This window comes from Barbus barbus, assembly GCF_936440315.1.
Source record: "Barbus barbus genome assembly, chromosome: 2".
In the NCBI taxonomy this organism is placed as follows: Eukaryota; Metazoa; Chordata; class Actinopteri; order Cypriniformes; family Cyprinidae; genus Barbus; species Barbus barbus.
Genome location: NC_136730.1, coordinates 13,871,585 through 13,932,532, shown reverse-complemented (window position 1 = coordinate 13,932,532; position 60,948 = coordinate 13,871,585). Strand labels below are relative to the sequence as shown.

General features: G+C 37.5%; 3 protein-coding genes across 4 annotated transcripts; 1 reads left to right on the top strand and 2 right to left on the bottom strand.

Moving 5' to 3' along the window:
• Positions 1-565: 565 nt before the first annotated feature.
• LOC306886047 (G-protein coupled receptor 12-like) lies at positions 566-1,564 on the top strand (the record flags this gene model as incomplete). Its single annotated transcript, XM_079442905.1, has 1 exon — positions 566-1,564. One exon carries the CDS (start codon positions 566-568, stop codon positions 1,562-1,564), a length of 999 nt encoding a protein of 332 aa, XP_079299031.1.
• An 8,507-nt stretch (positions 1,565-10,071) lies between these two features.
• Positions 10,072-35,760, bottom strand: LOC306885960 (actin-binding protein WASF3). Of its 2 annotated transcripts, XM_079442794.1 has the most exons (10): positions 35,540-35,760; positions 24,703-24,844; positions 24,327-24,461; positions 21,274-21,427; positions 17,945-18,062; positions 17,455-17,538; positions 16,911-17,089; positions 15,503-15,787; positions 12,832-13,220; positions 10,072-12,092 (listed from the first exon to the last, which is right to left on the bottom strand). In XM_079442794.1, exons 2-10 carry the CDS (start codon positions 24,833-24,835, stop codon positions 11,935-11,937), a joined length of 1,635 nt encoding a protein of 544 aa, XP_079298920.1. In that variant the 5' UTR covers positions 24,836-24,844; positions 35,540-35,760; the 3' UTR covers positions 10,072-11,934. The 2 variants fall into 2 exon arrangements, with proteins under 2 accessions (XP_079298920.1, XP_079298921.1); XM_079442795.1 differs by lacking the exon at positions 17,455-17,538.
• A 1,137-nt stretch (positions 35,761-36,897) lies between these two features.
• On the bottom strand, positions 36,898-50,016 carry htr2cl1 (5-hydroxytryptamine (serotonin) receptor 2C, G protein-coupled-like 1). The gene is made up of 3 exons (XM_079430701.1): positions 49,410-50,016; positions 40,701-40,901; positions 36,898-38,942 (listed from the first exon to the last, which is right to left on the bottom strand). The coding sequence occupies exons 1-3, from the start codon at positions 49,801-49,803 to the stop codon at positions 37,990-37,992; spliced, it is 1,548 nt and encodes a 515-aa protein (XP_079286827.1). The 5' UTR covers positions 49,804-50,016; the 3' UTR covers positions 36,898-37,989.
• Between the last annotated feature and the right edge of the window lie 10,932 nt (positions 50,017-60,948).

The following is a 60,948-nucleotide window of genomic DNA, read 5'->3' as shown; positions in this document are numbered from 1 at the left end:
TGGATTCTGGAAGCATATACACGATGCCTTCATAAGAGACCCGTGCACTGAGGTGGCGCGTCTTATTTTTAGACAATTACTAAAAATAGAAACAAAGTGAAGTGCGTGCGTTTTGTCGGGACGGCTGCTTGATTAATAGCCTTTTTGCGAAGAAATGCACATGCAGCAGCAAAGTAAGCGAAATATTGTACATTTACAGCTCGTCTGGATACAATTTACTACATTGCTTCGCTGCTTCCAAACGTGATTATTAAGTGCTGGAGGACTATTCCGTTTCCAATTAACTACAAATCAACACTTTGCCAGCTGTAATGATGAAATCTGAACATTCTAGCTAATGACAAAATTTGTAAACACATATCCTACTTAGCCTAATAATTTAATTCTTGACTGCCTATTAATAAGATACTGTTTCATCATGTTCGGGGGCTTCAGGCTTACTTCTTTTGACAGATATGCTATTCCCACTGCCTTTCCACTGACATACACATTCTCTCTTATCTTCACTACCGCACCCCTCTCTCTCTCTTTCACCCCCTCCCTCCCCCTCCCCCCACCATCAGCTATGATTCACTCTCTTGCAGCAGCAATGAACAACCAACTTCAAAACACCTCTTCCCTCTCCACGGCGGGCACGTGGAATCTCCTGGATGTGCGGAACTCATCACCGGTGCGAACTGCAGAGCTGAGGCCGCTTCCCGTTAGCCCGTGGGACATTGCGCTGTGCGTGACGGGCACGCTCATCTCCTGCGAGAATGCAATCGTGATCGCCATCCTGTTCTACACGCCCACCTTGAGAGCCCCCATGTTCATTCTGATAGGGAGCCTCGCGTTCGCGGACCTGCTCGCGGGACTCGGCCTCATTCTCAACTTCGTCTTCATCTATATGCTGAACACGGAGTTTGTGACTCTGATCTCCGTCGGCTTGCTGATCGCCGCCTTCTCCGCATCTGTGCTCAACATCCTGGCCATCACTGTGGATCGCTACTTGTCCCTCTACAACGCTCTGACCTACCACACGGAACGCACGGTGACATTCACCTATGTCATGGTGGTTCTCATTTGGCTGGTGTGCATCACCCTGGGCCTACTTCCAGTGCTCGGCTGGAACTGCCTCCGAGACGAGGCCAGCTGCAGTATCTGCCGGCCGGTCACCAAGAACAATGCCGTGGTGCTTGCTGTGACGTTCTTGCTGGTGTTTGCCCTCATGATGCAGCTTTACCTACAGATCTGTAAGATTGCCTTCCGCCATGCACAGCAAATCGCTGTCCAGCACCAGTTCATGGCCATTTCCACCACAAAAGGTGTATCCACGCTCTCTGTCATCCTCTGTACCTTTGCCGCATGTTGGATGCCCTTCGCCATGTATTCGATTGTGGCAGACTCCAGCTACCCAATGATCTACACGTACGCAACAGTGCTGCCGGCGACATGCAACTCGGTCATAAACCCAATCATATACGCTTACAGAAATCCGGACATCCAGAAATCCCTGTGGCTAGCCTGCTGCGGATGCGTGCCGTCCAACTTCTCCCTGCGGCCAAGGACATCGAGTGATGTATAGGTTGGACTCACATAATTAGTCTGTACTGTGTCAGTGTTAATGATATGATGTCCTCCCTTGATGGGATCCCAGTCAAATGTTGCTGGTTGTGCAGTAGGTGTTGCGATCCAAGAGGTCAACCTGCAAAGTATAATTAGATGTCTTTAATGCATAGTAGACCTCAATTTCAAATTATACCAGACGTGAGACCATTCAAACTGAACATGATCAGAATAATCTGGATATTCTAAAATGCGTAGTTCAAACCCAGTGACACAAATAGATATACTGTTTATCTAAAAAAAAACAAAAAAAACCCACCATTAACAGCAAAAATGATTACAAATCTGACCTGACACGTGTATAGAAAGCTGTAAACTGTAGACAGCTTTTGTGTACGTTCATGCTATAAGGAATTCTTTTAGCACCACGGACAGCGGCAGGTACAATGAAGCTATTCCCTATTCCCTGCCTGTAACACTTAAATCTGTGTTCACTTAAAAATGTATGAATAACAGAGAGAAAACACAGTCCCGTGAGCGAAAATTATAGAGCTTCTGGCATATGTCACTTTACAGCCAATTTTATCAAATTACTTTTTTTTTTAGAAACTGAAATTATGGTGCAAGGAAAAAAAGACCTCTTTTCATTTTAACGTGATTATTTGTTGCTACACATCACTGGCAGTGGAATTTCATAAATATATATAATCCCTCGGAAAAGCCAATTTGTTTAGACATGCTGAACTGGTTTATTGTCTAACGTCCCTAATGACATTGAAATATCTTCTGCCACGAAGTTGTAAGGAAAATCATATTTTCGCACATTTTTGGTCTCTGGAATCCACTGAGCACACGTCTTGGTGTTGGTGCGAAATGGTAGGGTTAATGAAGGTCTGAATGCAAAATGAGGTGTTTTTTGCATTCAGAAATGCCACAACGCTTTAAATTCGACATCAGGCAACATCGTTCAAGTCAATTTTGCGTAAGGCCAACTGAGACCTGAACGCTTAAATAAGACAAGTACTTCTGGGTTTACAGAAAAATGATCCCGGTGATTATCAGATATAATTGAGTGTGTAGAATGTACAATTAGTCCACCAGATCAGGGATCAATGTTAGGGGCAGGCTTGTGTGTAAATAGATCTGCACGAAGGCTTATTAAAAAGATCAGATAACTATGCCAAAATGGAACAGAAGGGACTCGAGTTAAGATTCAGCCAAAAGGACCTTGAAATAGCATGCAAGATTTAAAAACACATTAAATCTGCCGAATTGGATTTATACTATGCGACAACTGAAAAAACAAAAACAAAAACACACACGCACAGAGAAGAAACTCAAAGGACAAAACCGAGAAACACTATGCCTTTCCAAATGGCGCAAAAGAATCATCACTAAAAGTTAAAGGATTAGTTCTCGTAATATTTTATATGTATAGATATTTGTTGAGCTTGAAATATGACCGTAACAAAGCCTTGTGTTTTTGAGGGGGGTATGAATGTCACAGCTCTTCTTTGACAACCCCTCATTTGTGGCAAAATATCCTAATTTAGGCCTTACCTTTTCTCTTCTGCAATAATGAATTAACGTGTACCGTTCATTGATAGAGCTACAATCACAATGAGGCCATTAACAGAGCTAATTTTACTTCCTGACTTGAACATGATTAAAAAACAGACTGAGAATAGGTTAGTGAGACCAGGGTGTTTCAACTCTTTAAATCAATTGTACTGTTTTCTAAGATGTGCTTTCACATTGTAGTACAAGTATTCAAAGTTGGCCTTGAGAGCCTATCCAGGTGCCCTCTGACTAACCTCAATACTCTTAGTGACCTGTACGAAACCTGATGGACTTTTACCTGGAGTTATTTCACAGTCTGGACACTGTGGAACAATTCTCCAGTCTTTTTTTTTTTTTTTTTTTGCACGATTGTGTTATACGCCTAATTGTTTGTGGTTGCGTGAGTGAAAGTGAGAGAACCATTTGTTTATATACCACTCACTTATGTCAGGAGTGGGGTTCAGTGACCTGTCACACTGTGCCCACTTATAAAAAATAACCAACCCCACATAATACACAATACTTGGCAAATATCAGTGTTTTTCAGCAAATCTCTACTGTTATGTAATGTATCTTCACTACAGTGTACTGAATGGGATGCCATAGATTCAGTTCGTTCAGGGGTGCAGCGGTTATTTTTCTTATGCAATGCTGTATGGAAACGTCTATTTTTATACATATCAGGGCATGAGTTTTATGATGTTGTTTTGGTGTGTGTGTGTGTGCGTGTATATGTGTGTGTGTTCTGTACCTGTATTCTTATTGATGGTTTCCTAGAAAAAGCAAAAACAAAAACAAAACAAAAAAACTTAAACAACAACAACAACAAATGATCAAAAAAAGTGTTGGCAAGGCAGAAAGTGCCATAATTTCACTTACTAGTGTCTTATTAATTTCATGCATTTATCAGATCAGTAAAAACAAGGATTATGATTTGCAACATCACCTGACTGTGTTGACAGTACCGTTTCACCTTCAAATTTGCAGCAGTCGAAGCACAGCTTGGTGTCCAGATAGTCGACATCTACGCAGCTTGACTACTGAACACAGATAGGATATAATTTGTTTAGTAGCGGCTAGTTTGAATAGTTGGGTCTAAAAGTTAAAGCTCAAAAACAGACCCAGAGAACCAGGTGGAGCGCATGTTCTATGCCAAGGGACCGGCTGGATGCCACCCTCTCTCTTGGACAATGGAGCCCACTACGGCTACCAGCAGAGCAATGCAGTCCTCTTTTTAGCGTTCTGTTGGACTGGGACAGCCCTTTTGTGTGCCAGACTACAGACAGATGGTCCACCCCCAGCCTCATGCTCAAAAGTGACCTATCTAATTACTAACACCATAGATATCATCACAGAATTGAAGTACGCCAGGCAGCCAGCCATCTAGAATTACACATCTCTTCAGTCAGTAGTGGACAAAATATAAGATGACTGCATTCCTCTGGAGCTACAGTGCAGGCGACGGAGGCTTCTTTTTGAGAGTTACAAAGAAGAAAAATCTAGCGTGAGACCAGCCTAGTCTTCTGTCGTGACGTCAGTGCTGGCGTACCTAAATGGAGAGAGGTCGTCTGAATGACGGCACCTAACCGCGTGGAAGCTCTATTACCACTAAATCTGGCCCTGCTAAAAATAACCTTGAAGAGCATGAAATGTTACATTTATCTAGGGTACTTGAAATCCGTTTTCTGGACCATTAAGCAGGAGTCTGTGTTTCCCATCAACAGCTACAGCTACAGCTAGAGTGAGAAGGCGCCTTCCTCAAATAAGGGAGGGGAGAGAGACAAGCCTTTAGAAGAGCTTCTGGGGTTATGTAACCACTGCACCCAAATGTTGCCCATTCTCTGAAATCCAAATCTCTGTGCGTTACTGATGAAGTCTCACTATGATCTACAATCACCTTTGCAATCATCTATAGAGCTAAAGGAATGTTTTTGTGTAGGTAAACTGTCAGCACAATTACGTGGCCCTTATTAGCAAGCGGTCAGAGATGTGGATGGGTGCTCTGACACTGTGATGTAATCGTTGTTGATCATTTTCTTGCTTTGTTTGTTTCTCTTTGTATTGTGAACTGAAATCTGACAAGTACGATGCACTTTATGAAAGGAACATGCTACACGTTGCAATGTAAGTGTGGAATGTAATCCTTCCTAAAAATGATTTATTTTTTATTACTGTAAATATGACCATACTGAAACAAAAAGAGAGTGAGTGAGAAGAAAAACAACAACAACACGAGGAGAATACATTGTCAAATAAAATTCAGCAAACTCAATCACGGTCTATGGTTGTTTGGTGTCTTTATCTGGCGTGTGCGTGTGTGTGTGTGTGTGTGTGTGTGAGGGGGAAGGACAGACTCAAACGGTACAGGTCATCGTTTGAAGGCGGCTCAGCTTTAAAAGGCTTGGGTATGAATTATTGAGCCGTTCCGTTTTACGTAACGCGCGCTGTCAGGATCACGGTGAGTGTGGGATCTGAACGCCAGAGACCTTGCAGAGCCCATGCTGTGAGGTGATGGTTAATTCGCACCTTTTTGAAGGGGTGATCGAAGCGCCTGCTGTAGAAAATGTAGCCTATTATTGTTTTAGCAGAATGTAGTTACTACTTAAGTTATGTTCATTTCTATAAAATCATAATCGATTAATGGTGGGACTCAAAAACACTTTAAGATTTTCGAATCTCTATCAAACTATTTGCTTTTTTCGATTTAAGTGATGGCTACATAGGCTATACTAAATATGTGTTAGTCGCTTACGTTGAACAACAAAAACAGTTTTATTAAAGCCTATTTTCAATAAAGAATACTTTTATTGATCTTTTGGTGACAGTTTATTTTAAGGTGTCCTTGTTACACGTTACTATTGTAATAACATTCAATTATGCATAATTACATGCAAGTAACAATAAGCCAAACCCTAACTATAAGTACATATAATTAATTAATATTACTCAGTACTTAAATGTATAATCACACTGTAACAAGAACACCTTAAATAAAGTGTAACCGATCTTTACATTGAATTAGCCTAATGTGTAGCCTACCTCACTGATCTTTGTGACATTATAACCCATTCTCTAAAAGAAGCAATCAATTATCATCAATGCAATTTAGTTTCTTTACGGTTAGGACCTATTGATAATTTCTAACAACAATATCCACATAATTATATATATTGATTTGCTGTAAGATACTTCAAGAAAACTTCAAATTAATTATTAGCCTACATGTTAATACCTGGAATTCAGCATTGACATTGAATTTGTTGGAAGCAGACAAAAGTTCATTATATTAAGATAAAAAGATTATAATAAGAATAACTGTAACAAGTAAAACTGTATATATGATAGACAAATACTAGGCCTACTACTACTAGCAAAGCTGGGTAGATTACTTACAAATTGTAATCATTACTTATTCCAAATTACATGACAAAAATTGTAGTTAGTAACGTAATCTGTTACATTGTACATTTTAAGTAATATAGTCAGACTACTTTTAGATTGCTTTTATCACATTGATTTAAATAGGATCATCTTGTACCACATTGATAAAAATACAAAGAGTAAGAAAATGTTTTCCATTCATTGCTATTAACAACATGAAGTGAATTAAACTTTATTATTACATCACTGTTTCCGAAAGGGTTTGTGAAGGAACTGAAAAGCTTATATATATAGCCTACACACTGCCCTCAAAAAGTTTGGAAACACCCCTGGCAAGGTGTGGTTTTGGACGATATCAGCATAAATCCTTATCAATGACCCCAAGCACACTTCCAAGCAAATCCTATTTGGAGAGGCAACAGTCAGCTGGCATCATGTCTGTCAAATGGCCTCCCCAATCACCTGACCTCAACCCAATTGAGCTACTATGGGAGGAACTGGACCGTGATGTCCGTAAGAAGTGTCCAACCAGTGTGAATCATCTTTGGCAATCCTTCAGGAGGCTTGGAGTAATATATCAAGTCAATGTTTGAATAAACTGACAGCTCGGATGCCCAGATTATGCAGAGCTGTAATAGCTGCTAATGGTGGATATTTTGATGAATCGAAATGTAAGTTTTTTCTATGTATTAACTGTTTATAAAATAAAATGTTTTTGTAGTTTGTGGTGTCCCTTATTAGTGCAAAATGATCACAAATTAAAAAGGATTCATGCCAATATTGTCCAAAATCCCACTTTTCTAGAGCGTTTCCAAACTTTTGGAGGGTAGTGTATATATTATTTGTTTACCTGCATGTCATGTGGCCATAACCAACGTCAGACAACCATGAACAAGCAAATGTGATATTTAATTATTAAAATATTTATTTTAAAATCTCAGGGGTACTTCAAATAATTATATTATTTGAAAGAGGATTAGATGACAAAAACGATTGTGAATTTGTGAGTTTGTGAATTTGAGACAAACACCTTCCATAGAAACACATGGTTAAATAACCTACAGAGTGATAATTCAAATAAGAACTAGTGTGTTCGTCAGTAGTTGATGCAATGTTGAAATGATGAAATGATTTTTGTAAATCCAGTGGTCAAATGCTGTGTAGCCACCTGACTAATGACTGACCTCTGTGTGAATGTCCACAAAACTGGAAGAAGTGTAAGCGGTAGGCTATTTTATAAAGGAAAATTTAAACAATGAAAAATGTATAGCTATTGTATAAATAATATGTAATCATGTAAAAGTATTTAAATCTAATTACAAGTACTTAATTTTTGGAATCTGATTACATAAGCTCTGACTACTAGAACTACTACTACTAGTACTACTAATACTGTAACATAATTAACAATTAATATTAGTTATAGTGTCCATATGACTTGCCTTTCAAACCTCATATCTTAGTTTCACTTTAAAAAAGTCATTAACTTATTAAATGTAGCTCGTAGATATAGGCTACCCATTACAATAATTTTTCTGCCCTGTGTCACATGGTCGTCATGATTCACCATGAAAAGAAAAAATGCATCAGTGTGATTGAATGATTGGCAGCATCAAATAATCATTTATTGCGAACTGAGTGGCACTAAACGACAAAAACCGCTAAAAATCACCAAAGAAAAGTGATGTCCATTGATAGTTAAAGGGTTAAACATGATAAAACACTAAACAAACCCGTCCTAAGGTAAACACTCAATACTTACCTCAGCAACAATGTTAACTCTTGCCAATGTTGTCTCAAACAGATACACGCACACAAGAGAGATAAATAAAAGGTTGGTGGACAGTGGTTAATGGAGTTCACCTGGTTATTAGACAGAAGGAAAACACTGAAATTGATGTACCAAAAAGAATGAATTCACCCACTCTTCTAATAAGTGAGAAATTGCGCATCCTGCTGGTAATTTGGATGAATCACAACTAATGAATGCGAGTAGAGGCAGGACAGTAAGGTTTACCCACATAACCTGCCCACTCATTCGCTCACGAACACGCACACGGTGAAAAGCAGGGATGAGTCACCGGGCGCGCGCGCCCACGCATGCTGACAGAAAGTGAGAAGTGACAGCATCACCGCCTCAACAGCACTGAGTCACACTACAGCACTACTGAGACAGCCACCACCAGAACTGCTCCAGGACACAAACATATAGAACACATCACACTAAATAACCTCTTCTTATACACTGTTATTATTACACTTTCAAAGAACTGTAACCAAGACAATAAAGACAGCAAGACTTTAGAAGGAGCCACCAAACAAACCAGATTAACAACACTCTTGCAAACTGTGCATCTGGCGCATGACTACAAGCTCATCTGTTACTGTTTCCGTAATCCTTCCTGAATCATAGTGAGTCTCCCTTTGCTCCTTCTTAATGTCTCCTTGTCCATTAGACATACACACAAACAAACTTAAACAAGAAAGACCTATAAACCATTTCCTGCATCCCTGTGGAGATTTAAAACTTTCCTGCAAACAGACTCTTTAAAAACCCAATTTGGCAGCTCTACAAAAAACTGAAGGAGACAATGAGGGCAGGGAAACAGGAGGGAGATGCGTCACAGAGTCACACAGCTGATCATTCCTGCTGTAAGTCACGACTGTGACGGAAGCACGTCTGACCTTCCTCAAAGTTAAGATCAGGTGAACAAGACCCCGGTCACCCTCAGTTCCCTGCCAATTTAGGAGAGATGAGAAAGCTTAACAGTAGAAAACTGAAATGAGGGAAAGTGAGGGAGAAGGTACAGTAAATGCTGAGGATCATATAGCAACAAAGAAGGCTTCTCAAGCACTGCCTGCCTCTGAAGTAATGTGATCTAGCATGTGTAAAATGATAGGGCTAAACCAAAGGATACAATCCAGAATTCAATGGAGGCAAAGTTTAAGGAAGGGATGGATAGGCAATGAGATTAAAGTGAAGGTAATGGTTATGTAATACAAGAAAAGGTACTTGATGCTTGCTGTATTAAAACATGTTTCCCACACACTTTAGCCAATAAATTTCCACAGCTTTGCTAGTCGATTGTGTTTACCTCAAAATGATTTTAAAATTAAACTTCAAAGACATTTCTGGAGTAGATTTCTATTACAGTATGTGCACCAAACCATGAATAAATTGTTGTAAATTATTCTTATAAGTGCACAGATGTAAATAATAAATAAATAAATACCCTGTGATTTGAATGCAATGTATGGTGGAAACAGATTGCATATTTTAGATCAGTGCATAACTAGAAAAATATACACATTATTAGAAATCAGAAATTTCCTAATTACATTTTTTTTAATTAATTCCTGGAAACCACAGTTTTTTTTTAGTTTTGTTTTTTTAAATGTCCAGGCTTTCCATAATTACAAGAGGGTTCCTTTGATCACAGAAAGCCTGAAAATGTTATAATTAGGTAAACAAAGCAACAAATCATTAAATCACAAAAATCCTTTAGACATTATTGATTCGACTGATCCAATTTAAAAACTGATCCAAAATATAAATATCAAATGTTGCCACAAGCCACACTGAGGAATGTTTTAAGAAGCACTTTAATGGCAGTATACATGCATGCAGCACTTGCCTACATTAAATTGTTTTTCTTTTCTTTTCTTTGATACATTAATTTTCATACTGTTCTTAACTATATAAATCAAAGTTCTGCCATTTTAACAAAGTTCTATACATCACATTGTTTAAAACACAAAGGACTTCATTCTTTACATACAAAACACAGGCTAAACACACAGCTCATCATAGCTGTTAAGTTAGGAGAGGTTAAAGTGGAAGCCTCCCTATTTGTGCAGTGAGTGACACATTTAAGCAAATAAATAGAAAAATAAAAGCTGAAATACTGAAGTGCTCTTATTCTGTACAAATTAGCATATATAGCATTTCAAATGTCTCAGAGGGCAAGAGGATTACAAACCAAACTTAAAACCAAAAATGCAAACCAGCTGTTCTTACAGAGCACAATGTTAATGTTTATGGGTACACATTACCAGGTCAAACAGGTGAGAGCACAGCTGTCTTCATTGTTGCCTGCTTAATTATGCTGTGCTTGTTGCCTTGGTAACAGTGCAGTGACATCTACTGTAGTTATAGTGAGATGGCCACGCATTGTATCCATTTTAAAAGACACAGAAAACTAGGATTTGTTTCCCTATCCCTGAAGGGACCAGGAAGAAAAACAACAACAAAGAAACTGATTCTGACACAATTAAAGATACAATCCATAATTACTAACACAGCACCACTTGTACCTCAAAACATTAAAGTATTGTGTTTAATGAGGCTATAGATGAATAAGAGACCAGTTCTGTTGTGTTTTGTAGACAATTAGCAGCACTCACAATTTGTGTATTCAGAATGCACCAGTATAGTAACAAGTCTTTTTACTTGGAGCCAAGAAAGCAAATGAAAAATCATAATCCATCAAAATGGGTTAAATTATTTAAATGAGTTATATCTGGGAAAATAGCATCACCAATAATGTATGTAAAGCATCACCACCGAGCCTGCATTTTTTAGATACAGAAAATATGTTATATTCCCAACAGAATTTGAATATATCTTTCACACTCTTGATACAGTTTTTCGAATCAGATTGTCTGTCCATGCTATTCCATTAGTTGGGATATTTGGAACGCAAACATTAATAATTTTTATAAATTTTAATCAACAAATGAAAACCTAACTAAACATCTACTGTGTATTTGTGCTCTATCGGAGCAAATTGCTCAAGAATATTGCTTTTTAGACTTGCAATGTTATTTGCAACGTTCAACTGGTTTGCTATCTGCTTGTTACTTGGTCAACATGCATTCAAGAGGTCAAAACGCAGCCGGTTCTTTGGGCTTGAACATGAAAAGTTTTACGCAAATGCTTAGTATTTTAGCCTTAAATACATTACGGCTATTTTCACTGTCCTTTAAGTTGTAGTCCTGGGCGAGTAGGACTAAAATTAACATTGCATGATCATCCAGCTGGCTGTTCTAATAATTATGAGGTCATATTCTAAGGTTAGTGAGAGAGAAAGAGTGCAGGAGAGTGGACAGATGGTAGGACCACCACATTCAGAGAATCAGGCAGTGGACTCAAGCCCGCTGTGTAGAGGAGCCGATTTCTAACGGACATTGCTCTATGGGATCAAAACTCTCATTAAATTCACTGTCAAGGCTTCAATTTAAGATGTACAATCTAAAATTCAAAAGTTTCTGGTTCTGTCTCTTTGAGACTTTGTAGTTACGCAGCCCTTTTTTTAAAACACAGGAGCCGTGTTATATTAGTGCAGACAGACATCGGCATGCTACATTATTGTGATAATTCTGTTCTCTGAAACCTACGCTCTAACGCTTACTTCAGGTTTTTTTATTCTTCTATTGTTGTTTTCTGTCTCAGTCTGACCACTCGTTTTCATCCAGCTCAGAGTCTTCGTCAGATTCGCTGTACTCCACGGCGATGCGACGGGATAATATAGTGGCCACGTCGTTTCCAACTGGCTCCTTCTTCGCTTCCTGCTCCCGCTGTTCTTGCACCTTACGCAGCTGGATCCCTATGACAAAAAACCCCCCAGAAAAGTGAGAACCAGAGATACAAAGTTGCGTGAACATTAATTCATATATTATTAAAAGGATAAATCTTACACAACCTCTCAAGAACTGATAAGAAATATGGCTCAGGCCATATTTCACACCAAAATAATAATAATAATAATAAATTAATGTGGTAAGATTTTTTAAAGAAATCTCTTACATTCACCAACGCTGTATTTATTTGATCAAAAATAGTAATATTATGGAATGTCATGAAACCCTGCATTTTCAGCAGCTATTTCAGTCTACAGTGTCACATGATCCTTCAGAAATCAGTCTCATATGCTAAAGAAACATTTGTTATGATGAATGTTGAACAGTTGTGGCGTTTAATATTTTTATGGAATTGTGACACATTTTTTCCAATATTCTTTGATAAAATAGAAAGAACAGCCTTTATTTGAAATATAAATATTTTGTAACATTATAAATGTCTTACTGTCACTTTTGATCAATTTAATGCATCCTTGCTGAATAAAAGTTTATCTTTTCTTAAAGAAACAAACAAAACAAAAGGACACCAAACTTTTGATTGTTATATTATAATATATTATAGAATTAATATAAAGGTTTTTAAACTGTGACATAGAATGCTGCCAATTCTCGTTATCATAAGGCAAAAAAACAACAACAAAAGTACGATGTTGTCACCATTTCACACCATAACACTCAAACCCCACTTTATGTGTGACCTCTGACCTCGTCTGATGGCTGCCAGCAGGTCGCTGCGTGCATCGCTCATTGGGATGAGAGGTACCTGACCCTTCCTGGGGACAACCGGTGCTTCCGCAGGAGCAGCGGGCATGGTGTGTGAGTGAGGGTGCGGGTGGGGGTGTGTGGGTGGCCCAGGTGGAGGTGGAGGGGGGGCTGCGGGAGGAGGGTGGGTTGGGGATGGGGTGTAGGAAACAGGGAGGGCAGGGGTCGGAGGAGAAGGGTTGTAACTCTGGGAAAGAGATGGCATGGCACTGGCCGGGGCAGAGGAGGGGCCAGTGGGACTGTCAAAGGCAGTCTGGGCAGAGGGAATGAGAGGAGGAGGTGGAGGAGGAGCAGGAGGTACGAAATACTCTCGATGCTGAGACTGCTGACCACTGAGATACAAACAGAGAAAATAAATTAATCAAACACATTAAATGCACTCAGGAGATGAGCTATAAGCCTAGAGCTCACTGCAAGATGGAAACTCAATGGACTTTTATGTTTTAAATTTGAGTGTCATGCCAAACAAACAAACAACTCTCAAAGACTTATTGTTAACTAAAGCAAACTATTAAAACTGTTATTGTTAATTGAAATAAAGCTGAATTAATAAAATAAATTTGATTAAAAAACTGAAATAGCTAAAACAAATCAATATAAATAAAAAATTAAAATGACACAGAGCAAAAAATCTAATAAAAATGACAAAAGCTGTAGCAAAATTATTAAAATTTAAACCAAAATTAAAATGAAGAAAAATCTAGGACACTATTATAGTATACAAATAATACTAAAATTATGTGAGTTGAGTTTGTGTTAACAGATAGCTAGTGGTATAAAACGTTATAGCTACAGACTGATAAAAATGAATTTGTAGTTGACACAACTAGTCTGTGATTCATTGTGTAAAATCTCATAACTTTACCAAAACTAGAAACTGTGAATCTGAGACTATTGTCTTGTGAGTGTTTGGCCATAGATATGATGCTACTTAAATTTTACACATGATCATATATGTTTTGTTGGATATTTAGACTGAAGAAATACATGAATGATAAACAGAGCAATTCCAAGAGGGTCCTCACACCTAAAAATGGAGCAAAATTTGCAACCCCTAGGGGGTCATGATGGAACTGCAGGGAGGTTCATGAGACAGAGTAAATTATATGCAAATTAGGGGTGTGCGATATGACGATTTTTGATCGTGGACGATAAAAATGTCTCCACGATCTGCTTTTGAAGAAATATCGTAGTATCGCGCTACAGCACACATTGTCAAATACAGTTCTGGCGCCGCCGTCTCTATGTACTGTACAACACGACATACAGCAGTAGAGTTACTCTGACAGGACACTGCACTTATTCGCGATCGCAAAAGTACATTATTTGCATACAAGCCTTGCTGGTTAAATGTTTAATTCGCGCGCTGGTCTGACGTGCGCTTGTTCTGAGTGCATACACCTGAAGCACGCGCACTAAAACGCCTGTCTAACAGCGCCTGATTACTCAACTAAGTTATATTTTGCGCTAATACTGTCAAAACACACAAGGTTTACATACAGACTGAGTTGGTTATCTCTAAAATGAAAGTAAATAGTTAAGAGAGAAACGGATGCGTGCCTGTACTGTATATTAGATGCGTGCAGCTCTTAAAGGGACAGGACACTAAACATGCTGTCGACTGTCATTAAAGGGATAGTTCACCCTAAAATTGAATTTCTGTCATTATTTACTCAGTGGAAAACCAAACAGTTGCTGGTCTACATTGACTTTGATAGTAGGAAAGAAAAATCCTATGGAAGTCACTGAGGACCAGCAACTGTTTGGTTTTCCACCTTCTTCAAAATGGCATTTATAAATGTTCAGCAGAAGAAAGAAACTCATTCCGGTTTAAAACAACTTTTGAGTAAATGATGATATAAAAATACAACATTATGACAGAATTGACAGACAGATGACAGAATATTAATTTGTGGGGGAACTATTCATTTAACGTTAACAAAACAACAAAACACAAAGAGAAAAATCACTCACTATTCTTGACTGAAAAACTTTAATACAGTTGCTTTAGGAATCAGTCTATCTAGTGTTTTATTTTTATATTTGTTCATTCAATTTCATTGAATGCTCTGCTAAATACACCTATTGTACCTGGAAATAAAGCACTGTTTGTTTTATTTGTATATTATGTGTATTTGTAATGTGTATCTTTGTTCTTATTTTTTAATAAGAAAAATAAAATAATGACAAAGATTTTTTATCTTCACCCACTTTGGCCTAAATATCTGCCATGCATCTTTGTCTTTCTAGTTTGGCTGTAATGCTCAGACAACTTGTAAAACCAAAATAGTAAAACTAACAAAGAATCGGGATAAAAATCGTGAATCGTGATATTTCTATAAAAAATCGTGATATGATATTTTTCCCATATCGCCCACCCCTAATGCAAATGCAAACTGAATAAAACAAAAAGTATATTAAACTCTAACCTTAAATACAAAATCCTTCAGTCATTCAATTTATCATTCATTATATTTACTGAATGGTTAGAACTTTTATTTTAATTTTTTAGTGGGTATTTCATGTAAATAATTTAGAGGATTAGAAAACGCTGCTTAACACCCTTTATATTACAGAGATTTACTGAATTAAGAGAAGCTGTAGAATAACAGACCTGTAGTCTTTAGCCTGCAGGGGACGTGGTCCATTGAGAGCGGGGTCTGTGACTGCTTGTCCATGGGAGGTCTGAACCCTGCCAATGGTCTGTCTCCCAGGTGGAGCGGAGGAGGAAGCGACCGGCCGGTAACCACGGTCCAGGGACTGGGTCTGGACATGAGAGGGGGCCATGAGGTGCTCTTTGCCATCGGCAGCGGAGTAGGAGCTGGTCACGGCCATCTGCTGAGCCGGGTGACTGGGGCTGCCTGGGTAAGAGTGCTCACCCATGTCTGAGGCAACAGACCTGATGATGGAAAAGACACAGAGAAAGACCGATAGATGAAAGAGAGTTAAAGGAAATGAAGAGAGAAACATTAAATGCAAATATCTTTTTGCATGCTTGAGTTTTAAAAGAATATTATGGATTTCAAAGTTTCAAAGCTTTATTGAAAGCGCCTGTGTGGCATATTGTTTATTACAACAGATAAACATTTTCACTGTTGATTGTCAAAATTAGCCCCTCAGTGGACTTCTAAAGTCTTCAGGGCAAGCCACTGCACCAGAATAAATGTTAAAAGACAGTAGTTTAAAAAGCGATAATTTTTATGATTTTTGTGTGTGAAAATCCATTCAGCTCCAAGACTGCATTTATTTGATAAAATATACAGTAAAAAAGCAATATAGGGAAATATAAATACAATTTAAATGTTCAGCAGCCATTACTCCAGTCTTCAGAGTCACGTGATCCTTCAGAAATCATTCTAATAAGTAAACATTATATGTTCATTCTAATATGTAAACAATGTAAACATTTTTCCTTTCATTTCTACAAACCAAAACAAAAAAACAATGAACAGTACCATTCAACTACAGTACATATTTTCAACATACATCTAAAATCTTATATCTAAAACGTTTTAATATACAGCATGAAACATGTTCACGCAGGGATGAAAACAAATCAATGAATCACAGCCGATTTATTAAAAAAGACAGTTTAAACTGATTCACTGAACAACTCAAACTTTCTAACCAATTTTTAAACTTATATGTTTAAATACAATTTTAAGAACTGCTACTTTATTTGCTTTAATGTGCAACAAAGAACAACCATATCTTTTCCATTTGGAAAATTATTAACCAAATAAAATAGCACATTAAAGTCATTACAATATAGACAATGTAAAATAATTATTCAATATATCACCTATCCCGATCATCTAATTGTTTAACCTAATAAAAATTATTATAAAAACTAACAAATAAATAAATAGAACAGTATAATGATGTAACGCTTTAGAATGCTCTGATGTGACTCTCCAAGTGTTGGCAGCTTAAGTCTCAACAGATGGCAGTAGTGAGCTACGCTAAACTGCAGACCACTTTTATTGCCACTGAAAAAAGTCAAAGCAAAAGTGACCACCAACCTGTTGTCTGGGGAAAGTGAGCCCTCAGAGGACATGCCGTGGTACGGAGAAGGCGTGAAGCAGGCTTCTGGGCGGAACTCCTTATCATACGCCATTACGTTCCACTCCTGCCTACGATTCCGAGCCTTACGAACCTTTTTCACCTCACGACTGGGGTCCTCCACCTGCTTCTGCTGCTCCTGAGAGAGAGAGAGAGAGAGAGAGAGAGAGAGGGAGAGAGAGAATGAAAGGCTAGTGTTCCAAAAAGCCCAGGGTTTCATCACAAATCACATTTGGTGAAAGAGGTTTAGACTGTCAAGCTAAAAGAGCAAAGTCGCACACACACAGACTGTAGTGTCCACATCTTTCACTGAAAAGTGCTGTGAAGAAAGTTTTCTACATAATTCAGGGAATGCATTAAACACACACACACACACACACACACACACAGTAGAAAAGCTAGTGAAGAGACTGTAGGGAAAGAAAGTGAAAGTAAAAACTGGAGTCAGCAAAGTGAGGGACTGACGGATGAATAGAAGGACTGACAGAAATGCAGGTCTCTTACGGAGGATAGGAGGGGGCTTCTGAGATGGGCCTGCCTGGAGTGGGACTTAGTCTGGTCTGAGTGAGTCTGGCCTGTGCCGCTGGTCTGGAGAGAAGGGGCAAAGTCTGGGCGAGTTAGAGCTCTCATTCATGCACACATAAAGACACATCCACTGAGGGGTTTCCTTCTGCTCTCTTCTTTGCATATAAACACATAAGCTTCTGGTTTGAAGAGAGGAAATCCATCTGAGAAACTGTTTTTACAGGGGGCCCAGTAGTGCTATGGAAGCAAAGGGAGGTTGTCTGATGTGCTTAGCATTGTTGATAAGTTATCGTGAATCTTAACCATGTACTGTACCGTGTACAACAACACTTATTTTGGTATCAACTTGGTACCGAAGTTCCAGCATTTTTGACATCCTTAAAGCAGTATGTGATTGTGGAAAGAACACACAGTGTGAAACAGGACCATAAAGTGCACACAAAAACATATTTATGTAGCAGACACACACCTTCTGTCTCCTCTTTTCTTTTCTCTTGTCCTCTGTGGCTTGCAGCATTTTCTCCCTCCAGAGGTTAAAGAAGTAAGAGGGGTCTGTGTAGAACTTCAGTGCATCCTTCTTATCATCTCTATAGAAAGAAAGAAATAGAAAGAGATAGATGATGGTTGCTACAATAGCATTTGCTCAGTGTAGAGCTGTAACTAGGGATGCACGATATTTATCGGACCGATAAATTATCGACCGATATGAGAGAAAATGACGTCATTTTTATTGCTCCGATAAATTAAATCCGATAACTAGATCCGATAAAGTATGCTTGCTGGTAAATCAATCAATCAGTCTGATTTATCTGAAATTCATCTTCTTTCATAGTGCAAGTGATTGCAGCTTTAAACTGCAGTGACTCTCAGCATGTGTTGTGCTCATTACGTCATCATTTGCGAACATGTCTTCACCGCTCTGGAAGTTTTTCTCGGTGGCAGTGGAGGATAATGCCATTGCTATTTCCAACGCGTGTTCAGCAAGGATTCCGAAAGGAGGAAAAAAGGCATCAAGTAGGGTTGTGACAGTGAGGAAATTTTCCCACTGATTAATCGACGTGTGTCAACACCTTACCGGTATCACCTCGGTTGATGGGGGGTGGACGTCGTTTGAGTCTTCTCTCTTTTCCTCGCTTTCCTTCGGTTTTAAATAGCTGGTAAGCTCTGTGTGCGTTTTATTTTCACTTTTAAATTAGTGGCAAGTCGGCATCAAGCAGTTGTTTGTTTTTAGTTCGCTTGAGTTTTTTCACTTTCCTTTGCTTAAATAGCTTGTAAAAGCACCGTGCGTATTTTATTTTCACTTTTAAATTAACGGCAATTCGGCATCAATTGCTTGAATTCAATTCAAGCAACAACAAAATACAACATAGAACATGCTACCATGCTATATGCCTAATATAAAATAACAGATAACTTACAAAATTTTAAATATGCATGGTAGGCCTATACAAAACTGAAAATCAGTCAAGACTGAGGAACAAATAATTCTAAAACATAGAACGTTTATTAGTGAGATGGAAAGTTTTGAGGCACGGACTGCATACACCTTGATGTAAAATAATTGGAAAAATATCACAGTTTAAATAAAATAAAAATCAGCAAATACTGTGGAACCAAATAGGCTAAATGAGAAACGAATGTTTAAAAAATAAATAAATAAATAGACCTTCCAATATCACCTTAGATAAATGGCAGGTCAACAGGCTTTTCAAAATCCAAAAATATTTTTAAAACAGGCGCTTTTACATTCCGTTTTGAAACTCTTCTGCCATCATCTTGTCTTTTTCACCTCACTCTCCTCAGGTGATAAATGAAATCTGATCTGTGATGCACGACTGTCGTTCATTCACAAAAATGAACCGAAATACATGCCTCACAGACATGATAAATATATCTAAAGAAAGCTTTAAATTGCTACTTAACGAAATAAATAAAAACGAAAACAAAAACTATTTAATACAATCGTTATCCGTGAAGATTCACTTCTCTCTAAAGACACGTCTAACGAGGAGAAGGCGAATCCTTACTATTTCCCCCGGACACATTCATGGTAATTACTTTTGCTGGGGCTTTTTCTTTATTGTGTGTATTTGAAGCAGAACTCTTCAGCTGTGCTGACGGCTCGCTGCTGCTGCGGGACACTAAACACTGAAAATTTCGGCAGCACAGACTCGTATTGTTTCCACCAGCGCGGCAATTTTTTTCATCAATAATTGATGGATGTCTAAAATATAAAGATAAGGAGAAGCCTAAAACAGCCCCGAGGCCCGGCCCGCGTCTGAACTATGACGTGATTATTGGCCTGAAGCCTGGGCCTATAGGGACATAAAAAAGTAGGAGCCCTTTTTTAAATTAAATTAAAAAAAAGTAATAATAATTGGGGGCTAAAAGTGTGTTGTAATGCAAGCCTTACTGAACATGTACCGTGTAACATATTACTGAAAATTGATTAGTAATGCCTTACACTACTGCGTTACAGCAAAAAGTAATACGTTACTGTAATGCATTACTTTTGTAACGCCTTACTCCCAACACTGCTTAAAGACTATATAACTTTCTCATCCTCGTGCACTAAAAACGTTGAGTAGATGCATTTCTTTATGCATGAAATATTTGAATATAAATTTGTTGTTAAGGAGTTCTTAATTGCAGATAAACCATAGTTCTGTCATAATTCTGTTAAACCATTTCTGTTACAAAGTATTGTGGTGCCTTACACAAAAAATAAAAAACATTTGAAGAGTCAGGACTGATGTTTGCTATAGTTAGGCCAGAGCTAAAATATCAGTTTAATCAGTGAATTTTAAGATTTTGTATTCTCCTGGGTGCACAAACTGCAGATTATATGAAAATTATAATAAAAAAAATATGAACTTATCGGTATCGGCCATGAGAAGGACTTAATTATCGGTTATCGGTATCGGCTAAAAATTTTCATATCGTGCATCCCTAGCTGTAACTCTCCAAACAAACAAACCAACTTGCTAAAATTAATAGGGCTTTCAGGCATACTTGAGAGTGAGAATATTCTAGAGTACACTTGATATGCAGCAAGTGATGTCTCATTTTGTCACACTACACCAGAGAAGGCGGAAATAGGAAATAAAACATGCAATTGAAACATATCTTCATTTTTTTAATTGGACATTTTAATTAGTTCTGGGCAATTAATCACAATTAATCACATCCAAAATAAAACATTTTGTGTACATAACGTGCGTGTACTTTGTATATTTATTGTGTTTATATAAATACACACACATGCATGTATATATTTAAGAACAATATGTTGTGCTTATATATATATATATATATATATATATATAAATTATATGAATATAAATCTATATATGTAAATACATGTAAATATTTTCAAGTATATGCCTTTATATATACATAACAAATATACATCGTACACACACACACACACATATATATATTATATATACAAAAACTTTTTTTGGATGTGATTAATCACGATTAATCATTGCCCGGCACTAATTTTAATATAATAAAGTTGCATATAATGCAACATTTACTTTCAGTCCACAGGCTTCAATGAAGTTTGATTTTTGGCCCTTCATTGTAAAATGTTTGTGCACCTCTGCACTACATCATAAAATGAGTTTGTTGCTGGAAAAGTTAAACTATTTTAAAACTTGCTGAGCTAATGTTATGCTACAGAAGAAAAGTATAAGATGCAACGTTGCTACTGTTGCTATGACACAATAAGAAATGGCAGAATGTTATTTGACATGAGTTAATAATGCACACAGAGTGAAGTGATGATGATCTCACCTGTAAGGGCTGAGAATATTGAGAGGGGGAGGTTTGTCTCCACGGTGGTAGAGCTCCAGCACAGGATTAGGGATGGAGTTTCTGGAAACCACTTGTTGGTCCTGAATGGTGGAGCTCTTGAAGGCCTTCCTCATGTTGATATCTTGCAGAGACACTGAAGATGGGGGATAGAGGAAGAGTTCAGATTCATGCATTCATTTCATGATTGAGATTGCAAAAATTTGTAAATTTGACATGTTTTAGTACAATATATTTAGCAAAGAAGAAAATAGGCATAGAAATTAAAATTTAGAGAACAATGAATTAATGAAACAAGACAAAATACACTTGTATGAAGGTAACAGCCATTACGGACACTACCCAGTAACACTGATCTGAGATCGGTTCAGTGTTTACTATATGGTGATTAAAGGTGTGGTTTGACTAAGATAAACTGTCCCTTGATCATCATAAAGTGTTAAAGGGCTTTAAAGTAAAGCTGTGCGAAATCCCTGCTTAAGTCTCTAATGTGTTTATTAAAGAACGGATGAAGCTGTCCATGAGACAGCAGATGGTCATTCTCTTATTCACATGCTCTGCTTCTCACCCTAATCAGGAATGGCACAAACATATGATAGATCAGCTGCGCATTTAAAAGCAACATCACTGCTTTGCCTGCCCTAAAGCACGTGGAGCTCCTGCCTCACAATCCCATGTTTTTTGTTGTTTTTTTCAGTAGACTGAGCTGTTTGGCAGTGACTTTAGATTTTTTTGCTTGCACAAATCAAAAACAAGTATGAGATGCTGAAAAAGTGATTAATCTCAACCCACACATAAACATCAACTGTTTTACAATTGGCTTGTTACACTTGGTGTGTGACAGGTTTTTTTATATACACACAAACTTACAAATATATAATAATTAATATTTAAATCTAATATACAATAAAATTTAAAACACACACAAATTCCATCAAAAGGACAAAACTATGACTAAAAAGACAGTAAATATTAACAGTCCGCCTCTGATAGAAAGTAGCACAAAAGTGGAAAAGAGCTGTTTGGATATTCCGTAACATCAGTCAAGCAATGATCTATGACACTGTGGACAAATGCCAAATTATTTATTAGGTTCTGCTACATTAGTGTAGTCTGTTACTGAGGGGGCAGGGCTTGTTTTGATGTAAAGAATGATGGACTGCCTCAATCGCCCTCTAATTATGTATGCCACAGGATAACACTCACAATATTAAAGCACTGGCTGTGCCTCAGGGGCCACTGTACTGCTTTATTGAACATTAATAATTCAAGACTGAGCATACTGGCTGATCTGATGGCAGGAATGGGGTATATGAGGTCAAACCTGGGACAACTTATAAAACAAGGTGGTTCTGCTTTTCAAAATATGTACTATGAGCCACAATGCAGTGCTGTTGTAATGGAAGAGAAAAGCCTTTCCCTTGCCTATTTGTTCAAATACCAACAAACAATCTGTCTAAAACAGCTATGACGTAGCTCACCCATATAATATTATACCCAATCTCCGTCTTGACTATTAAAATGGTTGTCTTTTTTTTATTAATAAGCGATTCCAGTCAGATTCACATGTAATCAAAATGTTATTGATCCGAAAGACTGAGCAGTGTTATTTTATTATCATTAAGATACTATTATAAATCGTGTTAATATTTTGAATTAAGTTTTAGATTTTAAGTTTTAAGTTAACATTTTAGTAATTGTTTTGTCATTTTTTTCATTTTTAAAAAAATATGTATATATAGTTTTTACTTATTTTAATTTGAGTTATTTTATTATACCGTTAATGACAATAAGAAATGTTGTCTTAGCAACTAGCTGAAAAAAAGTTAGATTTTTGTTAGTTTTAGCTAACTATAATAACCTTGGCTCTAAGACATATTAAAATCCAATGAGGCACTGCTCCCTAATATACAGCTCTACAAATCACACATTGACTACATGCCTCATTTTATTAATTTCAGTTTTCTTCCTCTTTTTTTTTCTCATTTTGTTTGTATCTCTAAATACCTCTTCTGTCCTTGTGCGCAGTCTGTTTGAGTGCAAAATAACCTCAGTTTTAAGTGTGGATGGCTGGTTATAAATTAATAATTAGAACGGACGTTAAGAGGGGGATGGGGTGACATTTTTGGATCAGACACAACCATGAATGCCAGCAAACCCTATCACCCTCTCTGGTAACACACACACACAATATTCTGTCTCTTCCTCTCTGTGAGATGTCTCGATATTCAGACATTCTTCTCCTCCTCCCACTCCCCATCTCCTTACCAACCCTGCATTCTACATGAGGCACACAAAAACCCCAGATCACCACCAGGTCAGACAGACACACACATTAAAGAGCTATAAACACACACATACGGCCCAGAAACCACACGCTCAGCATTCCCAGCAGGTTTTGCTCTCAGCACGGGTGTGGTTGAGAGGTCATTGCTCACTGTGAATCAGGTGATAATGGAACGCTCAGACTTTAAAAGAAACGTCGATGTGTCTTCTCTGTAAGTGAGGGGTCACAGGGGAGCTGGAACATATTAAACCCTCTTTATCGGCTCTCCGGTTATCGATCACAGCTGGGCGGAATGTTATAAATAGACGAGGACATCGTTAGAACATGTAACGTGGCCCTAATCTTGATTTTGCATACGGACAGGGTGTTTACAGATAAAAATCTCTTCTCTTATGTCCATCAAACACATAGAATGACATCAGAGTTGTGCTGTGCTCTGCTATCTGCTTCATTTATTGAGACAAGAGACGGTGCCACCAGACACTGGATTTTTCTATTCCGCAGAGAGAAGAACAAAAGAAAGAGATGAGAGGAGTAGAGAGAGGAGTAAAGTGATACAGTTTGATGTCTCTCTCTTTCATGGCAGAGAAAGCTGGGTCATCCCTCTAACTACAGGCTAAAAGAAGACCATTATAGAGGACAGCACTCGAAGGCAAACGTGCTCTCTCTCCAGCTGCTAGCTGCTACAGCTGAAAGCTTGATAAGATCTGGAGATGATGCAGAGATTAAGCTTAACGCGTGATGTTACCCTCTTCCACCGTGGAGTCCAGCTGGGTGACTTTGATAGCCAGCAGGTCCACTCTCTCTTGCAGGTTATTCATACGCATGTAGAAACTGTTGGCTTCATTAAACAGCTCTCCAAAGATGTCCTCTGCGTGACGACCTGCAAGACAGATGGCGAGACGAACGGCGTGCTGAAAAAAATCTATTGAATTTCCATGCTAGGTTGGGTGTTGGTCGAGCTAGTGGACTAGCACAGTGATGCTATTCATCACCAAATCTTGGTCAAGCTGGTGGACCAGAATGGTGCCTTCTGATTGGGACTCATTTCAACAGGCAACATATAAAAGATTATATAAAGAACAAGCGATTCACTACAACTAGAAAAGCAGGGTGTCACTCACTCAGGCTGCCCAGTTGTTTGATGATGGCTGCCAGGGTGCTATTGGTGACACACTCCAGTTCGCTGGGCACTCCATCGGGCAGAGCTCCTCGACACAGGTGCTTGGGCTCGATACTCCTCTTCACCAGCGGCATGACTGAGTACTGCCGAAAGAGAGAGAAATAGGGAGACCCATTAAGACAAATCAACCACCTAATGAACTCAAATAAACAACAAATGAGGAGGTATATTTCCAGATCTCTAAAATAAACTTTAATTTAAACTGAGAATATACATACACACACATAGTGTTAAGTTTTTAAAATGTGTCGTCGTTTGTAAAAGTATATTAGAATTTCCTGAACTGACTTGAAATTTAAATTTAACTATACATTTGTTTTTTTTAATTGTTAAAATAGAAAAACTATTAAAATAGCAATAAAACTATATTACAGCCAATATAAAAATACGACATTTAAGAGGAAAATATATTTTTACACATTTTTAAATGTTTTTTTAAGTTCAGAGGTTTTATTTAGATTTCATCTTTTAAAATGTATATGATAATTTCCTTGATTCACTTACAACACAAACTGTCTTTTTCACTTAAAATTAGTTGCTGAAAATTAGTAACTATAATATACTATAAAATTATAACTCAATGAAAGCTTTGAAGGAAAGCTTACACACACACAGTGGCATACATTGCTAAATCGTGTTAGTCATTTAGATAACAATGTTCAATATGTCACATAAACCCAAATGTTTAAGTTTGTATAAGTTTAGCACATCCGATTTGGTGTCAAAGCAGCACTGGTCCAACAAGGCAAGTGACCGCATAATCAACTGACCCAAAACTCTGCCACACAGCCCTGGGACATCCTCACTGTTGAGCTCTGTTTTTAGTCTGTTTACTGAGTGTACAAATGAAAGCCAATGTGAAGGTAAAAAGTGTTTTTTGAAATCAGTTCTATAAAATCAAATCTCACAAGGTAATATGGTTACTTTGTCTTTTTGGTTGAGCCAGCATGCCTTAAGCATTTTGTGCTGATTAATCATTTGCCTGCATTTAATACAGACGTCTGACATAAGTGGGCCAGTTTCAGTAAAAGGACCTATTGTGGTTTGTTCCTGTTTACAGACAACCAATGACCACAGACAAACGCTAATAAAGACAGACACTGGCATCACCCACACTGATGCAGGAGCAATGGTTCAGTGACCTGGGCACACAGACAACATCGCCTGGCAACTAAAGCGGACAAGTATGCTGCTAATGAGACATGAAAAAAGCACTGTTATAGCCCGGTGGGACAGCAGACGTGTGTGTGTTCACCTGCTTTCTTTGTGTGTCTAGTTATTATTTCGGTCTGAAAGTGATTGGAAAACCAGATTGTAATGGTTAACAAACCTATTAAACTATATGACTATTCATAAGTTTGGGGGCAGTATTTTATTTTTATTTTTTGTAAAGAGAAATACTTTGTTACAAAAGATTTCTATTTAAAATAAATGCTGTTCTTTTTAATGCTCTATTCATCAAGTAATCAAAAAAAGGTCAAATGTCAAATCAAACATATTAAACATTTTTTCATGTGTTTTTTCATTTAATTCTGCTCTCACACTGTGAAGCAGACACTGCAGCCTGTCCAATTTAATGAACAATATCATGTGAATATACTTGAAATCTCTTGTATCTTGTAGTTTTTTCACACGGACACATTTTGTCCCCAATTCTTCACTTCTAATTATACCAGCATTTTTTACTGTGTGGGAATCTTTTACTGTGGGAATAAAATGCAATAGACCAGATACTGTATATTTTATGTCAATAACGGAAGGTATTATAATATGTCAATGTTTTTAAAATGTCAATATGATGGAATATTCTTCCTGCTTTTCATCAAGTGCTGGCGCACACACCCTCATAACAATTACACAGCAGTTCAATAACAGATCACTTTGCACTAAAACATTCACACTCTTTTTCAATGTCTTCTCTGAATCTCTGTCTGCTCATGAATAAAGCAGGAGAGCTGAGAGAGACTGTTGAAATGCAGGGCTGTAATCCTCACTCCCTCGAGCGTTTGGCTGGACTGTGTGAAGTGTAAGTAATAAAAGGATGGGTTAATGGGTAGAGAGAGATCGAGAGAGACAGAATATCTGTCTGTGTTTTTTGGGGGAATGAAAGGACACATCAGACCCTCTCAAAACCCTGTGAACTGCCTGCCCACATTTACATTCATGCATTCGACAGACACTTTTTTCCAAAGTGACTCTGACTTTCAGAGAATTCATGATATGCATTTGATCAGCATGTCCCTGTGAATTAAACTCATGACCTTGGCATTGCTAGAGGCCTGCCCTGCCAGTAGAGCTTGGAATGCTATACCTACCTAGACAGTTTTGTTTGCTGCTGACTCAGGACACCTCTATGATTCTGAAATATGCTGTTTAGGCAGGCAGATCTCTATAATTTGAGACTCAGATACTGATACTAACATTAATTAATAGTTAGTGAGGTAGTTGTTAAGTTTAGGGATGTATAATGTGATCATGCAGAATATGTGCTTTATAAGCACTAATAAACAGCCAATATGTTATTAATAGGCATGCTAATAAGCAACTATTTAATAGTGACAGTTGGTCTCTATGCTAAAGTGTTACCGAAAATTCTCATACTTAATAAAATTACCTACTCAATTTTTTTTGGCCCTTTTCATGCAATTTAGAGATAAAATGTATGAATAAAAAAACAAACAAAAAGAAAACTTCTTTATTTCCGGAATTTGCCAAAGAATAATTTTTCATTTAGTTTAACTTGACGTACTAAATCAACAAAAAACAACAGAAATAAGAAATATTAATAAAGACATAAAAAATAGACATAAAAAAATAAATCATATAAAAATGAAACAACTTGAATTCTTAGACACAAACTGTTGAAAAAATTAGATGGGAAGCACACAGAGAAAATGAGTGAATGAAAGAGAGAGAGAGAGAGAGGGAGAGAGAGAGAGAGAGAGAGAGAGAGAGAGAGAGACAGACAGACAGAAAGAGCCAAAAGTGTGCCACCTTGCCAGGAGGGGCCTTGGTGTTGTTGCCATGGAAACAACACTGAAACGCTTCTGAGAAAGGATTTAGAGAGAGCGAGAGAATGAGAGAGAAGTGAAAAATGGTGCAGAGAGAATCCCCCACTATATATCTCAACAAGATGTCAAGAATGCAGCAGGGCCATACTCACTCTCATGAACCCCTCCCCCTGATATACAATGGCATCCGCACAGAAATTAGTTATTTAATGACTACCTGAACATGTCTGAATTTCCCAATCTCTCAGTAGGAGGAGGTCAGGGACCCCAGGGAGAGCAGCAGAGTGAATTCATGAAGTTCTGTAATGTGTGTGGGGGATGTAAAGCAATCATATGTAATAAGTGATGTGAATATCAAGAGTGCTAAGCGTGGTTCACCTCATTAACCAATGCTAAATATTTATCCACTCGCATCTGATTAGGAGCAGTCATAGTACAGCAGCAGGAGTCAGTGAGTGTGTAGTTTCTGTCCGCATGACATTACATGTCAGAACTACCCACTTTTGTAGATGTGTAGGTTTAAGAGTTATTTTTAATGCGAGTCAGTGTCATTTATTATCATTGTATGTGTGCAAAAGCATCTGCTCTGTGTGAAACAGATGGCATTTATAATATAATTAAAGGCCCAGCTCTCCCTCTCTACAGGCATGTGTTTAAAAGTCAATGGAATGCTATCAAACACTCGTCTCCCACTGTGAACCAAGTGCCTGCGGTCTGCTTGCAAAATATCACACACCATATCATTAGCCATGAACAAGTTAATTCTCTGAATAGGTTTTGATCTAATTCAATCAATCCAGTAGATAAAAGTCTACACAAGTTACAAGAAGGTTGCATTTATTTGGTCAAAAAGGAAGGCAGTAACATTAGGGCTGGGCAAAACAATCGATTTTTTGACTATTAGTTTTTTAAATGACGTCAATTCAATATCGTGTTATAGTATCGATATATTGATATCTATGTAATGTTATAGTAATGCTACAAATCTGTGGAAGCATTTGACTTCACGCCTAAGGCGCCATGATTTCTGCAATGAATGAATGGCAGATGGCACAGACGCACTGTTTTGTTTTGTAACAACAATACTACCACTACTACTACTACTACTAATAAATATGAATAAAACTATATTTCTTAAGGAATAATCACATTTGTTTTCTTTTTCATTTTAACAGTAAACCTCTGTTGTGCAGAATTTTGTTTGCCAAAAATAAAAAGGGCTTAACTTTCATTTTTTTAGGATAAATAAATTAATGTTTTATGCCTTCATATGATTACCAGAAAAATTAAGAAAACCATTTTATAAGGCCCTATTATTGTTTGAAAAAACAGGACCATATACAAAAAAAGAATAGGCTTAAAATACAAGTCTGTGGCTCTTCATTTATTTTTATGAATTCACCAATTGTAAGCTGATGTTGTTTACAGTTCATTTTTTAGACATATCAATAGCTTTTGTATTAAAACTATACTCACTGAATGTAATAATAATAATAAAAAAATTGAGAATCGAATCGGGACATCTGAATCGATACTCAGCCCTAAGTAACATTGTGAAATATTAATATCTAAAATAAATACTTTCCATTGTAATATATTTTAAAATGTAATTTATTCCTGTGGTGGTAAATCTGAATCTCCAGACTTGTGTCGCGTGATCATTAGAAATCATTCTAATATGATGATTTGGTGCTCAAGAAACATTTCTTATTATTATTATCAATGTTAACATTTGTGCTGCTTACAATTTTTGTGGAAACTGCCATTTTTCTGTTTTGTTTTTTTATAGAAAGTTCACAAGTTCAAAACTGCATTTATTTAAAACAGAATGTGTTTGTAACAAATGTCTTCACTGTCACTTTTGATTAACTCAATACATGCTTGCTGAATAAAACTACTTTCTTTCAAATAAAAGTCTGCCTCCTTTTTCTTCCCAACAGTTTTCAGGAGGAAATTATGATTTAAATGTCACATCAAGAGAAGCACAAATAGCAGAGCTGCAGTTGCAGGTTGATCTGATGATGAGACGTTTGTGCTGCTCAGATTCCAGAGCCCCAGACCCCTCTCTCTGCCCCCCTTCTGCTGGCTCCCCTTCACCTCTTTAAAGTCAGGATTAATGTTTGGGCTCTCTGAGAGTCGTGTTGATCAACCCCCGTCCAAAGCCAACAAACTATAAGAAAGAATTATGATTCTCGTCGCTTATGCCACATATTAAAGCTGTTCAGAATACAGAACAAGAGTGTCATTAGTGCAGACTGAGAGGAAGTGTTGCCATGGTTTCCTTTCATGCCCCCTGATTGTTGCTTGATCAAAAAAGAAAGCAGAGCAGAAGCCAAACACTTCGATAGACAAGACAGTTAAGACAAACAGCTAGACAGAGCAAACCGTACATTAACCCTCTTAAGGTCAGTGACTCCAGACCAGTGTTATTGCAGCATTATTTATACAGTATTATTATTATAGTTTTAGTATTTCATTTATTTAGCCTATTATTTTTTTAATATTTTCAGTTTTCATTTTAATTTTAGTTTAAGTAATTTGTATGTACTTTTGCTATTTTGTTTTTTTATTATTATTTAGGTTTAATTTATTTTTATTTTTATTTGAGTTTTAGTTTTTATTTATTTCCAGTTAGTAATCGTAGTGTTACTAAGCAGCTTTCATTTGGTTTAACCTTTTTGGTAACGCTTTACTTGAAGGGGTGTGCATAAGACTGACATGACACCTTCATAATCATGACATGACACGTGTCACGAATATGAAGGAGGTTTATGCATGTTTATGACACCTGTCATTAAGTGTCATTCGCTCAGTTATGTCATTTTTAATGCAAAGATGGCATTGTTTGACCTAACCCTAACCTACCCCTACCCCATAACAAAGATATCTCAATGTCATCTTTGCATTAACTGAGCGAATGACACTTAATGACAGGTGTCATAAACATGCATAAACCTCCTTCATATTCGTGACATGTGTCATGTCATGATTATGAAGGTGTCATGTCAGTCTTATGCACACCCCTTCAAGTAAAGTGTAACCACCTTTTCTTCTAATATTTATATTTTTTCAGCTTTATTTCAATTAAAAAACATGTTTTTATTTAATTTTTATTTTTAGTTAATCCTGCTTCAAACAGACAAAAAAACCCTCTTTGCCAATTAATCAAAATTCTGCCCTCATCATGTGAACCAGCTCCCGCGGATCCAATTTTGAATGCATCAGATATGCCTTCTGCAAACCAAAAAGAATATTTATTTTGTCATGAATGATACAGCTTTAATGTAACATGATAAAATTTGTTAGATATGGGTCCCTCTGGTTTAAGAAAAGCCCAAACTTTAGCATTAAATGAGTATAGTTGTTAAACTGGGATGGGCTTGAGGCTTATCAACACTCTTTCTGTCGCTCTCTCCCATGAATTCTTCTCACTCCGTCACACACAATTAAATGTGCTGCATTCAGCACAGTCGGGACAAATCAGACAGGCGACCATGTGACCTGGAGTCCCTGTGCCCCAGTGCACAAACCCCTGGCTGGATAAGGCTCGGAGCAAAGGGGGTCACTCCCTGGAGCGAGCGTGTTGGGGTCTGCTCTGATCTGAGACCTGCTTTGTATCTGGAGTTCCATTCATTTTTTTAGGATGTGGATGGGTCCTTCATCTGTGTAAATGGGGCAGGCTAACAGGAGAAAGCAACTGGGGTGTTTGGAGAGACAGCGGTGGATTAACTGGAGAGTGAAATATGGCTGTGGGCTGAATGGAGATGGATGAACCCTTCAGCCCAGATAAGACTAGCCTAAATTAATGATTATTTGAATTTGGTAAAAAAAAAAAAATTAAATTAATAAATATTTGTTTTCTATATTTCAAAATCTATTTTCTACATGTATATTATTGATCTTGAAGTAAACAGTTCATTCGTGCATTTTTCAGTTTTTACTTTTTTTGAGCTTGCAATTTTTTATTACAATATTATAACTCCGTTTTCAGGTGAAACAACAGACTTTTCTCTGGTGATGCATCATGCATGTCAGACTTCTCCAATCATTTAGTCCAATCAACAAATAGATAGAAGCAAGTCTGGCCCTACAGTTTTTTTTTGGACAATCTGTTTTACTCAGATATACATCACAAATATGGAAGAAAAGATCTGTTGGAAAGATGGATGAGCAAAACTAAATCATCTAGTTAGTGGGTTTTCTAAATGACTAGGTCCCAGGCATCTAATTAGATTGGATCAAGGTCATTGCACAAAACGTGTATACAAGTCTTAGTCTTCACAAAAACAGATATAGAAAGACCTATGGAATCAGATGCATAAAAACACTGCTCACAGCAGGCAACATGAAATTAGACAATATCTGTCCTGAAAGGTATTGTTGAAGACAGCAAATTTGTTACAAACGAGATGTTTTAGTATGCTGACAGTAAATATTTTAAACATACTGGCTGTTGTCAAAATGATTTCGATGTTGGACAAGTAATCGAAAATCCAGACCCAATTTGATCACAATGCCAGAGATCACAGAAAAACAGAGCTGATGTTAACCGACACCCTTCCTAGTATTAAATTTTATTTTAGTAGTTTTGTTATGTGCTTTTGTCATTTAGTTTTTGTTAGGTTTCTATTTAGCTTTATTTTTAAAAATTTAAAAATGATATTCCATGAACATGGTTGTAGGATTGAGGCCTGTCTGACAGTTTGCAGAGCATTTGTGTAGAAGTATCACTTCTGTACTGTTCTGGAATCTTGCTTTTGATCATAAACTCTAACAGAGAACTTGTTAAATGGATTTCATATGAACTCATAAGATCTCTGGCACCATCCTGAGACACTGGGCTGAGACTGATGACATGGTACAGCAGTGGATTGATTCACAATATCGATGATGACCACCGTGACACCCATGTAAAGTAACTGTAACAACACATCATCGATCATGCCCTACTGCTGCCTGATACTGCTGAGTAAGCATGCTGGTAAAACAGGCTGTGTATTTAGGTGTGTATTTTTGAGTTTGTTCATAGAACCAGAACTGAATGACTCAAAGAAGCACCTACCCATAGCTGTTGACAACTGAAATTAATGAATAAGAGAAAATGAGAGGCACTGGTTTGGTCCAGCTGTCTCATATCCTGACATGTACTGTGTCCTGGATAGGCCTTTTCGAAGGGCTCAATAGACAGGCCATGCTTGCATTTTCTTTTTCTTTGGTGGCGGGTAACAAAAGGCAAAGGCAAAATAGCAGCAAACAGCACTTTTACACAGCCATTGATTTTCATTTGCACACAAACATAACAGAGGGGAGAGGTGGCCAGCTGTATGACAACAGATAATATGCTAAACTGACTTTCAGGTGATAAAAACACAATGTTGGCAAAAGTGGAAATTTCTGACCTCTACTGAGACTCCATACTGTATTCACGTGACCTTCAGGAGAAAAAACTATGGGTGTACTGCTATTGCCCAAGTGTTGCTTAAGCAGCTAACACAGGTCAAGGCAGTAAGGGGCCCATCTCCAAAAACACAAACACTGATACAGCTCTGGAAAACTCATTGTAGTGAAGAGTGCAGACGAATCGCCTTCGATTATGAATGCGATATTGCTTAGCTTGTCAGTGAACTATGCCTGCGTCCCAATGTGCATACTATCCATCCTAAATTCTGTGATATTAGTAATTTTCAATACTATGTAGGGCAGATAGGGTGGATAGTATGCACATTGGGACGCACAGTATAGCTCTGTGTAGTACATGCCGCTCCATCTGAAAGCAGGTGATGGCGATTTACTACTAATCAAGAAACCAGCATCTCTGACCAGATGTGCATGATAATCGAATTCGATTAATTGCACAGCCCGAGTGGAACCTCCACATTCAACACACCTTTGGGTTAACTAGTAAACAACATGATCAACAACAGAACTTCACACAGTAAATTCTAAAACAAATTGGGGGCATTTGTCACCCAAAAATGAAACTTCTGTCATCATTTACTCTCAGACCTGTGCAAGAATGTCACTACATAACACCACTCAATTTCTCAACATTTATCACAAAGATAGTAACCAACTGACCTGAGACTTGATTCGGACTCTTTTGAATAGTCTTTATTACTACTATACTAATCTTCCACCTAATTATTATTTTAAAATTTTATAAGAACTTTAATATATCACCTTTCTACAGAACAAAGGTCATTTTACAAGTTGCAAGCACATATGTGTCCCTGGAGCACAAAACCAGTCTTAAGTCGCTGGGGTATATTTGTAGCAATAGCCAAAAATACATTATATAGGTCAGAATTATCCATTATTCTTTTATGCCAAAAATCATTAGGATATTAAGTAAAGATCATGTTCCATGAAGATATTTTGTAAATTTCGAACTGTAAATATATCAAAACTTAATTTTTGATCAGTAATATGCATTGCTAAGCACTTTTAGACAAATTTAAAGGTGATTTTCTCAGTATTTTGATTTTTTTGCAACCTCAGATTCCAGATTTTCAAATAGTTGTATCTCAGCCAGATATTTTCCTATCCTAACAAACCATCAATGGAAAGCTTATATTTATTCAGCTTTCAGATGATGTAGAAATCTCAATTTAGAAAAATTGACACTTCTGAGTGGTTTTGTGGTCCAGGGTCACATATAAATAACAATAACAACAAAAAAACTCCTTTAGGTATAAAGGAGGGATAAAAGTATCTGTCATTTGCTTTGAACAAAATGTATATCAATTAAAAGATAAGTAGGCATTTAGAAAATGAAAAAGGCTTTCAGAAATTAAGTTTAGTGGTTTTATTTTTAGGACAATGTGACTTTCTGAAAGATACAAGAAACTTGAAGTGGACTCTATGTTAAAAACTTAAACATGAACATGTTCATTCATTATATCTGAACTGACATCAATGATAAAGTTCAAGTAAAAAGATCCATTCCGGCTTGTGGTCAGGAGCATCAAAACGCTGACAGCATCATATCAAAGTTGGTTAGCACGCTGGACACAAATCATTTACTCTGGCTATCTTGATAAGCTTGACATTATCCCTCTGGTGTCTGAGGCATTGTTTTGGGCCCTGGAGATGTAGCCTATTGGCCTGTATGTAACAGTTTTAAACCTATATAACAGTATTAAATGTAAATAAGTTGATATATTTATGTAGAAGTGATGCCAACCAATCATTGAGGTTCATATGAAATGCACTTGACATACATTTAATACAAATGTTGTTAAATAGCTCAGAGCACAGGGTCCAACATTTACAATTACTCAATGGCGGGTAATTGGGATTGAGAAATCTCAAAACTGAGAGAATAAATATTTAAAAAGGTGGACCGACTTTCAAAAAAAACCATTATGTCCAATTATGGTTATGTTTATCATTATATGTTTTGGTGACTTACCGCAAAAAATATCCACATCATGGAATTCTGGAGACAACAAGCCCTTTAGGCATACTAAATCGACGAATGATAAATTATGTAAACATAGATGTATTATGTCGCAGTTCCAAATAAAGTTACCAGCCTCAACTGACTCGACATATTATTTGTTTGTACAACAAATGAAATAACGCACACCCCGTATTTTCACGGTACAATACTAATCCAGGTCACAGCCAAAACACACACAACACACCACACCACACCACAGCCTTTTCATGTGATCAAAACACAGCTCTTGCGCGCGACGTTAGCGTTAGCAGCTCAGCTTTGTCCAAGCGCACGAGAGATGCAAAACCGATTAAAAGTCCGTTTACCTGTATGTATCAAGCGCTGGCGCAACGTCTCTCTAATTTCGGTCCGTATTTTGCTCTCCCTCTGTATTGTTACATCGCATGCATCGCTTAACTGCTATTTTCTGCAACGAGTGATGTGGATAACGGTGCGCGAGGCAGGTAAATCTCGGAACGATGCGCCCAGCCTGCGCGTTTCTTTGACAGCGTCGAGTCTTCTGCTTGAGCGCGAGAAGCGCTGGCCTATGCGCATGCGCAGACCGAAGCCTTGACCACCACCCACCAAAATAAGCACAGACTGTAGCAAAAAAGGGGAAAAAAAATAATCAGCACTTTACCTCTGAAATCTCCACGAAAAAGTCAGTGAAGACGGTCCAGTAAGGTTGTATTGCGTAGTTTCAGGAAGTATGCCAATGTTACAGCACATGTACACACACAAACTTGAAGTAAAGACAAATGTATGAGCTTTTCTAAACAGAAATTTCCCTACTGCGCAGATGCTAGGAATAGATCGTCAAAATTAAAGTTTTGAAAATTAGAGCTCATATTATGCATGATTTGCTTCCTATTCTGTACATTTGTATTTCATCAGTAGATGGCAGCATCGTTGATGGTGGTAGATCTACACAAAACACATAAAAAAATGCACTGCTATGTACTTTTTAAAAATGTAAAATTTTAAATGTAAAATTCTTGAGTAAAAATATATTACTTAGTTAAAGGAACCTCACCATATACATACATATATTTTTATTCTACATGACAATACATAGGCCTATACATTTTCTATTAAAAAATGTTAAATGTTTTTACAAGTAAACATGTTACACTTAATATTTATATATAAATTCATAAATGAACACATCTGCTCCAAGTAAAGTTTTTAAAATTAACTTTAAGTCATCATGTGGTCTGTTTTATTATCTGCAGTTTACAGCACCTTTTTTTATTTTAATTAATTATTAGTAGGGCTACTTTTTTGGGGTTTTTAATGGATGATATATTAAAATGATATTATTAGCTGGCATATTCATTTCATGCTATCTCATAGTACTTAAAATAGTTTAATAGTTAATTAAAATAGTTAATTTATTTCAAGTCTGAGGTAAAATACCTGAACAGATGGCAAAATAGATGTAATTTCCACAGAACCGTTTTAAATGATTGTGTTTAAACAGCTGGCATTAAGAAATTGTTTTGTCTGAAAAAATGTTTTAATGAAGAAAAGTAAAAAAATACAATGTCAAGATTTCCCCCACACTGACAAATTTTGCGCTGTCCATGGTCCTGGAAGCAATTGGATAGCATTGCAGGTAGATGTACCTAAACTCTTCAGGATGCGCTTCACTTTGTAAAACTTTACAAACACAGTGAGGCGTACTGCAGAATGATAAACGTCTTTTATTAAATAAATAGCAGCTTCACAAAATGATACCATTGTGAGGATGACGGTTTGTTTGTTTTTTTAACAAAAAAGGGATTTGGTAAAACATTCACAGGCTATAGTATAAAAATGGGAGTTTGAACAAGGGAGGGTCATACAGGAAAAATTCTAGAGTCTACACAGAAAACAGCAAGAATTTACAGCTTTATACATCATAGGTTCCTAGACATCCTCAAATGAACATTTTTGGTCTTACAGACCAACATTTGTTGCCATGGACAGTCTGTCCATATAAAGTAAATGGTTTTAGTACTCTTGTCTGTTGTGCAATTTTGCTTCTTCTCTCACTCTGTCATGATCACCTGATTCCCAACCTTACATTCACAGGAGAGCATGTTCCCCAGAGCTAGAGGTTAATTCCTTCAATACCTGTTGAAAAAAAAATCTTTAGAAGCAGTTTGGACTAGTCCAAAACTCAGACCACGTTTGCTATGTCTTAGCAAAAGTTTTATGTTAAATATGACCTTCACTCCAAAACTGTTGTTCTGCAGTAATTTCCTCCAGCAAATAAGATACAACCTCTAACAATGTTTCTGGATTACTGCAACTCAAAGGATTCTTCATATCATATTGGAGATGTTTACAAGTTACACAAACAATGATCTGACTTGCAAGTGTATTTAGACAGCATAGCTTCATCCATACTGTAATGCAACTAGCTTGGATGACAGTAACTATTTTTTGGCTTCACATTGTTTTGTAATTATTTAACTGACCACAAGAGGATGCTATGACTCTATCTGTCGAATATTTGCGTGAACTGCAGTCTCGTGTGCTGCTTTAGTAAGAGACTGGGTGCTCATGCAGGACTTAATGGCATTCAAAATCTGAACCTGTTAACACAAACACACACACTCACACACATTACATTCCCTCTCCCTTTTCTGACCTCGGTCAGATTATTGTTTCTGTAGCTAACTCAGCATACATTCTATGCTGTGTTACAGCTGAGGTTGCGTGGACAGCCGACAGCTCCTAAACATCACGTGTAGCTCGGCCCTGTTTTCCACATCACACTAAAAGCTAGTTTTCAGACACTGCTGGTGTGTTCTGTGTGGCTGTGACCGCTGCTCATTGACAGCTCTGATATTCCTGGTTTCAGCTCCAGTCCGGGGTCAGTGTCGTGGGGCTCCAGATTTCGGATTCCATTGCCGTCCCCATTGCGGCAGTTACTGTTCCGGTCAATGGAAACTTTTTCGTAGATCAGGATGGGTGTGACTACCGCCTGGGACGCACAAGGAGCGTTTATAGCGATGGGTTTAAGACACACCTGTCTATACTGGCAGTGCATGTAACTTGAAAATGCCCTTCGGTAGGTCTTGTTAAACAAGGTGTACACTAAAGGATTGACCCCTGATGAGATGTAGCCCACCCAAACGAAAACATTGAGCAGTTCTGTTAGCACAGGCTCGTTACAGGCTTTATGGCAGATGACATACAGAACGTTAGTGATGAAAAAGGGACACCACATGACGAGGAAGAGGAAGAACACTACACCCAACACTTTAGATGCTCGCCGCTCGTTCTTGATGGCCTGCATCATGCCTCGCCGCCCATGGGTTCCGGCTGGGTCCCGTCCAGCGGGCGAATTCATTTGAGATGGGGCTTCTGAACTTGGGATTATTGAGATGGTGTCTGGGGGCACGGTCAGTCCGAGCATGTTTCCATCGCTGTTGCTGATCCGTAGACTGTTCAGACTGCTGCGACGGGATACCGGTGGCGGGGCCAACTGGGAAGTAGGTGGAGCTGGAGGTTGCAAAGGCTGTTGAGAAGAGGCTTTGCCCTCATAGAGGAAGACTGTGGCCTGACGCTGAAGCGCTTGGACGGTCAGACAATACGTGACCACCATGATAACCAGAGGAATGAAGAAGGCAACAAAAGAGCCAACCAGTATGAAGTGTTCCTCATTCAGAGCACAGTTGCCGTTTTTCAAGACCTTTTCTCTGTTATGGAGTCCGATCACTGGGATAGGCATTGAGATACCTGTGGCAGAAAGAAGTAAGAGAATATCAAACAAATATATATATATATATATATATATATATATATATATATATATATATATATATATATAAACAAACAAACAAACATCAAAGAAACAGTCAGACTAGCAAATGAGAAAGACAACTGGAACACAAGATGCCGGAGACAAAAGACCAACGGCTTCAGCGAATCGTGCTCAGAGATCTATCCTCAAGACAAATCTTCTCTCTTACCCAGCTAGATCAGTATTCCTGATGGTTGAGAGAGAGGATCTTTTATTTAATTAGAGCAGATGAATGAGAGTGTCAAGGCAGATAGAGACTTAATGCTGTTTTGGATCCAGATAAGAATCAAATAATCATTGGGCTCACGTTCAAATGGGAGAAAGATTAGATGTGTGAACCCTTTGTCATCTGCACTGACGTTACTAAGTATAACTAATATTAGCAAATGAGACATGAAGCCTCTGTGGAGAAAAGCGATGACCAGGAGACATAATTGGGGGATAGATAGAATAGTGTTGTTCCATTATTATGAAAAAAAAGACAAAAGCACATAAAGTTACTAAAATGTAAATGAACACTGAAAATAGAAAAATAAAAGCACATTCAACAATAAAAAGGAAAGGAAAGCCTGTGTGGGTGAGAGTAAGTGAGACACCATGTCCGAGAGAGTGTGTAGGCTTGCATTAGTAAAAAGCAGGGTGAGAAGAGTTTATCTTTTCTAGAAAGTTTAGTGAGAGGCAGAGATGGAGAGTGAAAGCTAGAGGGTCTTTCTATACTTAACCACAACTATACTTAAAGGATTAGTTCACGCGCATCACAGAACAGAGCAAGGCGAGCATTTGTGCTTATAAAACTTAAACTTTTTTATTTATTTTTGAAATGACAGATCGTTTCGCTAGATAAGACCCTTATTCATCGTCTGGTATCGTTTAAAGCCCTTTGAAGCTGCACTGAAACGGTCATTTGGACCTTGAACCGTTTGGGTCCCAATGAAGTCCATTACATGGAGAAATGTTTTCATCAAAAACCTTAATTTCTTTTCGACTGAAGAAAGAAAGACATGGACATCTTGGATGACATGGGGGTGAGTAAATTATCAGCAAAAGTTTTTTTAAAAGTGAACTAATCCTTTAAGTTTTTAACACTCTGTTGTAGTAACAGATCAGCCACGGTCACTCTACATTATATGTCACAAGTCGGACTCTAGATTGCGCTAATGCAGTAGAATGCCAATCCTTTAGCATTCCTTACACAATGACAGAATGTGGTTTACTTTATTGAACAGTAGGTGGTGAGCTTCACTAGAAGTATCTGATTACCAGACCAATCACAAACATTCAATTAATCCAAGCTTCTCTGAATTTCGAGGCGCCGCTCTGGGTGATGGAGAAAATCACCACAATCACTAATACTGGCACTAGTTTATACGATGTCACTTCAAATCATTTTCATTGTTGCTGATCTGAGGGGCCTCTTAGACCCAGCTGGAGCCTTGAGAAAACCTCACAATACAATCTGCCATTCTGAGGGGTCCTATGAGATACAAACACATTCCAGTGATAGATTCAACAGGATTGCAGTGGACTAACATTGACTTTAGTAAGTACAAATTGTACAACTGTTCAATCTAAAGACCTCCACTGTCCTCTACTGGTTATTTGGGTTTGATACACAGTTCAAGACATTTTTTTAACATGTTGTTGTAAGAAATAATGCATTTTATTCAATTTCATCATATCAATGTTTCTCTGACCTATTGAAATAGTCCAAACTGCAGCGATCTTCAGCATGGCCTTGGTGCGGGAGTTGAACCGACTGTGCTCGATTGGATTGCGTATGGCCACGTAGCGGTCGAGGGAAATGGCACACAGGTGCATGATGGAAGCAGTGGAGAAAAGCACATCCAGATATATCCAAATAGGACAAAGAGCACTAGGCAATGGCCAGGCATAATCTGGAAGACAGAGAGAGATTGCTTTGTAAACACCCTTTATGAGATGGTCATACACATGAAGACTGATGCTGAAAAAGTAAGAAAGAGAAAGAAAGCATATATAAGAGAAACAGAAGGCAAAGTGGTCTTTCAGATCACATTATAAAAGTCCAGACGACTGTCTTCAGACCAAGAGCTAAAAAAGGCTGTTATGTCAGCAGGCTTAAAATAACCAACATTAAGAAACAGTCAGGTTATGTAAAAAGTAAGTAATTTAGAGTTATGTAGGCTCATGGATGACAACGAGAGATACAAAGTCACACTGGGTCTTAGAGATAATACCAGAATTATAAAACAGATAGTTCTGGTCTTGGCTTCTGATTTGTCAATGCAGTGCTCCAGTCATGCTAAAATCCTTGAAATAGCAAAATGTATGATGTATAACACCAGTTCACCACAATATTTGTCTAAAGCAATGTTTTAATAAAAGGTGTCTTTAATGCATACTAACACCTGTTTTTTTCCGAGTGGTTTGGTGTGCAAAAGATGTTAGGATGGTCTCCACCAAGATGTTAGGATGTGGTGGGTTGCCACAACATGGAAGAACCATATTGGGTTCCCCAAAAAACCTTCAAACCAGTCATCAGTTCTTAAAAAAACAATGTAATAATCTGAAGAAACTTTCTCCATTATAACAAACCTTTGGCTCAGTGGAAAGGTTCCATGGATGTTAAAGGTTCTTTATGGAACCATAGATGCCAATAAAGAATGATTATTTTTAAGAGTGCAAGATTGTTGTTGCCAGGGTATTTTCTAGAGTGTTTCGAAGTGGTGGATTAGATTGTATGGATACTAAATTAGATGAATACTAACTGGCCCACATGAAAAGATCCCATAAAAGATCCCAAACCTTATATTTTGAGGTGGCATTCATGTCTGCGCAACTTATCATGCCATACAGTAATAGTGATGTTTGCTTTAGCTCTAAAAAAGATATAAGAGTTTCTGAAGGCCAATATTCATATTCCACAAACCTTAAACTAAACAAGAGTTGGGAACAAGTAATAATACCTGTAACACAAGATTTCAAGCTTCAATTGATAGGTTTTTAAGTGACAGAAGTGGCAAAATGAAAACGTCCCTCAGAGAGGACACGCTCTAATGCAGGGTCAGATACTTTTACAGAAAGGTCTACAGGTCTTGAGGGGCATGTCTGATGGTTCGGATGACATTAGCGCCACAAGAGGTGTGAGTCACTGTCAATTTAACGTTTTATTGAAGCCCAGGGCAAGTGCAGGCATTCCAATCATGGGCTGAATGAGACTGGTCCAAATCCAGACAGCATTGTGGAGCTCAGAACACCTGGACTGGAGATGAGGGCAATGTCAAGTTGCCAAGTTAGCGAAATGAATGATAACAGAGTTCTCTGCCAGTATGGGACCAGCAAGTGTTCTGACACAGATGGTGAGCGAGGGGTGTTCCTCTCCTCGTTTATTTGTCCATATCTCTGTGGTGGTCCCATTCATGTTCTGCTGTCCATGGAACTAGCCCACGGCACATGCAATTACACCTTTCCTAAATGAGAAAAAATGACAGCAGGAGATCTGCGAGGTTAGAGATTACAGGGTTAAATAAGGGGTGAGAGAGCAGGAAGTGAAGGAATTAGGTCAGATTCAACGCCTCAAATGAAGGTTTAATTCCTGCAGGCAGAATGAAAGACAGCCAGTGTTGTGGAGTAACTAAAAGTAGTCATAGCACCTGGTATGAGTGAACCAGGAGAATTCCCGGTGGCCTGGCTGCCCTGTTTTTTTCCCCTTTTCCTTTATTATTACTTAATTGTAATTATTACTTAATTGTAATTAATTTGACATCCAATAATAAATCTCTAATAAATCGTGAATCGGTTAGTCGTGACTCGCAACGCTATGCTTCAGCTTGTGCACACCAAATGATGCAATCAATGCGAGAGACTCGAGAATGGAGTGGAAGTGCCTAGGTGGACCAGAGAGGCAAACTACTGACCTGTTCAAGACATCAAGTGCAGGTCAGTATCATCTGTAAATAAGTTTTGTCTTTGTTTAAATAGTTAAGACTTAAACTCCTAGCAGCTGTTAACAGTAGCAGCCCATTACTCATCACTCAAAACACTGTATGATAAAGGACATCATTATTATCTATTGTAAAGTTACAGTAGTAATTCAGCAGACAAATATTCACATCATTTTATAATGTGTTTAGAGGGAGCTAGGGCAGACAACAACACAACCGAAAAGTAACAATTATGTTATAATGTATAAATTCAAAAACCATGGCTACTATTGTACCATGTATTGTACCATGGTAACCACAAATTAGCCATGGTTTTGATACACAAACCAAAGCTTAACAATGGAATTTGTAGTAAAACTATGGATACAAATGGTAATCAATTAAAAAAATAAATAAAAATGATTTGAATTATTTATTTGAATGAATAAAAAAATAATAAATTAAAATTGAAAATAAATAAATAATAAATTAAATTATAAATACTGTTTATATATATATATATATATATATATATATATATATATATATTAGCTATATTAAGTCTCATGCTGTCACCCTATGCTAAAAGAAAGGTTCTTCATTGGCATTGAGGGTTCCATAAATCACCTTTAAAATCCATGGAATCTTTAAAATCTTTCCTTTCAAAGGGTTCTTTGTAGAGCAAAAGGTTTTTTTAGATTATTGAAATATTTTTCACTAAGAAAAATTATTATTTTAAAAACTGGTTACTTAAAGGTTCTTTGGGGAACCCGTAAATGTGTTTCTATGGCATTGCTGCGAAAACCTCCTTTTGGAACCATTATAAGTGTACACTTAAAAAAGTCCTCTTTAATAACTTATTTAGACCCATGACCTTGGCATTGGTGTGGTTTTATGAGGCGGACCAAGAACTGTGGGGTTGAAACATAATTAACATGGCATGGGGGGCAACATTTCCTCACATGTCAACATGCAACTTCATCTGCATGTTGATTATAGAAAACACACACACTTGTCTTTCATCCCTTGATTGGTCCAGCTGCCTACGGCCCTTTGCATCTTGCTTTGATTAATTGGAACAACTGATAACTCAGCCCTGATTTACTTGTATAGTTGATTAAGTTCTCTCTCAGTGCAGACAGTAATGGAGTGTTGGAACACTATAGAGACATGAAAAATCCTCTGTTGCTTTCTGTACATCACTGATATAACTGAAAGGCAATGAACTCCTTAGGCTCTTTCAGCAATTTTCAGACATCCATGATGAACAACTAACCTCTTGGCTTTTACACACACACTTTCACTCAATGATAAATGTGGATTCTCAAATAAGTGTAATAAGTAATATTGCTCCTGTACCTCAGCCGCTAGACTATGGGGCTAGCAACACCAAGATTAATAGTTTGATTTCAATTGAACATGCATGCGCGCAAAAATATGTAGCTTGAACGCACTTTAAGTTGCTATGGATAAACGTGTCTGTCAAATGCAAAAATGTAGGTGTCTAATATGCCATATTGTAACATCCAAAGCAATAACAATGAGCAGCTATATTTGATGAAGCATATATATGAAATAACAGTTATAAAAAATAAATAAAATTGGGGATAAATGTATGAATTCATGGATAAAAAGCAAAGATAAAAATAAAAAAATAATGAATACATATAATAAATAACAAGTGAAATTAGAAAACGGACTAGGGGAAAATAGAGTAGCAGCGTAGTAGCAAAAATAGAAACTTAAGCTTAAGAGGCCTAGAACCGCTCTTTTGACGCAACACAGAATTGGTTTGTGAGATGTCTATCAGTTCAGCACCATCTGAGCTGCTGAGTATCAGTATATAGCTCATCTTAAACATATCCTGCCACTGTATGTTCCCAGAGGTAATCACTCTAATGCCTCTCTCTGATTTCATTCCTACTGCACTGTCTCGCACTTTCCTTGTTCGTCTTTGGCTGATCCTCAGCGATATGGTTTCTATGCTTCCTCCAGACATTAATACATGTGAGCAAGCCACATCACTCCATTATAAAACCCATATCTTACCCTCTTTTTCACCGTTTTTGAGATGATGCACTGGAACTTAACACATATTAAACAACTGAATCAAGGTCAGACTTCTATATCTTATGAAAGTCACATGCCAGCTCAATCACACATACATGGTACACTCCCCCACCAAACACACACAATCACACACGCTATTAGACACCGTAAATGAAATGAGGAGTGTGAAATCCATCATTGTCGCATCCAATGCAGTGGAAAACAATTTTTATGTCTCTGTGTCTGAGTGTGTGTGTGTGTGTGTGTGTGTAGGCATGTCTGAATTTATGAGCGTGAAAGCATTCGTATGTGGGTGTGGAGAGCACACGTTCACACATTCGAACAGTTGATGATATTTTGCTCTGACAGCTTGCTGGTAATGGCCATCACAGGCTCACTGTTTATGACAACATGCCGCTGTATCCCTCCACTCCATCTTTATCTGTTCAATCTGTGTGCTTATGTGTGTGCGTGTGGGGGGAGGGTAGTGGGTGACACCCAAAACTCAAGAAACGTATGGGTACGACACCAACGGTTGGTATTATTTTGTCTCAGTTCTGTATATGAGAGGTTGCATGTATTTGAATGCATGCTTGAGTTTTTATAAACACACTTCAGTGTTGACTGTGTTTATGTGCATGCCAGAGTAAGATTATTGTCTTTAACTAAGGGAGTGTTTATACAGTTTTCAACTAAAAGGAAACATTTTCTGGCCTGTCAAATGTAACAACAGCATTTTGGCAGACTAGAAAATTTTAAAATAGGTTTCAAAATGCAAGTTTTTTTTAATGATACCAATGTTATCATCTTTGTGTATGTCAGGATCCTACCCTGACAGTCTTGTCTGTCTTGTCCCTGTTCAATGTTTCTTTGTTTGTTTTGTGTCTGAGCACATGGCTCTGTCTCTGTTTGTCTTTGCCAAGTGCTCCTCTTGTCCAACCTCCCCGTTTCCCATGGTCACGCCCCCTTGTTTATTCCTTGTCTAGTTCTCGTTTGCTTGATTGTGTTCACCTGATCCTCGTGTGCTCTGCTGCTTTATATTGCGTTCCTTTCCCTTGTGTCCTTGCTGGTTTGTTTTGGTGTCTACCAGTTTCTTGGTCCTAAAGATATCCTTTGATCTAGCTCGAGTGATTTTTGATCTCTTGTCTTGTTATTTTATATCCTCGCTTCCTTTGTTTTCTCTAGTTCTGTCTAGTTCTTGTTTTTTGACTGTGTATTCTTCTAGTGTTTTCTCTTGATTAGATTTTCTTTTGTCTGTCTTGTTTGTTATTGTGTTTTGCCCTGTCCTGTCCTTTACCCAGATTCCCTGGCCTCTGACCCCTACCACCTGGAAGCAGCTCTCCACTCTCACGAGTCAGGTCTCTGGTTCTGTGAGTCACTACCTGGCGGCTAGACTGGTGCGACTTCTGAGATTCACTTCAAGCTACGGGGTCCCTGTCTTCCTGCCTTCCTCTGGAGCTGCTGCCCTGTGCTTGAGTCCGCTGCCACCTTGGACCGGCTCAGTGGTCATCCCTCCTGCCTGTATTGTGTTGTCTGCCCTGCCCCTCCGTTTGGACTGATTCACTTCTCACTCCCCCTGCTGTTTCTAGTCAACGTCTCGTCAATAAACTACCATTGTCCGCTCATTTGCATCTGGGTCCCATTTCTTGCAGATCCCTGACAGTGTAAACTACAAAAATAAGAACCTGTGAAAACAGTATTGTCATGTGCATGCATGCTTTTGCCATCTTGAGTTTATATCCATCCCTCTGTAGAAGAATGTGTGTGCACAGGATACACAATGCATGTTTCTTTACAAAGTGATATCACCAACTACTGACCTGGCATGCATAATAGTCAGGTCAGTTTTTAGAAAAAAACTTTTCCACTTTTAAACTAAAACCATAAAATATTTTATTACTTGAAATAAAAGTAAATATGAACTGAATTAAAAAAATTGTAAACTTTAAAATATTATAAATAAATTAAAACATTAGTAATAGTTAAAAAAAACTTATTTTAGCTAGTAATTTTTCAGCTTCATTTAGTTTATGTGGAAGCCTGTTTCCACCACAGAATTTAAAGGAACAAATTTAAATTAAATTCTATTTCTTTTTTGAAAATAGGCTCATTTTACAACTCCCCAAGAGTTAAACAGTTGAGTTTTACCCTTTTTTAATCCATTCAGCTGATCTCCGGGTCTGGAGGTAGCACTTTTAGCTTAGTTTAGCATAGATCGTTGAATCAGATTAGACCATTAGCATCTCGCTCAAAAATGACTAAAGAGTTTCGATAATTTTCCTATTTAAAACTTGACTCTTCTGTAGTTACATCGTGAACTAAGACTGATGGAAAATGAAAAGTTGCGATTTTCTAGGACGATATGTCTAGGAACTATACTCTCATTCTGGCGTAATAATCAAGGACATTTGCTGCCGTACCATGGGTGCAGCAGGCGCAATGATATTGCACAGCGCCTGAAAGTAGTCCCCAGCTATATCAGAACTAGTTACCTAGTTGGGGACTACTTTCAGGTGCTGCGTAATATCATTGAGTAATATAGTTTCTTGTAAATATGAGAAAAAAGTCTGAATTGCAAGACACAAATTTACATCTGAGTTTACATTTCAATTCTAAGTTTACATCTCAACTTTTTTCTCTTAATTCTTAGATGACACCGCAATTCAGTTTTTCTGTTTTGTCAGGAAATAAAAAATAAAACAGGTAATTGTGACTTCTCATCTCACATTTCAGACATTTTTTTGTGAGTTTTATACCCTGCAAATTGTGAGTTAACATCAGCTTATACTGTGAATAAATACATCTGAATTGTAAGATACAAATTCAGAATTGTTAGGAAATAGTATTGAGTAAAAGAACCAATTACCTTTTTTAATTAATTTTTTTAAATTCCATGTTATAGGGTGAAATACTAAAATAACAAACCCAAAAACTAAAAACTAAAACGTCAAAACTATAAAGACTATAAACTATAGAAATATAAAAACTACAAAGAATAATCAAATAAAAGGTACAACATAATGCAAAATATAAATAAATCAATCTACATGCATGCATCCATGACCATTTTTGTTCTCTCTCGCCACTAAAATGCCTCTTTTCCGATGCTCTATTTGCTCTGAGGGTCTGCAGGCTGATGTACTGATCAATATCTCTTTGTGATCAATAACGTCCTTTCCTCTCAAACTGACAAATGCAAGCTCATCATGTGCACTTACAGCTGACAAGCAACTAAGATCATTTAAAGGCAGGATATCTTCCATAATCAATATGAAGGGAGTTTGAGAGAGTTCAGCTAACCCACTCATGTCCAGAGATTGGCGAGGCGATGCATTCTGAAAGAGCTCCCCCATGGCTGAGGAGAGATGGGCAGTGTGGCCCCCTGTATGGATAGCAAGAGCCAGAAATACTCTAAAGCAGACAGCTCAGTTGTGCAGAGGCAGCTGGACTGGAAAACGATCTGAATTCTGCCACAGGCGATATTTCTGTGGGCTTCTGAGCAAAGAAATGCCAAACAAGCTTCTGTCTCGCTCAATGAGCCCCCCCACCGCCTGCCTCTCTCTTTCTCTCGCTCCATGAAGGGAGATTTCACGCTATACAGTGTTATAAAGCTATTAAATCTTGCCACCTCTGGCTCTTTCCTTTCTAACTTTGTCAGTGCTCTGTACCATACATAATTATACTCATGTACAGTCTCCCAAATAAATCAACCTAAACCCTAACTTTTTTTAAAAAAATGGAAGTTATCATCTCTTGAGTTTTGGTGGAAAGAGCCCAATTAAATGTGTTATTTAACCAGGGTATATTCTATGGTCTCATTTGTATAATGAGCCATGTTATTTGGAGGCGAAGGACTGCCTCGCACCAGTGAAAAAGCCCCTGGGTCTTAAAGGGAAATGCCACTGAAGTTATATTACGGGAAGTGTGGCTTCTCGTGATGCTATATGCATTATTTTAAAGTTTGCATCCCATTTGCATTTTTATACTATAAAATGTATACCATTAGCATCTTGCTCAAAAATGACTAAAGAGTTTTGATATTTTTCCTATTTAAAGATGACCAAATGCTAATGGTCTAATCTGATTCAATGATCTATGCTAAGCTAAGCTAAACGTGCTACCGCCAGACCCGGAGATCGGCTGAATGGATTCAAAAACTGTAAAACTCATCTGTTTAACTCTAGGGGAGTTGTAAAATGATTTGCAAAAAAAGTGGAGTGTTCCAAAGTAAAATAGTGCAAAAAATTTAATAAATAAATAAAAATAATATAATATTGGAAATTAATGATATTAAACATAGAAAAATAAAACATTTAAATATTTCAAAATGTTTTGGATATATTCACAACTATTATTATTTTCCACACTATAAATGGGTCTTTATGAAAATATATATTTTTATATTTAAGGAAGGTTATATTTGGGGTCTATGGCATCAAAATTTAAACTCACCATACAGGATGTTAATGAGCGAGATAGGCATGACCAAGATGCCGACCAGCATGTCTGCCACTGCAAGTGATCGCAGGAAGAAGTTTGTTGCATTTTGCAGCTTCTTCTCCAGCGACACGGCCAAAATAACCAAAATATTTCCTCCTATCGTCAGAAAGATAATCACAAGAATCAGCAGTGCTGGCCAGTTCTTCTCCTTCATCGACTCCTTTTCGACCCCATGAGGAGAGGATGAAGATGAGGAGGAGAGATTGAAGCTGTAGTCAGTCGCGAAGAGGCTCTGGTTCAGGCTCACGGTGGTATTCCCAGGCCAGACCATCCAGCCAACGAGGTCTAGGGAGGATGTCGTAGAGCCAAACCCGCCCAGAACTGGCCCGCCTGGTGCCCCCATCATCTGATATCTTTTCCTGTCACCCTGTATCAATCTGAGCTCCTTCCACTCATGGCCGCTGACAGACACTTATGGGAGGAAGAGTTTGGAAGTTCAAAAACGTTGAAGTGATCCACTCAAAATGCTATGTGAAGGAGAAATCTACAGCGCTGAGGATATCCATAGCATTTCCTGTTGCAAGTTTCTAGCTCTGGTTCTTATTCATGGAAACTGTATCTGTAAAACACAATGAGAGAGACACAATAGAGCAATGAACACCAAAAAATATTAACTCATAGATAAAAGGCACTATAAAAGAACTCTGACAGAATAACACAGAGTTACTTAGATAAAATAATAACAGGAATCAAAGTCACAGAATTGAAGGTTGTGATCAATTCTTACAGTACCATGTCTAAAGAATGAATGACAGCACTGTTGAATTGACTCAGCTGTCATAGTGAGAATATCTCCATCATAATATTGGAGGAAGCACAAATGATCAGTTACGGAAATATCCAATGGTGCCCTTCTCCCTGTGGTAATAGAGGGTAATTGAGTTCACAAGTTAAAATGATATGCTACAATCCGGGTCTCCGCGAACCTGCTGCAATACCCTACCAAGAGCAATAATTCACCAAATCTGAGGTTACTCGTCATTAAATTAGCTGGTATTAATAACACAAGACACCTGTCAAAGGTAATGTGATGTAATGTCATTATTATCGTGATGGACAAGTGGGTAATTGTCACTTCATACAGCCAGTCACTTTGCGCTTGAACCGAACAATGTCTAACAAGCTTCGGTAATTGCAGTTTTCACCCCATCGGTTAGGCTGTACGTTATAGTAGGTGTAGACTGATGGCATGTTATGTGCGTGGGAATAACAAGTACCCACAGTGCTCTGTGGTCCACAACTAACCATGTATGCTTTGATTAGAAGAAAGATGAAAACAAACTACTGTACAAGATGAATCTCGGCAATAACTGTAGGTAAGTCTAGAACTTTCTCCACTCCTCCAATGATTGTCATTTATCATGACTACCAGATCAATACGATGATTATTTCAACATACATCTTTATAAGTTAAGATTATCAGCTTTATTTTCATTAAATGAAAATACCAATTGCAATTTATTGAAAGTATACGGTGAAAAGAAGAACCAAAGTATGAATCAGTAAATCAAAGTGAAACAAAGCCATTACTCTCTAAACTGCAGAGACTGTCCCCTATAGATAGAAAATGTGAGAAAATGTTTCCCTGCTTCTAAATAGAGAGCAAAATTGCAATGCTCCTTGAATTTACAGTCAGCCCTCAATTTTAATATGACATTTCACATCCCATTATAAAGAATAGAACAGCTCCTTTGGGAAACATGATAGTGGGCACAAAAAATTAACACCATGGGGTAAGAAACAATATCAGCATTAAGGGGCTCTGAAATAGTCTGAAAAACAGTTTTTTTACTACACTGTGTAGTATTTTGACACCACACACTTACATAGAAATATTCACACAACAATTCAAAAGTCTGGGGTCAGATTTTTATTCAGCAGGGATGCATTAAATTGGTATAAAGCAAGGATGCATTAAATTGCTCTTTTGAACCTGCTTCTATTCATCAAAAGTATTAACCCCAAACAGCATATTAGAACGATTTCTGAAAAGTCAGCTTTGCCAAAAAAATCATCATAACATTATAATTTTAAAATATAATAAAATCGTTTTTATAATAAAAACAGTTTTTACTGTATCAAATACATGCATCCTATGTGAGCATAAGAGACTTCTTTAAAACCCTCACCAACCCCGAGGTGTTCAAATACTATGGGGTAAAAGTATACGTTGGAGAACGGCAAAAACAAGCCAAAACCTCACAGTGTTAATGAAAAGAACACTGAAAGATGAACTCTGAGTTAACAAAGCAGATTGTGGATCACCTGATGAGAATCTCTCCAACTCTCATTCTTTCTCTATTGGTCTCTCTCAAACGCTCTCTTTTCCCTTCAGACACCTCTTCATCATCCATTAATGAAGTGGATCAGAGTGCACTCACAAACTAAGTGAGATTCTGCATTCCAACAATGGGTAATTAGCCTCCTCAGCAGAAGCCAATCAAGTAACTGTGAATTGGGATAAACTGGCTTAAAATGGAACGACTACACGAAACAAGGACAATGCTCAAATACCTTCCAGCAATTCAAATCTTTAATCTGGTAACGATCAGCACTGGATTAGAATTTGGGATCATTTGGAATGCTTTCATTGTGGGGAAATGTTTCCAAAGCATTCCGAGATTCCCAAAGCATTCCGAGATTCAAATAAACATTCATGTTTTCTTTTTTGAATAGGATGGGGGTAAAAAAAGAGACAAAAAGACAATAGGAAATGGGTCCAAAATATGATTCTGCCTCGTTTCTGACACAGACCTACATGAAAGTGTTCTTAGAACTGGTTGTCTCGTTTCATATTTGAATTGGAAAATGAAATGCAGAATTATTTTTGCATGATGGGAATCGTGGGCAGACAAACCTGCCCGAGGGAACTAAAATTTCCACCCACTACAAAAATTTTAAAAACCCTTTTGCTTCCTGACAGGAAGGTTAAATATTCTCCTAAGCTAAATCTGAGTGGTGTGTATGTGTGTGGGTATGTGTGAAATAAGGATAAGAAATGAATGCTGAGTAGTTAATTAGTCCTGGTGCTGTCGACCGAGATCAACAGAGACAAATGAAGAATAGAGCAAGGCATTGCGAAACTAAGATTAGACTGAGTGACTCTGACAGCACCACTGAGTGAAGGAAACTGTGTGTCTGTGTCTGTGGAATTAAAAAACTAATATTACGGCCCCAGTCGCTTTGTTTGGTGATATAAATTAAATGTAAAATCAGGCGAACGAGAGTAGCCACGTGTGTGAGGGGTCTGGCACAAATAAACAAACAGACTTACACGGATCCCCGAGGACCCCAATAACACAATGAGCAAGCGCTAAACATATGCATATCCAGATTTCTTCTCGGCATGTGGTTGCGAAATGGACCTCAATTGTTATCCCACAGAGAAGACTCTCGCATCTCCTAATTTATTGTTCTGTTTAACTCAGCACTGCTTTTCATAACTGAGACTATCATTTTTGTCCGTAGGGCTGAATAGTGGTATAGATTAAGAAAGTAACCAGCAGGCTTGAAAAGGCATTTGCTCAGTGCCGATCAGTTCAGCATTTTAATGGAACAGAAAATAAATTCCAGTCTCAATTTATCCTGGTAGGGAAAAAAATGTGACATAAGAAACGAAAACTTGTTTCTATGGAAAGGAAGCTGTTTCTGGATTAATGCCACGTTATGAACAGCACTTGAAAATAAAATAAAACTAAACCAAACAATCAACAGCTAAACACGAACTGCTCTGCAAACTGACGCCCTTGGCCTATTCTTTTCACTTTATTTTGAAGTTAGCAGGGTGAAATACTTAGGGCAAGCTTTTGAAAGAAAATCACTAAACATCCTTAACACAACAACAAATATTTTGTCTTTTTATACACATATACATTAGGCTATATGTTTCTCTACAGTTATGCAGTGATTCATCTGCAGCTTGCGGTACATGACCATTACCTGTCTCTACAATCTGCTTTTGTAAAATAACCCAGACTAATGATTTGAAATCTGTTTATATATGTCTCTTCACATCGCTGGGGAAGTCATTCAGATAATAACTCAACTAATATGGGAGGGCTGTTACAAGAGTCACTAAATCAGGCATAAGATTCCTGTTCCTGCAATATTCTGGCAATTATGGAATCTAAAAAATGAGAAAGCCTGTGATTTTCTGTGATTTAGTTGTAATTTTACAATACAAAAATCTAATTCAAAAACTAGCACGCAGCATGTTTTTCCTGCACATTGGATATTCTGGAACAGATCCTCTGTGACAAGGGTTTAGACTCGCTGTAAGCTGGTTACAGGACCATTTGACATGGCTTTTTGCTCATCCACCTGTTTTTCTTTGAATCAGATGCGAGCCAGACTGCTAATGTGCATTTAACAGGCAGCAATCAATAACTAATCGATACTGTTTCATAAAGAGCTAATAATGAGGAGAATACACACATATACACACAGACACACACACATACAAACTAAGAACCTTGAAACGTTGCTTTACTTGCTTGGATTAGCATAAGTCACTCTGAAACTTTTGTGAGACGAAGCTTTCAGAAAGTCTTAAGGTGTGATAGGAACACCAATCTCATTCATTAGATGATTTCCTGGATGAGTGAATATGTGGACAGGTTTTATCTGAGAAAAAAGTGACAACAACGGCAACAAAACCTTTTTAAAACGCACCTGTGATTGTTTACCAGAATTGGTGCGGTTGATAGAAGTTTTCTTTCATATGCCATTCGAGGGTTAACAGCTCATGTGTGCTTGTGCCTACAGCAAAATGCATCTAATATAAGGAAGAAAAAGTAGGGTTCAGGCACCAAATTCCAAAGAACAGGTCGACGCATGGCATTCTGGGATTTCTTCTTTGTCCTTTTTTGCATTCCATTCGAAAGGCTGCATTTTTCTATTTCTTTTGTGGCAAAGTAACAATAGCCATTGGCATGCCTCTGAGCAGCACACCTGCCCATCTACAAATGATCTTTATTTACCAATAAAAAAAAAGTAAAATAAGCCTTCTGTAAATGTATGCATGAGGTTAGGCTGGATCTCTGATATCAGCAATTAATAACTCATGGTCAGCTATTTCAGTGTGAGGTGGCAAAATTTAGAGTTCTCTTGGACGAAACTATCAGTGTTGTCAGTGTTGATGCAAAAAATGAAGCTTTTTGTGTATCGGTTCTAAAAAGTGTTTTGAAGAGAGAGAGAGTGAAAGATTCTAAAACCTATTCTAGCTATTCTTTCCATTCTGAAGACAATAATGCTTAGCGGAAAATGTAAACGAAAAAAAAATCAGTGACAACAGGGACTGTATAATAGTTCATTATAAGGTTAATTTGTTTTGTTTTTTTGAAAACCAAACAGATACAGCATAAACAAATATACAAATATCTCTTTGCATTCAGTAGAATTTCAGTTCAGCTTTTATTATTTTCTATCTACTTGCAATATTACATTTTTTTTCTTTTTAATTTTTGCAGGCCTTGGGGAGTGGGAGGGCTATATTGGCATCCAGGGAGACAGTCTATTGATTTCCATATTTCTTTCAAGCTTTTCAATTGTCAATCTCTGTCTTTGTGGCACATTTCATGAGCAGTTGGTGAAGAGCCTGTTGAGGTGCTCTATGCCCTTGACTGAGCACCATCGGCTGCAATTTCACCCCCTTTGCTCTCTTTCTCTCTCTAAGTATCTTCCCCTCCCTTTCCTTTTCTCTTCTCTTCTCTTTTTCCATCAAACAGAGCAACACCTCTTGCTTCTTCTGTGGGAATGATGCTTGCTTTTTTTTCATTTCTTTTTTTTATAACCTTTTTCATGATTTTACTCAATGTATGAGCCTGCCTGTTTATATAACACCTGTTTTTTTTTTTTTTTTGTATCCGAACACACTTACAAACACACGCCGTTTGAAAGCATCTTTTACACCTTGTGGCTGACTGTTCCTCTAAGAGTTTCATTAGCACCTCTTCATCCTATAATCATATCTGAGCTAGTCTTTATATTACATACCCTTCCCGACCCGCTGCATCAGTCTTTCTTTCCTCACTGAATAAACACTCATGATAATTGCCGCTCGTTTGCTATAGTAACATTCAGATGAAAAATCACTGTGATGCTGAAGTATTTTGCTCTGCGTGATCTGTAATCTGTTCTTAGTTATTCACAATTATAACGCACTATCAAAGATAAATAACAAATTCTTCTAGTCCAATTAATGACCACTTCAATTTCTTCACTTCCTCCCGGTGACCCCACTGCTCACTGATGAAACCATGTGTTTGTCTATCCCTCGTTCTCTTTTCCGTAACGCTGATTCAATGACACTTGAGCTGCTTGGATATTCAAGGGCAATCAGCGAGACACCATCACCCTGAGCACTACACTGGCCTCTACAACAAGGTTTAATCAGAGAAGTGGCCTGGGTTAATGTTAACGCCACATAGATTGATGGATCAGTGGTCTTCAGGGATGTAAGAAACCTCAGAATGCCTTCTGTCGTCCTGATTGACCCATTGATTCATCCAGAAGTGTTCACTAGAACAAACATACAGAGTCATGTGGGGGAATGATGATGATCTGGGCAGAGCTGGCCTTTAAATGCACATCTTGGGGCTGACTGCATTCAGAAGCACTACCTTGCAGCATGTTGTGGGCAGCCTATTCTGCTTTATCAAACATTGATCAAAGACACTCTTGAGATAAAGCAAAAGAAGTCAGCTGGGGGGAGGGGATACATCTCTATCTATTACAATGGACAATAGATAGATAGATAGATAGATAGATAGATAGATAGATAGATAGATAGATAGATAGATAGATAGATAGATAGATAGATAGATAGATAGATAGATAGATAGATAGATAGATAGATAGATAGATAGATAGATAGATAGAATGACAAAACAAAAAAATAGTGGAATGATAGATAGAACAACAGAAAGATCGAAAGAAAGAATGGATAGAATGATAGATAGAATGACAGACAGAACAAAAGAACTGGTGGAATGAGAGAATGATAGATAGAATGACAGAAAGAAAGAACGAACGAATGGATTGAATGATAGAACGTTAGAAAGAATGATAGAACCATCAAACTACATTCTCCAGCCCAGCCATTAACATGTCCTGCAGTAAAACAAAGGTTGTCTTGACTGAGCATCTTTCATGCTGTCCTTGCAGTCAATCCCCGGTGATGCTCCTACAATTAAGCCCGTTACTGAAGCCTCTGATAAGGCCAGCAGAAGAACAGAGAGCATGAATTCTCATTAGCAAAGAGCCCTTGTTGTAGGGCATCCAATGCCCCCCTGAATATCTGAATTGGTAACATTTCAGTATAGTCACCAAATCTCACAAGTAACTAGTTGCTTATTAGCATGCCTATTATTAACATACTGGCTGTTTATTAGAATTTATAGAGCACATATTCTGCATGACCATATTCTACATCCCTAATCCTACCCAATAACTAAATTTAACAAATACCTTACTAACTATTAATAAGCAGCAAATTAGGAGATTATTGAGGCAAAAGTCATACAGTTACTGGGTTGTTAAAGGCTCGAATTGGACCTTAAAATAAAGTGTGACCAATTAATTTATAATACATGTTAAAGAATCGAAAGCAGAAGAGATTAAATGCAAGAAAGAAATGTTTGAAATAAAGAAAGAAATAATTAATTAACAAAAAAGAAAAAAATATTTCAAATTATTGCCCTGACATAACACTTCCGCGCACACATGCATACTGCAAGTTAAAATAAATGGTTATTTCTGCACTCAGGCCACGTCTTCATCTTAAAAATGAGGAACAGACTTTTGGAGGACGTTCACAGTCTGTTCTGATTACCATGGCATCACAACGCCCATGAATCATGAGACAAATCCCTGGTACTTTTCTTTTTTTAAATTCAGGATGCCTAAAACCATAATTATGTCACAAACGTGTGAGTGTGTGTTTGCTGAGGAATGTTGTGAGAGACTATGGTAATTAGAATTTGTTTATTTGTTCGGAAACTTTACTTGCTGACACAAATCCAATGGCTTTCATTGCCCACACACAGACTCAGCAAATAAATAAATAAATAAACAAACAATTGAGCAAACAAACAAATGGATAAGAAACGGCACTAAAAGTGGGCTGCTGTAGTGCTCTCTTTTGAGTTCTTTCACTAAACTAGCCACTTGAAAGGACGTAATAATTTATCATCACGAAGCCTTTGACACATTTTGTGTGCTCTGCCTCATTTCTAACCCATAACCAAGGCCGTTTCTGTACCTGTGGTTGCTGCTTTTGACTTTGCACCGACCATTCAGCTCTATAGAAAACCTTGCATGCTTGGAGCTTAGCTGAAATGGAAAATGCTGCTAATTCTTCAACTGAATATACAGACGAGCCAAATGTCACTGAATTAAACACCATTTTCCACAACTGCGGCCCTTCACAGCTGAGATTAAGCCCTAATCCTGCTCTCGGTTACACAGTCACACATCCACCTATGTGTCAAGGTATCGTATGGATTTTGACTTTGTGGAAACGAAATACTGAGGGAGGGCGAAAGTCTTTCTTTCTTTCTTTCTTTCGGGTATTGTCTTTTTGCCCTCTAAACAAACAAGAAAGTAAGCAAGAGTGGCAAGTGCTCATTTTGAAAAGCTCTCTGTAACGGTTTGTCCCTGAGACTGTTTACGGGGTTTGTGTCGTTCTGTCATCCTATTCACCTCTTTGAACCACCCTCTGGGCATTTTCTTTAGAGTGTTTGCTCTCAGGAAGCTCCTGGAGTTATTCTCACTTCATAGTTTCCATGAACACTGTCAAGGGAATACTGAATGTACTGCCATTAGGATGAAAAGAGGGTGGAAGAATGAAGAACATTAAGATAGCTTTGTGCAACAGCCTTTTCATTCTTCTTGCTCATCATTATTCAACATGCAGCACTCGCATAATTTCACTTGTGATGTCTGTCATTTGGTCACATTGTCACGACAGTCATAAACCGCGCAAAAGCATCACTCACTCAGTAAAATACTCGTTCATTTCTTCAGTCAGACATTCAACCATCCATTCACTTATTCATCACTCCCTCATTTACATGCTTACTCATTTACTTGCTCCCTCATTCATTTGCATATTAATTAATTCAAGCATGCTCTTGCTCAGTCTCTGACTCATTAATTCACTGACTCACTCAGCAAACTGCTGATTCATTTCTACTGTCATTAATCCACTCAGTCAGTTGTTTTCTCGCACATTACTTGAGTTTAATGCTCTCTCATTCACTGACTCACTCACTGACTTATTTATCCTTTTCACTCATTTAATCATTCAGTGACTGAATCACTGTCATTTAAATATCAGTTCATTCATGCATTCTCTTATTAATCCACGTCAGTCATTTCCTCACTTGCTCCTTCACTCACAGATTTAATTATACAATAATAGATGTATAATTTATAATAATTAAAATAATATAAAATATGTGTTATATGTACAATGATTTACCGAATATTAATTCCTTTATCCTTTATTTAATTAATAAACAATTAATTCATGCATTCTTTTATTTATTCATTCATACGTTTTAACATTAATTCATTTTCTGACTTGCTTCTCCGTTTACATGCTTACTCTCTTAATGTAATCACTCGCTGAATTATGTATACATTAATTCTAGTGCTGTCAAACGATTAATAGCGATTAATCACATCCAAAATTAAAGTGATTGTTTACATAATATAAGTGTGTGTACTGTGTATATTTATTATGTCTATATAAACACACACACACACATACATGTATATATTTAAGAAAAATATGTTATGTTTATATATTAAATATATTTATCTGTAATATAAATACATGTAAACATTTCCAACATATATACTGTATGTGTGTGTATTTATATATACATAAATATACACAGTACACACATACATTTTGTAAACAAAAACTTTTATTTTGGATGCCATTAATCACGATTAATCGTTTGACAGCACTAATTAATTCATAAAGAAATGACTGAATAAATGAATTTATTGTAATAGTTATATATGTAACAAATACTATTTAATAATTCAATTAATGTATAAATTGTTCATTCATTCTTCACTCACTATTTACTTTTTCTGACATTCATCCATGCATTTCAGAGGTATTTTCTGACTCGCTCCTCCATTTACTTTTTTCCTTAATTTAAAAACAAAAATGCTACTACTACTACTAATACATCATAAAATAATTTATTTTATATAGCACCTTTGAGAATCTCAAGGTCACTTTACAAAGGAAAAAATGAAACAACAAATTAATAGGATAATAAGTCTAAATAATTTAATCACTCACTGAATTAATTATGCATTAATGCATTTATAAATGTATTTTAATAATTAATTAATTATTTAAGACATTTTTTAAGAACTATAAATCTACTAACAGTTTTGGGAAAATATATTATTAATTAACTTATGCATTCTATCATTCACTCACTCACTCACTCACTCACTCACTCACTCACTCACTCACTCACTCACTCACTCACTCACTCACTCACTCACTCACTCAATTATGACCTTATTAATTCACTTACCCATTTGGATTTTTACACTGATTCAGTTCCCTTATTCTTCAGGTAATTAGTAAGTCCCAAGAACTGTCCCTACATCGATTCATCCTACAGTATTTCATTCTGTGATCAATATTCTGCTCTAGTGATTGGAATTAATGCAGAAAGGACCATCTGTTCCTGCAGTTTAACAGCTTTCACCTGAGAGCTCCTTCAGTGGGCAGGACCGCATGGTGAACTGTCAGGAGCTTATCCACAGTCAGCTGTCAGTCAGAGCTGGCCGCTATGGGAAAGAGGAACGCTCGCTCAGACGCTGCTCATTGACGCTCACCCAAACAATGAAGCAACCCCACCCTACCATGAATATTCATTGAATATTTTAATTAGATGCAAAGCGAGTGTCAAGGGGACATAATGAAAGACCAGCAATTAAGGGAAAACGGGAAAGTTAGTGCCACCTTTGCCCTCTTGTTAAACGCCCAGGAGCCAATTGCTTTGTCAGCCCATTTCTGATCCTGTGCATGAGCTGTGGAGGGAGATGAGCATTCCTTTTGAAATGCGAGCTATTAAAGGCCATAAATGATTTGTAAAAATTAAAAGGAGTTCCCTCTTTGAAAGGCTGTGATCATTTATCTTTCAGGACGCTTTAACAAGCCTTTGGGGAACAACAGCGTTCGAATAGCTATATGTAAATTAGAATGACTATGTGAAGCGGTTGACAAGAGTAGCTGTTTTGTTTTAAGGCAATTAAACTGGCTTTAAGTTTTTGTCTGCAGAGAGAACGAGCCCCGATTTTAGGAATTTAAAAGCAACAACTAACCGAGAGGGGTTCAGAGAGAGAATAAAATTATATTCATTTACAGAATTACAGAAAAGAACAGTGTGAATAATACTCTTCTTCTGATTTCATGCCTGTCTAAAGAAGACAGTTTAGCAGGGAATGCCTCAGC

Excerpts from the sequence above, each read along its gene's own strand:
- htr2cl1 (XM_079430701.1), bottom strand. The coding sequence starts at position 49,803 with ATGATGGGGGCACCAGGCGGGCCAGTTCTGGGCGGGTTTGGCTCTACG. Across the intron at positions 40,902-49,409 it reads GCTCATTAACATCCTGTATG|ATTATGCCTGGCCATTGCCT; the intron begins GTGAGTTTAAAT and ends TCTGTCTTCCAG. Across the intron at positions 38,943-40,700 it reads AGTTTGGACTATTTCAATAG|GTATCTCAATGCCTATCCCA; the intron begins GTCAGAGAAACA and ends TTTCTGCCACAG.
- LOC306885960 (XM_079442794.1), bottom strand. The coding sequence starts at position 24,835 with ATGCCGCTGGTGAAGAGGAGTATCGAGCCCAAGCACCTGTGTCGAGGA. Across the intron at positions 24,462-24,702 it reads CAAACAACTGGGCAGCCTGA|GTCGTCACGCAGAGGACATC; the intron begins GTGAGTGACACC and ends TCTGTCTTGCAG. Across the intron at positions 18,063-21,273 it reads AATATTCTCAGCCCTTACAG|AGATGATAAGAAGGATGCAC; the intron begins GTGAGATCATCA and ends TTCTTTCTATAG.